Source organism: Lactuca saligna, chromosome 4, assembly GCF_052625555.1.
Source record: "Lactuca saligna cultivar CGN05327 chromosome 4, ASM5262555v1, whole genome shotgun sequence".
NCBI lineage: Eukaryota > Viridiplantae > Streptophyta > Magnoliopsida > Asterales > Asteraceae > Lactuca > Lactuca saligna.
Genome location: NC_136420.1, coordinates 289,225,245 through 289,297,333, shown reverse-complemented (window position 1 = coordinate 289,297,333; position 72,089 = coordinate 289,225,245). Strand labels below are relative to the sequence as shown.

The 72,089-nt window shown below is 33.9% G+C and overlaps 4 protein-coding genes and 2 long non-coding RNA genes across 8 annotated transcripts in view; 4 read left to right on the top strand and 2 right to left on the bottom strand.

Annotated features, from left to right (window-relative positions):
- Window positions 1–1,332, top strand: part of LOC145043772 (eukaryotic translation initiation factor 5-like) — a 2,938-nt gene extending 1,606 nt beyond the window's left edge. Inside the window, exon 2 of the mRNA XM_078992521.1 lies at window positions 1–1,332. This exon is cut by the window's left edge and continues 465 nt beyond it. Within this exon, the coding sequence (XP_078848647.1) occupies window positions 1–1,136 (1,136 nt within the window). The 3' untranslated portion in view covers window positions 1,137–1,332.
- Window positions 1,333–13,323: 11,991 nt separating this feature from the next.
- LOC145039193 (uncharacterized) lies at window positions 13,324–14,093 on the top strand. Its single transcript, XR_013679777.1, has 2 exons — window positions 13,324–13,514; window positions 13,625–14,093. It is a non-coding gene; the product is annotated as an uncharacterized LOC145039193 (long non-coding RNA).
- An 11,282-nt stretch (window positions 14,094–25,375) lies between these two features.
- On the top strand, window positions 25,376–27,214 carry LOC145043771 (cytochrome P450 81Q32-like). The gene is made up of 2 exons (XM_078992520.1): window positions 25,376–26,305; window positions 26,429–27,214. The coding sequence occupies exons 1-2, from the start codon at window positions 25,421–25,423 to the stop codon at window positions 27,044–27,046; spliced, it is 1,503 nt and encodes a 500-aa protein (XP_078848646.1). The 5' UTR covers window positions 25,376–25,420; the 3' UTR covers window positions 27,047–27,214.
- Window positions 27,215–27,616: 402 nt separating this feature from the next.
- LOC145039192 (uncharacterized) lies at window positions 27,617–30,515 on the top strand. Of its 3 annotated transcripts, XR_013679776.1 has the most exons (5): window positions 27,617–27,788; window positions 28,217–28,274; window positions 28,891–29,183; window positions 29,269–29,401; window positions 29,580–30,515. It is a non-coding gene; the product is annotated as an uncharacterized LOC145039192 (long non-coding RNA). The 3 variants fall into 3 exon arrangements; XR_013679775.1 differs by having other exon boundaries at window positions 27,617–28,274; window positions 29,338–29,401; window positions 29,580–30,514; XR_013679774.1 differs by having other exon boundaries at window positions 27,617–28,274; window positions 29,580–30,514.
- Window positions 30,516–32,384: 1,869 nt separating this feature from the next.
- On the bottom strand, window positions 32,385–34,800 carry AR401 (S-adenosyl-L-methionine-dependent methyltransferases superfamily protein). The gene is made up of 7 exons (XM_078992519.1): window positions 34,457–34,800; window positions 33,852–33,977; window positions 33,551–33,751; window positions 33,365–33,461; window positions 33,200–33,303; window positions 33,072–33,123; window positions 32,385–32,812 (listed from the first exon to the last, which is right to left on the bottom strand). Exons 1-7 carry the CDS (start codon window positions 34,669–34,671, stop codon window positions 32,609–32,611), a joined length of 999 nt encoding a protein of 332 aa, XP_078848645.1. The 5' UTR covers window positions 34,672–34,800; the 3' UTR covers window positions 32,385–32,608.
- A 33,670-nt stretch (window positions 34,801–68,470) lies between these two features.
- LOC145040760 (serine/threonine-protein kinase 12-like) overlaps window positions 68,471–72,089 on the bottom strand; it is a 3,837-nt gene continuing 218 nt past the window's right edge. Inside the window, exons 2-12 of the mRNA XM_078988660.1 lie at window positions 71,916–72,089; window positions 71,709–71,801; window positions 71,501–71,584; window positions 71,323–71,414; window positions 71,101–71,221; window positions 70,095–70,174; window positions 69,771–69,833; window positions 69,448–69,533; window positions 69,280–69,347; window positions 68,689–68,783; window positions 68,471–68,582 (exon numbers count right to left, since the gene is read on the bottom strand). The exon at window positions 71,916–72,089 is cut by the window's right edge and continues 86 nt beyond it. Coding sequence (XP_078844786.1) covers window positions 68,471–68,582; window positions 68,689–68,783; window positions 69,280–69,347; window positions 69,448–69,533; window positions 69,771–69,833; window positions 70,095–70,174; window positions 71,101–71,221; window positions 71,323–71,414; window positions 71,501–71,584; window positions 71,709–71,801; window positions 71,916–72,089 — 1,068 coding nt within the window. The remainder of the gene's footprint in view (window positions 68,583–68,688; window positions 68,784–69,279; window positions 69,348–69,447; window positions 69,534–69,770; window positions 69,834–70,094; window positions 70,175–71,100; window positions 71,222–71,322; window positions 71,415–71,500; window positions 71,585–71,708; window positions 71,802–71,915) is intronic.

Sequence of the window (72,089 nt, the reverse complement as noted above, 5' to 3'; positions counted from 1 at the left end):
TGGTTGATGTGGCAAAAGCTTTGGCTCGTCCACCTTCTTATACCACTAAATATTTCGGGTGTGAACTCGGTGCACAATCAAAATTCGATGAAAAGACGGGTGTGTCCCTGGTGAACGGGGCCCACGACACTTCAAAACTCGCGGGTCTTCTCGAAAATTTCATAAAAAAATACGTTCAGTGTTACGGATGCGGGAATCCCGAAACTGAAATCTTGATTACAAAAACTCAAATGGTGCAGTTGAAATGTGCTGCTTGTGGGTTTGTGTCTGATGTGGACATGAGGGATAAGCTGACGTCATTTATTTTGAAAAATCCACCAGAAGTGAAAAAGGGTGGGAAAGATAAGAAGGCCATGAGAAGGGCAGAAAAGGAAAGATTAAAAGAAGGTGAAGCTGCTGATAAAGTACAAAAGAAGTTGACTAAAGATGTTAAGAAGAAAGATGTGAAGCCGACAAAAAAGAAAGGAAATGCATCTGACGAGGATCATGTCTCGCCAACTGTCAGCCAGGCTGGCGACAAAGATGATTCGGAAGATGACGGGGACGTCCAATGGCAGACCGACACGTCAGCGGAGGCCGCCAGACAACGGATTCAAGAACAGCTCAGTTCTGTTACCGCTGACATGGTGATGTTAGCAACCGAGGAGCCGAAAAAAGTCAAAGCGGTCAATGGGAATGGGAATGGGAATAATAAGAAGCTTGCTGACGTGGCGAAGGAGAATATTAAAAAGGGTGTTTCACCGAAGGAGTTGATGGGGATTCTGTCGGGGTCGAAACAAGAGAATGCGAGTGCTATTTATGAAGCGGTGGTTGATGGTGTGGAAAAAGGGTTTGCAAAACATGTGTTGAAAAAGAAGAGTTATTTGGCGGCTGTGGTTGGTGAAGGGGCGGAATCGCAGATTCTGGTGTTGAGGGCGATCGAGGAGTTTTGTCGGAATGGGAATGGGAATGCGGTTAAGGAGGTTCCGCTTGTGTTGAAGGCGTTGTATGATGTTGATATTTTGGAAGAGGAGTATGTGGTGAAGTGGTATGAGGAGGGGTTGAGTGGCGGGAATAAGGAGTCGTTGATTTGGAAGAATGTGAAGCCGTTTGTGGAGTGGCTTCAGAGTGCGGAATCGGAATCGGAAGAAGAATAGAATTGGAAATGGAATTGGAGTTGGAGTTGGAGTTGGAGTTTCCAGGTTGTTGTTCTTTGCTTTATCTATCTTTTGGTTTGATAAGTATTTGTTCCGTTCTGTTGTGTGACTTGAAATAAATCGTGTGTGTTTGTTATTTGTGTGTGTTTGTTTGTGGATTTTAAGGATATAATCAATGCTTATGAAATATTATTTACTTGGCTTTTGAGATAAATTTCTGTTTAGTTTGAATTCGTTGATATTATGTGAGTCGAGACTTATTCAACTATTTCTAGATTAACGAAGTTCGACTTCTGCGTCTTTGATGTTAACTTCAAATCTTTTTTGCAACCTCATTTTTTTTAGAATGTATTCAAGGTTTGAGTAAATTACACGGATGGTCCCTGTGGATAGAGGTTACTTGCACATTTGGTCCTTTAAAAGATTTCTTAAACTTGGATCGCCCTGATCCTTAAATTCTAGGGCTTAAATTTGTTACCTATCTAGTCCTTTAAAATTTATTTTGTTATGTATTTGGTATTTTGTTATATATTTGGTCTCTACTGATTATAAAAGGATAGTTTTATTTTAATTAATTTTATTTTAGATTGTTTAGTAAGAAAAATATATTTAATAAAAAACCCATGTGGGTCCCACCCACCCAATTATTTGACACTTTTTACTGATTGTTATAAAACGGCTGGTTGCCCTCAACGTCTTCAACGCCTACCTCCTTTGACCTCTTCAATATTGATTACTCAATCTCTATAGTTGAGTTTCATCTCTTTCCTTCCCCTCCACCACCTACCCACTTCATGATTGATGGAACCTATTACCTATCCCACCCCAAAATTACTCTTTTGTGCCCTAACTATCACACTTTTGTGCCCTATCGCTACAAGACTGTGAATCGTATGATACCACCAAACTGATCACCGACTGTCTCTTGCACCCATCGTCTCCATTGTCTTTGATTTTTACATTTATTCCCAAATATAATCAATACTCCAAACCGTTGTTGGTCTCCATCATCAGTTTGCTCAAGTGATGGGTCTATTGTAGGTTCTAGTTAAAATTCTTTTGAGTGTGCAGGTTCTGAAACCCATCATTTCCACTATCTCTAGTTCTGATGTCCATATTCTTAGATCCTTTCAGGTTTTATAGGTCCGAGTTGAAATCCTTTCGGTTGTTGCATGTTCTGGTAATTCTTCAACATATATACAATCATTTTGTTGAATTGAAGAACCCTATCATCGACCTCTAGACCACTTTCTCTACTCCGCTTATTTGGATTTGATTTTAGTAAGTTTGTTTCGAGTTTGGTTTTGATTTCATTTGGTAATGTGACTTCATATGAACACCTGTGATATAAATAAACTGAGTGGGCCAGGTTGAAAAACCTGGTGAGTACATAGGGTTTTCAACCCACAATAATATAATTATCATGTTTAATCTTCAAACAATTAATCAACCCAATTACCCATCTCTATTAGCTTCATTACTCTTAAGGATCTACCCTAAGAATCATCTATTTCTCGTTCATTTATTCCTAAGTCTGCTTAGTCGCCAGGGTTTATACAACAGATACTAAGTCCGCATAGTCGCCAGTGTTTAGGTACTAAGTCTGCATAGTCACCAGCGTTTAGGCATCAAGTCTGCATGATCGCTAAGGTTTAGGCACTAAGTCTGCATAGTCGCCAAGGTTTAGAGTACACCGAGTGAACACATCGTTCATAACACCTACAGGTTGCGAGCCTGCTAGTGTTCCACTAGACTGTCTAGAATAGTCTGTGGTTGTCATCCATACTCTGCTAGATGACGTGTCCATCATTTGGGTAAAAGGATTCTCTCATCGTTCACCTCCCACCCTTATCTCATGGTCTATATCACCTCTCATCTCATCATCCGACTCATATTTCATACACCCATGTTTTACCCAACATATTTTGTAGATATAAAATACATATACAGTTTAATTCATTTGAAGCATGTATAAAATCGTTCATCCAGCATAGACAACAACTATTCAGATAATATACACACATAGCATGTAATTTATATAAAATACTTCGTATCTATGTGTAAGATGAAAGTAACTATGCACTCACCTGATAAGGTGGTGACTCGGTACTCGGACAACACTTCGTTTACTTTCAACAACTCCTTTGACAGAACCTAGTATCATTACCACTAGAGTTTAGTCTAATATTCGTCGAGACTAATTAATAGTCTAATTATTATTACTATTATATAAACGTTAAACAATACTCTTCACCTACTATGTACAGACAGGGTCAGGCATGGAACACCAGAGGGCAGGATCATTTTGGCATACAACACTTCTGAATCCAGCAACCCAAGCGGCCCTCCAAACCAGATTCCCCGTACCGTGAGTGGTTTAAAAGACATTATAACGACACGTATATAACTCATAATAATAGTCCAAATACTTATTATAAGGTCTTAATAACATTACTATATTTAAATAAAATCTATATTAAATATAGATTAGGCGTAGCTCACTTACAACAGATTTTTATTAAAAACCGGGCTTCGTTGGAGCAGCGTTTCCGAGCCGAAAGTTTTTCTTCTCGGAGCCGTCGGGCGCTCTGGGGCTTCCTTCTCGTGTTAGGGAGGTTCCCTAGACTTGGGGGGGGGGGGGGGGGGGGGCTTAGAGAGAGAGAAAGAGAGGGTGAAAGGTGTGAGAAATATGAAGGATTCACCCTTTATTTATAGGGGTTTTATCATAGAGTAATCTCTAAGTTTTGTCCGTATCTTCCGCGTATGAGCTCCGTTTTCTACGTTCTTTATATCCACACTTTGGTATTTACAAGTACTACAACTTTCAATTAAACCGCGTCGGCTAATTCTCATTGTAGCTCAGATTTATAAAACTATATCGAATTCGTCGTGCTTAAAGAGTAGAGACTAAGTTTCGTCCATATCTTTCTCATATGATCTCTATTCTCGACGTTATATATATCCACGCATTGGTATTTACGAGTATTACAACTTTCATTTAGACCTTGTCGGCCAATTTTTATTCTATCTCAGATTTACAAATCTGCATCGAATTCGCCGCGCTTGAAGAGTAGAGACTAAGCTTCGTCCATATCTTTCGCATACGAGCTCCTTTTTCGACTGTCTTTTTATAGTTTAAATCCTATTAATGATATCTTCATTTCTCGTTTAGATTATTTAGGCTAAAAATCGACCGATCTAAAATTTGAATTTCCAGGCTGTTTACTGTTATGCTAAATCTTAGAAAAATCATAACTTCCTCATACGAAGTCAGATTTGGACGTTCTTTCTATGCACACTCCCGATTTAACATATACTACGACTTTCATTTAGATCGCTAAGGATAGAAAGTATTTTATCGTAAATTCACTTTTCATGATTCCTGGTGTCGTGCCGATTTTGCTGTAAAACTTCGACGGGTCATAACTTCTTCGTTATAACTCGGATTTCGGCATTCTTTATTTGTACGGAACCCTTGTGACATATAATATAAATTGGTTAAGATTATTTATTCTAAATAATCTTCTATTAAAAAGTCACTTTTGATGCTTATTGTCTCTAAATTGACTAGCCCGAATCTGCGGGCGTTACACCAACTACTTCTCAAAGATAGACCTACGATCGGGGTACCATCAATTACGAGTCTGGGAGGGTGATGTTCCTAAGACAACATTTCGGACTCGATATGGTCACTTCGAGTTTGTAGTGATGCCTTTTGGTCTAACTAACACACCCGCCATATTCATGGACTTAATGAATCGGGAGTGCTGTCCTTTCCTAGACAAATTCATGATAGTGTTCATAGATGATACACTCGTCTAGTCACGAAGTGTGGAAGAACATAGCCAACATTTGAGACAAGTGCTAGGAACATTAAGGACGGATAAACTATACGTGAAATTCTCAAAGTGAGAATTTTGGATTAGGAATGTAACTTTCCTTGGTTACATGGTTAGCGAAGAAGGCATACATGTGAACCCTTCCAAAATAAAAACAGTCGAGAATTGGTCAGCACCGAGAACGCCCACAGAAATCCATTAATTCTTGGGCCTTGTTGGCTACTATCACAAATTTATCCTAAACTTCTCCATAATTGCTAAACCGCTTACCACCCTAACTCAGAAGGGTGTGACTTTTAGTTGGGGAGAAGAACAAGACACTGCGTTCTAGATATTGAAACAGGCCCTGTGCACCGCACCAATCTTGTCCCTTCCAGAGGGGACATGGGATTTCGTTGTATACTGCGATGCGTCCAGTCAGGGGCTAGGTTGTGTGCTTATGCAGCGAGGAAAAGTTATCGCTTATGCCTCAAGACAACTTAAGGCACCCGTAATCAACTACAAAACTCACAATATGGAGTTGGGAGCAGTGGTCTTCGCACTAAAAATACGGAGACATTACCTCTATGGTACCAAGTGCACCATCTTCACCGACCACAGAAGCCTTCAACACATCTTTGATCAGAAGGAACTTAACATGAGACAACGACGATGATTAGAGCTACTCAATGATTACAAATGAGAAATTTGCTATCATCCTGTTAAAGCCAATGTAGTAGCTGATGCCCTTAGTCGAAAGGAGTACTCAGGTCGTAGGGTGAATGCACTAACCATGACAATCCATTCCCATCTGTCCACGCAAATCAAAGAGGCTCAGCTAGAAGCCTTAAAACCAGAAAAGGTGGCAGATGAAGCCTTATGGGGAATGGAGAAGAACTTTGAAATCAAGGGTGATGGGGTTCGTTATTTCATGGACCAAATCTGGACCCCAAAGTTCGGAGGTTATAGGGAGGTTGTCATGAATGAAGCCCACAAAACTTGATACTCCATCCACCCAGGTTCAGATAAGATGTATTTGGATCTCAAGAAACTCTATTGGTGACCAAACATGAAAGTTGAAATTGCTACCTACGTGGGAAAGTTCCTAACTTGCGCCAAAGTGAAGGTAGAATATCAAAAACCCTCAGGTTTACTTCAACAATCGAAAATACCTGAGTGGAAGTGGGAACGAATTATGATGGACTTCATCACCGAATTGTCCAAGATCCCGAGTGGTCATGACACTATTTAGGTAATTGTTGACATACTGACCAAGTCCGCTCACTTCCTGCCAATCAAAGAAACAGACAAAATGGAGAAGCTGACGAGAAAATACATCCAAGAGATAGTACGATTTCAAGGTGTGCCCATATCTATTATCTCGGATAGAGATAGTAGATTCATCTTATGATTTTGGCAGTTACTTCAGAAGGCTCTTGGAACTAAGATGGACATGAGCACAACTTACGATCCACAAACCGATAGGAAAAGTGAGAGAACCATTCAAACACTACAAGACATGTGGAGGGCATGTGTCATCAACTTTGGCAAGTCATTGGATACCCATTTTCCACTTGTCGAGTTCTCATATAACAACAACTATCACACTAGCATCAAGGCTGCTACATTCGAAGCCCTCTACGGCCGTAAGTGCAGATCTCCTCTGTGTTGGGTTGAGGTGGGTGACATGCATCTGGCTAAGGGATGAGTCCACGATAGCAATCAAACTGGCCAAGAGATCATTTGAGAAACCACAAAAAAGATCGTACGAATTCGAGAACGGCTAAAAGCCTTGAGAGATAGATAAAAGAGCTACGAAGACAAGAGAGGAAAACCCTTGGAATTTTGGGTGCGTGACCGCGTTCTATTAAAGGTCTCACCCTGGAAGGGCATGATACGCATCAGAAAGCGTGGGAAGCTAAATCCAAGATACATTGGGCCATTCGAGATCCTCGCTAGGATCGACCCCATAGCTTACCAACTCAGTCTACCTCAAGAGCTTAGCAACATACATTCCATCTTCCACGTGTAAAATCTTAAGAAGTGTCTATCTGACGAAACTCTTGTGATTCCACTCGATGAAATCAAGATAAACGAGAGTCTTAACTTCGTGGAAGAACCAATAGAAATCATGGATATGGAAATCAAATGAACAAAACAAAGTCACATACCGATAGTGAAGGTTCGTTGAAATGCCAAGCGGGGACCTGAATTCACTTGGGAGCGAGAAGATCAGATACAACAGAAGTATCCGCATTTTTTTCCTAGTCCATGATTGTACTCTATAGAAAGAATTTCGGGACAAAATTCTCTCTAACGGTGGGATAATGTGACAACTCGAGATTTTTCAAGTAAATGAAAGTCAACCTTCTTAAATAAAATTTCGAATGTTATTTATTTCGTTAAGTTCGTGAGAATTAGGAAATAATTTAAATTATATAAATAAAGTTTATATAAGTTTTCGAAACCAAAAGCACTCGAAAAACTTAGATTTTCCCCTTGATTAAGCGAAAATTCGTTGCTGCCAACTGTTTTCGGCCGAAAACCTTCAGACCGAGAACAGATTTCGGCCGAGAACTACTTTCCGGCCGAAAACCCAACCGATATAAAGGTTTTTCCTCGAAAACTTGGTCATTTCTCACTTATTTCACCCAAAAACAATCATTTTGCTCCCAAGGATCATCCTAGAACATTCATATCTTCAAGTGGAAACCTTCAAATCTTCATATTTTCACCAAGAACACCAAGAACACCCTTTATATCTTCAAGTGACCGAAAACAGCCCAGAACTGAAAGCCTGTGTTCGGCCGAAAACCACTTCCGACCGAAAATTCATCAGGACCGAGAACCTAATTCTCGGTTGAGCTTTGATCGAAAATCCTCCCATTTCCTTCAAACAATTTTCGGTAATCACTCTCAACACAAAAACAAGTGTTTTCCAACACTTTAATTAATGGTTTCGCTAATTCAAATACAATTATGTGTTTAACTATTATTAGGATACCATTAATTCCGCGCACGTCAACTCGAGGGTCATCTTTCCAGTCTCGTTGTCCAGCACGTACACATAAACAACCTTGAGTTCATACCCCTACATTTTCACTATTTTAATGTTTTCAGGGGGAATACAAGTAAAAAACAAGGATTTTTGTGTTCTTATACAAACGATTTCAAACAAATTAAAAACTTTTGCAATTGATTCAAACCGAGAAATCATTACATTTTATAAAAATATTCAGATATTATTATGCCTTTTGTAACATGCTGAGCATAAGGGTAGTTTTCAACGTACAACCATAATTGCAAAGTTTTCAGTACAATACATAACATACAATCAAACTATAGTCGATATAGTTTGGGAATATTACACTACTTTCACAGAATTCAATACACGAAATGAGAATATACATACAAACTATAATATGTATAGTTTGGGATACAATACGTTGTTTTACTATTTCAAGAACATTATACAGAAACGAACACATATGAGCTATGGTAGATATAGTTTATGGTATACAATACTATTTTCTGAATATAAGAGTACCATACTAAATAATTATTTAAGTATAATTATTTTACACTACAAGGTTATACATACAGTTTCAAGTACAAGAGAACACTACAACACTACACGTAAACTAGTTAATACAGGGTTGTGAGGCACTACTTTAATTGTATCCACCAGGGTAAAAAACTAAGTCCTATACAGTATAACCAGAGTCTCCTGGAGGGAGAGCGTGAGATTTGTGTATAGATCTATACGGGACTGACAATCCCACACCTGAACTTTTAGCTACAGTTAGGCCGACAGGCCTGGGGTGACAAATGTCATACCATTCCGACGCATGAAGAACGTCGTAGAGGTCACTAGGTCACATCAAGCATGATTATGCCAAACTCACAACAATATAAACTAACAAATTATTTACAGGATTTCAATTCTTCAAATAGTTTTATTTTAATTAATAGAACTACTATACACTACAACGGGAGGATTCCAGGGAATACAAACACATGGTTTTATTTTAAGTAATAAAACTACTATACATTACTGATGGTATCTGGGGTTTTTTATACAGAACAATACTACACATTATTGGTGGTATCCAAGGTTTTCATACAAAGGTATTCATACAAAATCACACTATACAATACAACTGGTGGTAACCAGGCATATATACTAATACTGTCACACCCCAAAACCAAGAACGGTGAAAACGTTCTGGGGTGGAGGACGTCATGTACAATATCACAACAATGAAAAGTAGTAAATAAACAACAACATCATCCATTGCATAATAGTATAATTTCATACAAGTGTGTTCTTTCATAGCAGTAAGACACCAAAAATGAATAATCAAAATAAAAGACGAGTCTTGAAGATACTCCGTCTTCTCAAAACCTGGTCATCGGTACTTGTCTACTGGTGACCTGAGAATACAAGTTATTTTGAAAGCGTAGATCAGAATTTAAACTGGTGAGTTCATAAGTATTTAGTGTCAATGTTTGTATAAGTTTGATGAAAATGTTTGTAATTGATCAATGTAAATGTTTGTATATGTTTGAAAACTCCTAGAAAATCCTATATTTTCTAATAGTATAAAAAGTAGTCTTCTACCAAGACTTGACTGTTTCATGTGTTTGTTTCTCTGAAAAAGTGAATGCTTTTCCCAAATATGACTATCATTACCAAAATATAGTTTTTATATTACCCTTTATGTGAGAAGATCACAATTTGAATATAATGGGAAAATGTATGTGTACTAAAGTATTATTTGTATTAACTACAGAAGTAATAACTACCTTAAAACCAATGGTTTAATTAAGGCAAAATGTGATAAGATTGTTACCATACTAAACTGACTATAACACGACGATAAAAGACGTCGGAAGAAATGAAATTTGGCACCCGTAGACTTGCAAATCCCACTGTAGCGAACAACAAAGGTGTAGGATAGTTAATCCAGTATAAATCTATATGAAAACTCATACTCTCCCTCCAAGAGATTCTGGTTACAAAACGTGACATAACGAAATGGTCGACGTGTCATGAAGTAGAATCTCACATTATGTTATCTTTGAATCTTGTTATAGTAATAGTATTCTATGTATAGTATTCTCTGTATAGTATCATTTATATAGTATTCTATGTTATAGTATTCTCTGTCTAGTATTCTCTGTTATAGTATTCTCTGTTATAGTATTTGTATATGATAGTATTCTCCTAAACTATACCTATTATAGTTTACTAGTAATTTCTGTAGTTTGAAGGAATGAAGGTATACCTTTGCTACCCAAAGGTACTTAACTGACTGATAATACTTTTGTATCTACATATGTATACATAATATATATCTAATATTTAGACGACCTTTGGACAAATAACCGATACCCTAAGTCCACATCCAAATAAGGAAAAGGAAATAAAGCGACTTAGCAGTCCTAAGTCCTTTAAACACTATATGTATAACTATACATATATAGACATGCTTTTGACAACATATATAAGTTTAAAAGAGGTTTTGTAATACATTTTAAAGAGTTTAACAATAAATATTAATGACTTAATGTCAGTTTATAAAACAATTTAAAAGCAGTTTGATTGATAAAACAGTTTTAAAGTATAAGAATTATTTGTTTGAAGCACAGTTTGAAGTATATGAAATCCTTTGTTTGAAACATAGTTATAAATCACATGTGATCGATTATATAACTAACATGTTTTTTACTTGTATTCCCCCATTAAAGCATTTAAAATCATTTAAAAGATAAGTTAAGGGGTATGAACTCACCTGACAGTGAATGATGTGAATGAAAGGTCGGTATAGGATGCTAAGTGTCAAGTGAAGACTTGAGCACACACGGATCCTATTTAGCATATAACGACACATATATGCATCTAATTAGTGTTTATAACATCTAATCATGAACTGAAACAACCTTAGGGACTAGCAAACACTTGTTTTGATGTGTTAAACCACACAGGGTTGCATATAAATGGTTGTAGGGCCTCACATTGGAGTTTATGGCCCATGGTAATTACCACATGAGTTTACGGCCCATGGGTTTATGGCCCAATGTGTTTACGGACATAAAATCATGGTAATTTGTACCATTTGTGTGTTAAGGCTTTATAAGTCACTAGGGAGTGTTCTAGATGCAAGTTCAAGCCTTAGGAAGGCATGATGGCACATATGCACCACCATTTAGGGTTTACTGCCAAAGGAGATTGCCTTGGCCGTAAACACCTCATGTTCTTGAGTTTGTTGAAGTTTTCAAGGTGTTTAACAAGTGATTCAAGTATAGAACAAGCTAAGGGTAGTGTACTTACGTATTAGAAGCTTGTAAGGGTGTTTAAGGTCCAAAAACACTAGTGTATGTTCTTGGTGTTCTTGGTGAAATAAAGAACACTTGAAGATATATCAAAATGGAGTGATTTCATGGATGAAATCAACGATCCTTACTAGATAAGGTGATATAAAAACAAATCAAAGGAAAGAATTCTTACATTTTTGGAAGATCAAGATGAAGAACTTGATGATACTTGAGAAAGAATGGAAGTTCTTTGGCTTGAAAATGGAAGCAATGAAGAAAATGATGTAAACTCATGTATTTAACATGAGTTCACGGCAAAACTCATGAGTCTAAGGCCCAAACATGAACGTTTGGCCGTAAACTCCATTTAATGGGTTTGAAGTTTGATTAAGGTACAATGGTCTCAAGCAGATACTTCCTAACACCCGTTTCTTGAATATACTAGGCTTAGAAGACTCAAACAGACTCTAAACAATGCTAAAATTTAGCAGAAATAAGTCTGAATGTGATTGCACTGGACAACTGTACAAGATAGAAAATTCAGGTGGTCACAAATACTTTCATATACCACTACAGAATACAGTAACGAACGTACATTTTGGTCTTAAGGTTTAAGACTACTTTAGACTACTCTTGAGAAACATACAAACATTTTCACGGATTCAAAGAAAAGATTTTATCACAAATACATTCTTATGAACTCACCAACTTAAATTTTGATACACTTTCAAAACCATTTGTATTCTCAGGGAACCGGTAGACAGGTACACCTGCAGGTTTTGAGAAGATGGAGCTTTTAGAGTCGCGTCTTTTATACTTTTGTTACACATTTTGATGTCATACAAATTATGTATCGAACATATGTAAATACCTTATTTATTCAATGTAATGGTTATGTTTACTTTGAATACTATGATGTAATTGTTGTGATACTGTACATGATGTTCTCCGCTCCCGAATGTTTCCGCCGTCTTGGTTTGGGGGTGTGACAGTAAAGTTATTGTTTTTGCTAAAATTCCTGTAGTTAAGTTTCACTTACTATGTTTCAAGTGTAACTTATATTTGTATTCATAATCGTTATTATTAATCTATAAATAAGATTTATCAGTGATTCTAAGTCATAATACTGATTGATCTACTTATAAGAATGATATCTAAGCTACATTTAGTGAGGTATTTAAAGTGGGATTTCCAAACAGTATACTCTGTATACCAAACACCTATCTCTGATATGATCTTACCTGATTATGTTGTGTCAATGATATTTACGGAATGCTATGAAACAATTTCTAGTTTTCTTGTGACACTAGAATATTAAAGTTTTTTTTCATATAATAATGTTATGAAATGAAACCCCCAAAAGACCGGACCGAAAAATATAAACCAAAATCGAAACCATTTTACAGTTAAATATTCTTTTGTGGTCTAGCGACTGCAAAAGACCATTTCGAGATAGGACAGTCTTGATCAAGACAGGTTCACCCAAGACCGAAAAATGATCTGACCCTTAGGACTGGTTTGAGACCGATTTTATTCACCTACGTCAGGAGAGTATTGGCTTCGAGTATAATTTTAATTAATAATGGCACTGACATACCAGTTATGAGTCTACTATATGGAATTATGTTATGAGTCTACTAAACGGAATTATGTTATTTCGATCAAGATTAACATGTCATCTGAATTCCATTGTATAACTTCACATGAACATAAGAAAAGAATTTTATTATAAATGTAATAAAACGTTATAATTCTCATACAACAACCTTTCAAATTCTTTTCATAATTTCCAAATGACCGAACGAATAATTTTATTGATGTAATCGAGTAAGGACAGCTAAAACCATACGAAAACGGCATTCTAAACTGACAGCATTCTCACATATTTCATGACGGCGTACCTCGTCTGGCCCGAATACGAAATCGGCTTACATTGACTCGTCTTTTGTCCCACCCAAACCTTCTTAATGAATTAAATATTGATACACCATTTTCACAACTATATATAATTAATATATATACACGCTCGATATTATTTGAAAACAGCTATATATCAAGAAACACGGGACATAGCTATCGTTCAAAAGCTCCACAAAAACATACACCAAAACACAGCAAAACCGAAAAAAACAAGACCCAAATATGTCTACAATGATACCTTCTTTCACGTGTGTCACAGTTCTAAAGAAGCACAAATCGTGTTCACAGTTAGAGATTAGAGCTCAAAGTTTGAGGGACGAAGGTAAAAACGAGTAATTATTATGGTTTAATGACATTCTTGTGGTATGCATTGTTGTACAAGCATGTGATATGATTTCGTGTTAGTTTGTTGACTTTGTTTTGATGTAACAGGGAGATCGAGTAATCTTGTTGATTCGAATATGAAGATTCTGAAGGATAGAATTGAAGCTATGAGAATGAAAGAGAGATTGGAAATGAACTGTAGACCAAATGGATGGGATTACACCTCAAGTTACATACGTAAACCTAAAAAGCAACAAGAATATTTGCAAACAGTAGCTCTAATTTGTGGCACAACCAGCTTGCCTGTTCTTATTGGCACTGGTCTTCTTTGCATTTTTTCTGTCATTGCTCGTGTTAACCTATGAGAAACCGGAAACGATGACCAAACGACACTAGTTCAAGAAAAGGAAGAAACCAAAACAGAATCACGAGCTTCTATCTTTTGCGAAGATGAGATGATTTAGGTGAATTAAATTGATATTTTATTGTTTTCAAAATGGATTATGGTAAGAAATCAATTCTTTAATTATGTACAATTCTATTTTTTTTTTATCAAAAAGAGACTTGTTATATACTAGTTTAATCTATCGTATATTTGACTGGGTTTTGGGTGATTATATTTTAATATTTAGTGGAAATTGTTTGTTATGATATTTTTAAGATAATGGTCTTCATCTTGCCGTTCAAAAAAAGTGGTCTTTCAGAATATTTTAAACGGTCGTGTCTCCCAAGGGGACTAGGAAATTCATATTTTTTTTGTAATTTAGTAAAGATTATCTGTTGATTTGGAATATAATTAAGATGATTCATTTCTTAAGTATAAGTCAATACGCGTGTTTAGTTTTGAGGGAATAATATCAGAAGTTTCATCGAACTATATGATATTACGTTATTAACATTATAAATACAAATTTTGGGTTAAAATTACACAAATATAAAAACTAACCATAATAATTTTAGTAATTACAAGTTTGATATTTAAATACCAAATAAATGGGCTAGTAATAAACAGAAAATTGCATTTTTAAAAACACAATATTAGGTTTTTTTTCTTAGGTAATTGCTAACATAATTTTATATTTATGATCACAAAGCATAAAAGTCTTTATATTTTGGTTTTATTACAAAAAAATCACTCCTATTTTTTTCAAATTTAATCATTAAAACCGGTTAATACTTGAAAAATAACTCTTATATCCGGTTAATTACCGGTTTTAAGAGTTAAATTGCAAAAAAAAAAAAAAAATTGATGATTTTTTCGTTAAAATGTTAAAGTTTAATGATTTTTTTAAATTTTTTATTTTTTATATACACTAAGTTTATTTGAAGAAAACTTATATTTATTTATTAAAAAACTCAAAATAAAGATATTTTTTTTTATTAAAAATTACTACGATGATAATTTATATATCATTTTTGGAATTTTTTATGATTTTCTTTAATAAATACCATTTCTACAATCATAAATATATCATCTATATCCTATATAACTTAAAAGAATTTTGTTGATTTATCATAAGAAATGCATTCTTAGGTCAAATGCTAGTTCATTATTGAATTTTTAAGTATTAGATGTAAAAAGTTTACAATAAAAATACAATATACCGAAAAGCTTTTCACAATCGAATGACATTTCAGACAACAAAGGCTTTTAATCCTAAATAGAGTTCCATTATACATACTATGTAGCCTAGACACACACTCTTTACGACGAATCAACAAAAGTTATAATATTAATTATATTTAACATGTGTTTTATAACTATTATATCTCTTGTATTAATATAACAATTACAATAGTTATAAAAACACATGCTAAATACAATTAATAGAACTTCTATGGATTTATCATAAGGAGTGCTTTTCAATGCCACATATATCATGAAGATATTGCCACATATATCATGAATCACAAAAATTCCCAAAAATGATATATAAATTATCATTATAGTGTCTTCAATAAAATAAAATAGAGTTTTTTTTTTTTTTTTTTTTTTTTTTTTGAAATGGATGTAGACAATATCTTTATTTTATACTTTTAATAAATAAATATAAATTTTCTTCAAATAAATTTAGTATATGTAAAAAAGAAAATCTCCAGAAAAATACTTAACCTTTAATATTATTAACGAAAACGTTAATTTTTATTTTTATTTTATTTTACTTTTTGCAAATTAACCTTTAAAATCGGCATTACCCGGGTACATGTGTTGTTTTGTAAGTGTTTGTCGGTTTCAATGGTTAAATTGCAAATTAATAATAATAATAATAATAATAATAATAATAATAATAATAACCAGAGTTGACATTTTTATCAATAGAGCCAAAATATAGAAACTTTTATGTATTTTTCCCTTTCTAAAATCTAAACTCTAAACTTTTTAAGTTTTTATATAAAATCTCTATTTTATATTTATTCATTTTATTTAAAAAAAAAGCTATGAGTTTTAAAATCATATTTTCAAGAAACTCATTTTTATGATTTTACGTGAAATTTGTTATAAAACATATCAACCATAAACAATTTATATCATGCACAAATAGCAACATAAAACCATATGAATATGCAATTTCCTATGTAATGTTATTTGAGCACACAATAACATCCAAAATTACCAACCAAAGATTTTGTAAACAAAATGTCACAAAAAAGTGTAGCACCCTCCAAATAGCTTCAAATGCATCATCTTGAAAAATCTACATTCTTATTTTTAGAGCTCCATTCTTGAGTTGTTGGTCTTGTTATATTTATAAAATTTAAATAAAAAATAACTAGACTATTCTAGAAATTTTACAAATAAAAACTCACTACAAATCTCAAAAATAAATATTTCATTTTACGTAAATTTATTACAACTATTCATAAGAATGGAAAGAAACACAAAACCACCAAAAGGTCTAGTTCATGGCATAATCATAATCACAACATGTAAACAAGTTCATTTAAGCAAAGTATTACTAACATGCATGAATATACATGGAATTAATATTTCTAGCAAGTTGCATGTAATTAAAAATTGTCTAACAATTTAAATACTTCTAAGTTTTGTAAAGGAGGATATGATACCACTGAAGAGGTCTTATATATTTCATCTTACGTATATTTATTACAACTATATTTAATAATGGAAAAAACGCAAATGTAATATCCTAAAATTTAAGATAAGGCTCTTAAATTAATTAAGTAATTAAATAAATGATGATTTACATAATTAAGTCATTAAAATGATAATTATATCATTAGTTGATGTAAACCTTAGAAAGTTAAAATTTGAAATGTTAACATTTCAGAGTTAAGGGATCAAAAGTGCAAATTTGGGAAAGTATGTTTGACCAAGGGTTGACTAAACTAATAGAAGTGACTACAAAAGTTATGTAATGGAGGATAGGGACTTAGTATGTCTATTCTCAAAGAAAAGTCACATATATTAGAAGAATGGATCATTTTTGACAAAAATGTGAAATTAGAGGGACTAAATGTGAAAAAGAGGGAAATAGGATGAGCACTCTCCTCACTTTTCTTCCAGATACGTATACAGTATTCTAGAGAGCTTCTAATGGTGATTCTTCTTCTCCCTTCCGTCTAGGGTGTGATTCAAGTGGTGAATAAAGCAACCAAGCAAAAAAGAGAAGGATTCAAGGCTTGCAAGGTAAAAATCTCCTCCCCATTTAGCTTAAATTTCGAATTGATGAAGGGCATGAAGCCCAATGTTGAATTTGATTGGGTTTAATGGTTAGGTTTTGGTTTTCTAACCTCCCTTGAGATTTTTTTGATGATCCCAATCTCAATCCAATCATCCCATTGATGGATTTGAGGATTTGGGTGAAAACCTTCATGAACCCTAGAAATTCAAATTGGGGATTTCATGTTTATATGTAAGATTGGAATGGATTCAATGACCTAGATGATGTTTGATGGCAATGACTCCAATTAGAATGACTAAACACATCTATAACGGGAGAATGTTGCATAAACATGGGTTTTAGATGGTTATGTGAGAAAGTTTGATAAAACATTGAAATTATTGGAATGCGAGAATTTGATGAGTATATGATACTCATAATCATGAGTTGATACTAACAATATGATTTGAATGCAAGAACATGAAGGATTGAGTGACCTATAGTTAAATTTATGGAATAATTGGCCATAACGACATTTTGGGAAATCTATTGATAATTACATAATGAATCTCATATAAGAAGTGGGTGATATTCATGAACATGAATTGATACTCAAGAGATGATATTGAAACATATACGTGGAGGAATGTTAGCAAAGATCCATCTCTAGTGATTGTTATGACCCAAGGGCAATTTTGGAACATAGAATGGAATTGAGGATTCCATAGTTGGATTGGGAATTTTCAATGAGATTAATGGGGGGGGGGGATTTATGTGCTTGAAAACATTTATTTGCCTATTCAATAACTTTGGAACAAGCCTTGTGAGCTTTGGAATGTTTAAGTGAAAAATGGACTAGTTTACCCTTCTTTTAAACACTTGAGGATCAACATGATTTTAAGGTTTCAATGAACACTTAATGGATTAAGTGGAGTGTTTTAAGATGATAAAACACCTCCTAAATATGTGTGAGAACCTATACAAATGGTACAAAGTGATTTGGAAAGGGTCTTCAAGAACTATGCAAAGTAGAGTGTTATTTTTAGAAAAATTGAGTTTTATGTGTGTGCAGACATGAAAACATGGCCCGTATAAATGCATGATTTAATTTACACGGCACGTGTAAGTCCATGTTAGAGGTTTTCTTGTCTTATTCATAACTTTTGCATACGAACTCAGATTTACACACGGTTTTCGCCTTAGAAGAGCATCAGCTAACATATGTGTGATTGAGGTGAGTACGTGTTGCCATTTTCCCACTTTAGGGTACATGGAAAAATGATTTTTGATAATGAAACACTAATTTTTTATATATGAAATGTTTTGAAATGAAAATGTCAAATGTTTTTGGAAATGATATTTGGAAAGAATGCCTTGAAGGAAAGGATGTTTTGAAAGAAAATAATGTTTTGGAAGATCGAATGTTTTGAAAATGTGTTTGAAATGTTTTGAAATATAGATACTTTACTTTTGAAATGAATTTTTGATACTAGTGTATGAAATGTGTAAAGTATGGAAAGTAATAAAAAAAAAATTGAAGTAATGAAAAGAAGTGGAATGTAATGAAAAGAAACAGGAAGTAATGAAACGAAATAGGAAGTAATGAAAAGACTTGGAAATAAATGAAATGAATATTTTTCTCAAGCCATGATGTCCCCGTAATTGGATATAGAGGAATCTAGCGGGTGGTGCATCCCCTTCGCGAGATACATGTCTTAATGGAAATGATACCTTGGTGGATTGATTTGTTCTTTCCACCTTGGTATAGACTTGGGCATATTGCTAGGCCCTAACTATAAAAATGATGACAACAGTTTAACACCAGAATTAGCCCTTAAATAATTTGGAATGGAATGTGAAAAGAAATGTCTTAAATTACATTATGGCTAATGAAATGTTTCGATATATAATGGAATGAGGAAACATATATTTTGAAATGAAATGATATGTATGATATGTATGAAAAGAGTATTCTTGAAAATGATTGAAAAGATATGTTTTGTAAAAATGAAATGTTTTGATTAAAATGTGATAAATGTTTTGGGTTACAAACCCATGTAGCTCACGAGACATTATTGTCTTACCTATCTCTTTTTAATGTCATGTATCTCAGGTTACCTTTAAAGAGAGAGGATGATAGATGGAAGTTAGAAGTCAAGTTATAGAGAATGGAGTGGAACTTGATAAGTTCCTTATTATTTTGTATTGATGTAATTCTTATTTGCTTACTATGGATTTATTGATGCTTAATGGTAACACACAATGCTTTAATTTATAAAGGTTTTTGTGGGACCGGTTTTTGTTAAATGTGGGTTAATACCCGAATGTTTTTAAAACCATAGCATGAAAAAGTTTTAAATTTTTGGGAAGTTACAACAAAACCACCACAAGTCTAGTCCATGGCATACTCATAATCACAACATGTAAACAAATTCATTTAAGCAAATTATTACTAACATGCATGGATATACATGGAAGTAATATTTCTAGCAAGTTGCATGTAATTAAAAATTGTCTAACAATTTAAATACTTCAAAGTTTTGTAAAGGAGGATCTAATGTCACTGAAGGGGTCTTATAGCATGTTAAGAGTATAAAATATGTTAACAGAAGCTTCATGCAAAACAAAACATTTTTATAGTAAAACCCAACAAGGATCACTTTACAAAAACAAAACATATTTAATAACATTAAACTCTTGCATGAGTGAGAAGTAGCAACAAAGACTTAATTTTTATGACACATGATGCTAAAAAACAACATAAAATGAAAAACTTGATCTCTGGAGTAGCTTTTACTTACAAGAACCAAAACCATGAGACCAAAAGCTTGGAAATCAAGGATCTAACTTAGATCGAAACATCGAACCATAAAGGTGAGAGCTTTATATTTCCAGAAGCTTGCAAAGGTGATGAAAGTTCTGGATCTACAAGCTCCAAACCCACCAAACCTCAATGATGAACTTCTCCTCCTTTTACAAGGAACCAAAAACACTATAAAGGTCCAAAAAAAAATCTTTTAGGAATTAGGGCTTCGAAATGGCCGTTTGGGGTGAGTGGAGGCTGGTTATGAAGAGACCTTAATGGAATTAAGGTGTTTAAATAGGGGATCAACCCTAAAATTTTGGGTTTTGTGTTATCTTGAGTACGCCTTGCATACACACCACGTATGCCTACACTAGATAACTACAGTAATGATGCGAATTTCATATAAGGGATACCCTAGGCTAGCAGGCATCATGTATCAGGCAATCCTACCATGCAATTCCTGAAGATACCTAGCCTAGTACTAGCATGTTGTTCTATCATATCGATTAAATTTATGGTATTTTGGGGTCTACTTACTGGCTTCGGCTGATCGTACACCCTACATCATCCTTTACTTATTTTGAAAACCATTCTGAAAATCTTTTCTTGATTTGAGACTGGATTCACACGAATTTTTCTCCAATTCACTCAAACCAAGGCTCTGATACCAACTTGTAACATCCAAAATTTCAAACCAATTTAAACTTTTTAAAACATGTCAAGTTCATCAAAACATTACAACTTTGTTTTCAAAATATTGATTATCAGATTTTTTTTTCCCAGAAACATAAACACAATAGGAGGATATGTACGATCACGCCTTGGACTTGCCTCGATCCCCTGATGTACCTGAAACAATAAACTGAAACTGTAAGCCCGGAAGCTTAGTGAGTTACCCCCAAAATACCGATACACATACAGTCCACATAGCAATATCAACATTAACATATCATATCAATCAAAACAGAACAACATGCACTGGGTCCACAGCTTTATAAGTTGGACTACCCCCTGGGCCCTCAGTACAAATCTGGAATGCCTACCGGGCCCTCAGCTCGCATCTGGAATGCCATCGAGCCCTCGGTACGAGTCTGGAATGCCTACCGGGCCCTCAACTCGTATCTTGAATGCTCCCGAGTCCTCAGTATGAGTCTGGAGTGCCTACCGGGCCCTCGGCTCATATCTGGAATACTCTAGGGTTTGTTGGCTACCGCACAGAGCAGTACAACCTCAACTCATCCCACATAACATGTCGACATGTAATAGATAAATACACATACTGGAAATCACACAATATCACAGGTAGTCCTACAGACCTACCAAACTAGCATATCAACTGGCATACATCACTAGCATGCAATAATAACTCATGATGAACATCTAACACTGTTAGGATAATACATCCAATGGGTCGGCCTTGGTGCCTTAGACCCCTTAGTATAGTGAGGATAACTCATCTCGTAGATGTCAGGTCGGTAAATAAATCATAGCTCTCCAATCACTCGTCAAAGACTCCACCACCTATTACCACATTACGAACATGCTCATAAGTCTTCATCCTCACAGAGTACTTCATAACCCAACTAGCTAACCTTGGTCAAAGTCAAAGTCCTTAGTCAAGGTCAACAGTCCATGTTGACCTTAACTCATCGAGTACCCTCGGCTACTCGCCGATTTCCTTGAAATCCTTACCCACTCGTTGAGCCACCGGGGTGACTCGTCAAGCTCCCACGATTCTCGATTGAGACCCTATGGCCACCCGTCGAGTTTCCTTCTAGCAACACGTCGATACACATACATTCCTAACTTGGGGAAAAATCATCCGACTCGCCGATTTGTTCATGCAACTCGTTGGGTCTATGGCAAACTTCATCGGACTCACCGGGTTATTCATCCAACTCGTCGAGCCCATGGCTATCTTCATCTGACTCGCCGAGTCTCCCTTGCGACTCACTGAGTTCCTTCATTCCTTAAGCCATACAGACTCATTTTAAGCCATGCAAAGGTTCCAAATTATAGATCCAAGCTCCCAGGGCATGCCACGTGCATGCATGGCTAAAAAGGTTCTTAATGCCAAAACTAAGCTCTTAATGGGTTTCATGCACAAGGGGGCCTCATTCACGACCAAGACAGGAACTTTATGACTCTAGAACTCGAGAAAGGTCCAGATCTGAAGTTACAACTTCAGATCTAGCTCATGTCTTGCAATATCACCTTACTCAAACCATAAAACCCTAGATTTCCACCATATGAGATCTAGAATGGAAAAGAGATAAAGATGTCGACTTGATACCTTCGATGGGTGCTAACTGAGGCAGATTTCGGATTTCCCACTCCTTCCTTGCTCCTATCCCCTTGTTCTCCAAGTTCTTCCTTCTACAAGCCCTCCTTCCAAGCTTACAAAGCACAAGAAAGACACAATACAAGGTTAGAGTTTTCTATGAACTCTTACTGACTGTAAGGAGGCCAAATGAGACTTATGCCTCCTTAAATAGAGGGCAGAACCCAGGACTTAGGGTTTATTCTGCGAGCTTCTACTCGTCAAGTCCCTTTATGGACTCGGCGAGTAGGTCACTAAATATGTAATCCCACATCGCTGCCACTCGACGAGTAGTGCACCCTTAACTCGTAGAGTAGGACATAAACCAAAGAGACTCTTACTTAAATCCATACCTGAGAATCGGGGAGTTACAATAACAAATATATAATATCGTTTAAAGTACAATGTTATAAGAAAAAATATAATTGAAAAATTAAGACGTTAAATTTATTAAGTTATAATTACTCAAAATAGAAAAATAAAAACAAAAATAAGTTGGAATTAAAAATCAAAATATGGAAAAAAAAATTGATATAAATAACAAATTTATAATATCGTTGAAATTATAATGTCATAATAAAAAATAAAAATCAAAATTAATACGCTAAAGTACAATGATATAATAAATAAGTAAGTTAATTTTTAGTTTAAATCTCTTCTTTTTAAATCATCAAAAGCCTAAAAATATCCGCCCGAAATTGATTTAGAAATTTAATTTTGGATTGTCCCCGTTTTGGGATTGCTTTTTGAATATCTTACCTCATTTAGGATGTAAATGTGTATTACGTGATTGATTGTTAAATTGTTAAAGACTTAAATGATTTGGTGCTCTGACAGTTTGATAGTTTGTTGAATTTTGAATGATTTAATGTGTTTGTGACTTAATTATATGATGTTGATGTGAATGTTTTTCTTCAAAACTCGGTATTTGTGACAGCCATTAGAGACATTATTCGCGCGTTTAAAAACCAAGTCAACAACGATGGGGAGGACGATGGAGAAGACGAAGACACATAGTATTTCTTGTTTTATGATATGGAGGATGTTATTTTGGATTTTTTAGATAGTTTATGGATGATATATTAGATGTTTGTTTGAGATTTATTAGATATTTTATGGAATATAGTATGTTTGGTTGTTTTTATATAATGTGGTATGTATTTTTTATCATAACTGCATTTTATAATATATATATATATATATATATATATATATATATATATATATATATATATATATATATATATATATTATATATAGTCAAGATCAAATAAGAAGAAAATTTTAGGTAGGAAGGTAAGAAGTTTTTATTCTACATATTTTTTTTGCGAACAAACAAAATGAATCATTAGATGATTCATTTGTAAGATGATTCACAAGAAAAAATTCTCAAAAAAACATCTTGATAATTCATTTATATAATGATTTTGTTGTTATTCACTAAAATTATCATAAAAGTGAATTTTTTCTTAATTTACTTAAAAATGAATCATAAAGATGTTTTTTTTGGGAATTTTTTGTTGTGAATCATCTTATAAATTTATCATCTAGTGATTCATTTTTTTATTCGTCAAAAAAATATGTAGAAAAAAAAAACTTCTTACCTTCCTACCAAAAAAAAATTCTTACCAGATCTATATATATATATATATATATATATATATATATATATATATATATATATATATATATATATATATATATATATATTACAAAAAATATGTTTTTTTTATAAAAATAATAATAATAATAATAAAAACATTAGCAGCGATGCTAGTTACATAAACATTAATAATAAGGTTCCTCTCCTCATATTCCCCTTCCCCATTTCAACCTCTCTTGGTTGACTCCCATTATCGTTGAATGAACCTTTTTTTCCAAGTTGTTAAAAGTGAAGATGAAACTATTTCTTCTAAACCATCTTCAATTTACTTTTATTTTTTCTTTAAAAATAAAATAAAAAAATAATATAAATAGTGTTTCATCTATGATCCTACTTATTTTTTATCTCATTTTTACCTTTAAAAAATATATTCCTAATAAATTTCATTATTCCAATTTACATAGATTGTCAAACACACTTTTCTACGAATTTAGTTTTAACAAATATATAATCTATATTTTTTTATTAAATTAATATAAAATATACAAAAGATTATATTTATAATAAACTTATAAATAAATATTATACATGCATTTATAGAAAATATTACACATACACACTTTTAAATAAATATTATACATACATTTATATAAATATTAGACATACACACTTTTAATTATAAGTTTTTGTAAAATACATTATCGTTTTTTAAATTTCAATATGTATTTAAATTTTTATATCAATTTGATGAATAAAAGACAAACTTTATATTTATAATTAATTAATATAATTTAATATATAACAAAATATTATAAATATTAAATATTATATTTAAATTATAATTAGTAGGCAAAAATGAACTAGAAATGTATAAATATATAAATAAAGAGACTAAAACCGATAACGTAAAGTTCATTCCAATTTTGGAAGAAATAAATAATATAACACCATATTTAGTGTAATACTATTCATATCCCCTAAAGTGAATGAATAAACGAGGAAGAGTTTGAGAAAAATGTAAGAAAAAATAGGAAAAAAAATAAAAAATAAGAATGAGTTGCTTTTGTATTACTTTAAAAAACAACGTTTTTGTCCCATTTGTTACAACGAGCCACTACTTTAAAGACAACGTTTTTGTCCCATTTGTTACAAAGGATAGCCACTGAAAAATTAAACTTATCAAAAATTGAACTTATATATTTGATGTCAACAAAAAAGTTTGTAAATAAAACTTGTCATTCAAGCGTTTTTGTCCTATTTGTTACCAAGGATACCCACAAAAAAATTAAAAGATTCGTTTAGATATTTTATTACTTACAAAACTTATAATAAACCTCAAAATTTTCTTTTTCAAACAGTAGATGAATGAATACAATTACAGTTTTTTATATAAATGTGGATCTCAAAACAATGATTGGGTAGTATAAAATTATATGTCATAATGAACTAATCAACTTGTAATAAAATATAGAATATACATAAAAATCGCTATTATCTCATTTACATTCTGATCCCTATAACAAAAAGAACTCATTCCTCGATTTCAACGATCATGGAATATCTCTTCATTACCATCCTGTTACTTCTCGCTTCATTTCTGTTCGCCTCTCACTTCCGCCGGAAATTCTCCAACCTTCCGCCAACTCTCTTTCCAACCCTCCCTCTGATCGGCCACCTCCACCTTTTGAAGAAACCTCTCTACAGGACCTTCGCCGCAATCTCCGCTAAACATGGGCCCATCCTCCTTCTCCGCTTTGGATTCCGCCGGGTCCTGGTTGTCTCCTCCCGTTCAGCCTCCGAAGAATGTTTCACAAAGAACGACATCATCTTCGCCAACCGCCCTCGTCTCCTTGCCGGAAAGATTCTTGGCTCCAACTACACCAGCATCGGCTGGTCATCTTACGGCGACCACTGGCGCAACCTTCGCCGGATCTCCACCATCGAGATCTTCTCCTCACACCGCCTAAACGACCTCCGTGACATACGCGCCGACGAAGGAAGACTCATGATTCGTAGGTTGATGTCCGAATGTTCTTCACCTGTGAACTTTAAGTCAGTATTCCACGAGATGAAGCTTAACCTGATGATGAGGATGATATCCGGGAAGAGGTATTTCGGCGGATCCGGTGAACTGGAGGAGGAAGGGAAACAGTTCCAGGAGATGGTTAAGGAGACGGCTATGGTGGCGGATACTTCAAATTTAGGGGATCATTTACCCATCATGAGATGGTTCGGAATGAAAGGGTTGGAAAAGAAGATGATTAAGTTGCAGAAAAAGAGGGACGCATTCTTTCAAGAGTTGATCGAACAACAGCGGAAACTGGAAGGGATTGAACTCGAAAACAAGAAGAACAACACAATGATTGAAGTTCTATTACAGCTACAAAAAACTGATCCGGAGTACTACACTGATGAAATTATTACAAGCTTTTGCCTGGTATATATATATATTAATTAACATCGAATTAATCCTTACATGAAAAAGATTAACATGAAGCTATCAATATTATACATTTTGCAAAATCATTTACAATTTACATTAAATTTTCTTGATGATCAGAACCTGCTAACCGCTGGAACTGATACTTCTGCCTCGACTTCGGAATGGGCTCTTTCACTTTTGCTCAACCATCCACATGTTATAAAGAAGGCACAGAAGGAAATCGACAATCACGTTGGGAAGAATCGTCTTGTTAACGAATCAGACATGAGTAGCTTACCTTATATTCGTTGTATTGTGAACGAGACTTTGCGAATGTATCCAACAGTCCCACTCCTAGTACCTCACGAATCATCGGAAGATTGTGTGGTCGGAGGTTTTCACATCCCACGTGGGACCATGTTACTTATCAACCAATGGGCAATACATCGTGATCCTGACCTCTGGAGTGACCCTGAAAGGTTTCAACCGGAAAGGTTCGAAAGTGTAGAGAGCACAAAAGATGGGTTTAGGTTCATGCCATTTGGGTCTGGAAGGAGAAGTTGTCCTGGGGAAGGTTTGGCTATGCGTATGGTTTGCTTGACGATGGGTTTGCTTATGCAGTGCTTTGACTGGGAAAGGATAGGGGAAGAGATGGTTGATATGAAAGAAGGTCTTGGTCTCACCATGCCTAAGGCTCAAGCTTTGGTTGCTAAGTGTAGACCACGTCCGATGATCCACGATTTAATATCTGATTAGGTTCTTCTCTTCGGGAAATACCTTTAATTACATGCATGTAAAACTAGAAAACAGGTTTCGCTAGACACGTGTAAGATAAATAGCATTAATTAAAGTATCTCTTGTAATGCAAAGAAATGTAATGAATTTAAAATAGAATTTGATCGCTACATTGCATTATTGCTTTCATGGATGGATAATATAACATGCGAGCCATCTAATTAGTCCATGTCGCGAGACCCTTCTCTGGTTTCCTGAAAGATTCTCCAAATGCAAATATATATATATATATATATATATATATATATATATATATATATATATATATATATATATATATATATATATATATATATATATATATATATATATATATAAAAGAGAGATAGAAAGTTAGGTTCATGTATAAATTCTAATTATTATGTGAATGTAAGGCTAATTCTAGACTAATCATTTGATAAAGGTAATTTGATAATTTTATTAATTTTCATTAAGTATTACCTAATATTAATTTCCTAGAATTATGTTTACTTATTATTGCCTATAATTACGGTCTCTTGGACTATATGCCAGCCAAACCCTTCCATCACTAATAACCATACCACCATCATAGAGCAAACGAGAAGGAAAACGAAATGATCAACATCTCACCATCCCTGCCGTCTTCTTCTTTGTCCGTCTACGGAAACCTACAGACAAGGTCGTCATCATCTTGGTCGTAACCATCATCATCTTCATCGATTATAATCACCACATCTTTGTCGTAAGCATCATCATTTTCATCTGTAATAACCCTTACTTCTCCTTCAATGATCAAGCACGACACTGGATCACACATAAAAAGGGATACGACTGATTTCAAAATTTTGAATTTTTTTATATGCAGCCTTACTAGATATTTTTTTTTGTTGCTTAGGTTTCATTCTTGCCCTAGTTTTCAAGAAACAGTTATTAATTTTGCAATTTTTTCACTCGTTTCGTTTCTCATAAGAATTATAAAGTTGATTTTATTATCTTTTTTTTCTTCAACATTCTTTATTAATTAATGTTACTGCTTCCAACTTAGAATCATTTCTTGGGCCACTCGTTTGAAAATGATCATTAGAGATTATCCTTTCAAAGCTTCTTTTTATATGAAAACAATATTTATGTTTTTGAAATCGCTCACCCTCCTCACATCGCCATCATTAGAATCGGTCAGAAGTGTTCATCGCCTCCTACATCACCCCTCTTATTGTCTCTATTACAGGTAAGATTGTTTTGGTTAGAATTCCGATTTCTAGTTCTTGAATGAATTATTTACCTAATTTGTATGCGCTTTTTGTTATTGTTAATTTGATCAGTTAAGAAGAGCGGCATTAGTGTACTAGTGTTCAAGTCTTTGCTATTGTTAATTTGTATGAGTATTGTATTCCAAGTGTTTGCTATTATTAATCTGTATGACTTTTGTATGCCTAAGTTGCAAATTTTTTTTTTTTTTTTGTTATTGATTAGTAATAGGATTATGCTAATTTGAGTGATATGGCCATTGGTTTCTTTTTTCAACTAGAGTTTTTATTACTTAGATTGATTGTTAGTTCCCATGAGTACACACATTATGAGATAGAATATTCTAAATGCGAGAAATAACAAGTACTTTCACTAATGTTTTATTAGACTGTTACACCTTCCAACTATTCTACTTCCTTTTTATTCTTATTACAATATTATACTTTGATTTATGAGATGCACTTTGGTTCGTAGAATTAGTTTAAGTTTAATTTTGGCATCTTATGAAATCTTAGTTTAATCTTTTCTAAATAGTTTTACTTTAGTAAAATACCAGATTTTATTAAACCTTACAATGTTGGTTTCTTATATAACAGAAGAGGAAAAGAAATCTACTTGAAACGATGGTAGCTAAGAAAGGTGTAAAAGCATCAAAATATGATTTGACACATATCCCCGTACAAGCCATTCTTCTAGTTGACTGCTTCACCATAAAGTTTGAACCTGCAATTTTCCTTGTTCTTGAATTGGAGGGAAGGATATGAAAACTGCCAATTTTACTATTTTGCTATATTAAAATGTGTGATAATTGTTCGTGATGTAGGTTGAACTTTATATAGACTTCTTAATCTCTCTTGGTAGTTCCTAGTCCAGCATCGACTTCTTTGAGGTACATAAAGCCATTATCCCTTAAATCAAAATCTTCTCATTTCGTTTTTCGATTAAAACACTGTTAATTACGTTTTTTTATTTAGTCATTGAGGTTTAGTTTTCCTTTCATATGTGGCTATTATTTTACATCAACAACAAACAATGATGAAAAGAAAAAGAACATAACAAGAACATAAGCATGAAGGTGGGCATAATCAAGGCTTGATTTCAGGAAAGGTATTTTTTTAGATTACATGTTAAAATTCATATCATTTTTTTATTATTTATGAAAGTTGCACAAACCACACACCATGATTTTTTTTTTCCTGGTAAAAGTAGAGAAGTTATTTGTCACTTTTTTTCATGTATGAATTTGGCACCAACCATTCTTTACGAATTTGTGAAATCATATCAGGAAACAACATTTCATAGTTCAATACATATCGATTGAAGGCAAACGGGCAATAAGCTGCGCCGCTAGCCCTTTCTGGATAGCAAAACCAATTCTTTTGAAAACAGATTTGTGGATCTAGGAGATATGACATTAGAATGCATGAGCCTTTAGACTCTATTGAGGAGCTCCACTACCTCTGGTGCAAGAAAACCAAATGTATCGAATGCAAAATGGGCAAACACATGTTGATTTGCTATACATGCATTCTCGTGTTTTACCACTTTGCACACAGCGGCTTTCAATGCGGCATACCCAGCTGTCAAACCCCCGCTCCCCAAACCAACGAGAGGAGAGACCTCAGTAAGATCCACGCACGCATGCTTCCCTCCTATCCATCCAAAGACCAAAATGTCAGCCGGTCTAAGTGTGGACCTTCCATCTTGCGAGTCCGTCAAAAAGTTCACTGGCGTTTCTTTCTTCACAGAAATACTAGCACGCCGAAAAGCATCAAAGAGAACATTCTGAACCACATCATGTCTATACTTGAAACCAGGGAGCTCTCTATAATGAACCGCGTGTTCCCCAAAGGTATCCAAACATGCCTTGCGACAAACTGGACATATCTCGTCAATTGGAAATATGGTAATCATGAGGCGATAACGAATGATAGTTCGGTACTCCACAGGAGACATATGTTGGCCAAGACAATCAATAGGGATAGTTAGCAGAAAATCCTAAGCATGAGGCGCCTGGAGACACTCAAAGACTACTTTCTATCTAACAATCATGTCAAAGTCGACTTCCATATCTTGGACGATTTTGCTAAAAATGGCACACGCCAAAGCTTTTTGGGATTTGGGGGGGGGGGGGTATCCTTTTTACGAATTATGATATGAGAATAAAGAATTTATTTTTATTTTAGAAATTTACAGTTCAAGCTACACATTCTTATAGAATTGTGCATGTTCATTATTTTCGTGTAGTTGAACTGAATTTGTATATAATTCCATTCTACAATAATTCATTCACTTTACTTAAATTATATTTGTATTCTCATAGAATATGGAAACTCAATGTAGTGTGTGTTCATCTGGTTTTGTCAAAGAACCAATATTGTATTGAAAAGTTTGTGTTTTTTAGTTGTCGTTTTTTAGCAAAACATTCTCAGAGAATATTAGATGTTATGTTATTTAATTTTAGTAATGTGACTTTAATATATATTGCAGTGTATTATTTAATTCAAGAGAGAAGAAAGTCATATTTCAAGATAGTTGTATGAACCATTTCATGGGAAACATGGATGTAGGTATTGTTGGTTGTTTGAAGATGATAAGATGTGATGAAAACCAATGATTAGTGGAGTAGAATGTAGGGTTTTTGTAATTCAGTTTGTTTTTTTGGCAATTAGATTCTTATGGAATGTATATATTAAAAGTTTTTTTTAATCCTCAATAATACTTTATATTATATTATATAAAAAAGGTAGTATATATTACAAACATATTCTTAAAGAATGTTGTATCAAAGGGTGTTTATATTGTTTAAAATTTTGTATACATTATTATGTGATACATTTTTCTTCGATAATGATATGGTATTGTTTAATATATACACGTATATTCTTTAAGAATATTTTACTTTTGGTGCAAATTTTTATTATTGAGAATAAATGTAGTAATATTATTTAATAACGTTTAGTTTTAAAAAAAATCTCTAAAATGATCTCGTATTTTTTAAGAATGAACTCATATTCTTCATCTCTATTTATTAGAAGAATTCTTCAATTCTTCAGTATAATTCGTAGAATTCTTCAGTATAATTTGTACATTACAATTTCTTACATATCCTGAAAGTCAGAGTTGATTTTGATATCTGAATATTGTTTTTAAATTAAGATAAATGTATTCTCCTTAATTCTTTCACTTCTTTATTGAGAATTAACAAAATGTCAATTATGTCCTTATAATTACTATTTCTAATTTCCTTTTATTAAAAGGAAATGTTTGTATGTGTTGTGTTTCATTGTAACTACTACCATCCAATCTTAGCTATATAGAAATCTAATCTCATGGTTTAAAATTTGTCATACACTCACAAAATATATATCATTCATATTTAATTCTAACCATATATATTGAGAGAATAATTGTACGAAAAATAAGATGGTATTTAGTAGTATTTATATAGTAAATATTTTTTAAAAAATTAGAAAACTGGCCATTGAACTACAAAGAAATTTGATTGGTGGTTGCATCTCGTCGATGGCACCACAAATCAACACAACCACACCACAATACAAACAAGCAAGATGGTGTAAACGACTATGGTTCATTGACACATAGACCACAACCCTCTTCGTTAAAAGTATACCAGCTGGTCTTAGTGGTTCTCAATTGAAAGGCTTGAAAGTTAATTAAATCAGTTGGCTTAAAAACTCAACTCTTCCTTTGACTTCTTCCTTTATAATGTTCTTTCCAGCATCTTGATTAAAAAATTGTAAAGTTGCTTTAAAATCCTGTTAGTTTTTAATTTAATTCTATACCATTCTAGAGAATAATAATAATAATAATCTAACCTACCTTGTGACGTACAAATTAATAATTTTGTATAAGAAATCCACATTAGAGTCACATATGATATGCAGATATATATAATTCCTTTTACTAGACATTACACATTTAGATCTCAAGTGAGTATATGAAGCCAAATATATATATCAAAGGTTGTTCATAAAACAATAAAACAAACTGAATATGTCATAAATCAAAATAACATGGAAACAACAAGATATTTTAGCTATCAAATAAGTAAAACGAAATGATACAATTTAGTGAAACAAGGGCAATTACGTAAAGTTAACCGAAAGTTAATAAGGATACAAAATTCAAAACACCTAGCATCCAAATGCTCAGGGTTTTTTTTTTCAGTTTTGGAAAAGTGGTTTTGACATAACTACCCCTAACAGAAAGTATAGTTTTTAAAAAAGTTTCATCTTCAGTCAAGTCAACACACACACAAGGGACACCACACAAAACACACACACAACTAACTTAGCTACGAAGAAATGCTACAGTAGCAACACGGGACCCAACAGATCCTCCAAACATAAATGTTGGATAGGACCGAATATGATCCAAGTAGGAAAATACAGGGGGGTTTCTGGAAATATCTGATTCTTCAGGGGCTTTTCTTTGATTAAAGTTTTCAACTTCTTGCACCAATTCATCTCTTGTGTGGTTGCATGAAGTGATAACCTAAACCAGATTTTTTCATAAAATTAATATCAACATAACTTAATCTGGACAGATATATAAAGATGCTGGCTTTTTACCATATTACCCTTCATCACTAATGAGACAACAAAATTTTCCAAGTCTTTTAATTTTTTTCGATTTCGCAAAAGTTTTTCAAATAAATAGTCATTTGACATTCGGCATTAGATGCCACAAGGGTAAAATGGTCATTTACTCATAATCAGATTTCAGACACAGTCTTTGTTAATATAATACTTACAAGTAAGCCACCAGGAGCTACAAGTCTTGATATGGACTCCCAATACATAATCCTGTAATAAATTAAAAAAACAAATTAATTTCTGAAAAAGCAGATTGACTTTTGAAGGGCAAAAAAGTCAAACTTGCCTTTTTATAGGACCATCAGGATGCAATCCAATTGCATCCAAAGTCCCTTTGTCTGTAACCAAACGAAACTTTTTATCCAACTTTGTTTCAAGAATATCATCCACCTGACAACCAATTTTTTTCAATAATAATAATAAAAATAATAATAATAAATTTGAAAGTTACCAAGAGTTTGATAGTAGCAAATCCATCACGATCTGCAAGGCTTTGAGCAAGGTCAATGGCTCCTTCACTATAGTCAGTTCCAGTTAGATCAGAGAACCTAAATTCATTAACATCAAGAATTAGGGTTTATAAGAACAAGAATTATATTGTATAGTGTATACACAAGGTCAAATATATATAATATACCCTTGTTTAGCAAGTTCTTGAAGAAGCAATCCATTGCCAGTTCCAACATCAAGAACACTCCAATCTGCTAAATCTCTCTTGCCTTGTTTATCAAGGTCAGAATTGTCATTTTCATGGTGGTTTTGAAGTTCTTTTTGAGAAAGGTCAACACATAGGCCTTTTGTCCAGGAAGCAACTACTTCCATGACATCAGCACCAAACCTAAAAAAACATTAAGAGTTTATGTAAGTCAAGAAAGTGAACAGGTTTTTAAATCTAATAAAACTATAAATAGGATCAACACAAGTTGATAACAACTTACCAAACTTCACCAGTATGTCCATGTTCACGGAAATTTGTCAATTCATCTGCATATGCTGAATCCCAGTAACTTTGGAACCCCAACATTGATGTAATTGTTTCAGCATCAGGTTCTTCTTTGTCAGAACTATGCATAAACAAAAAAAATGCAAATTCAGAATTCAGAAATGGTTCCAGTTGTTTCAAGCATTAATATCAAATCAAGTTTTCTAACTGGCACAAGAGGTTATATGTGTTCAACATTCATGGATGTAAATGTAATGAATAGTTGAAAATTTGAATGTCTATTTGTGAATCGAAGTTAACAATACATAACAAAGCAAACAAATTGACACATTTGGATACTGAAACACACTTGAACTTCAACAAAATAAGCAAAATGGCACCCAAACATGTACTCGAACTGACCAATTTCTTTATCGCAGTTAAATTGAAGTTCACATAAATTATACGTAGCACGAATTCCCCAAATTTTAACTAGTCAAGTAATATGCCTAACTAAAACAGAAAGATCTGACAATTTTATTTCCATTGTTGAATCCCTTACAACAATCGACAAACAGCGTGTTAGCAGAAATGAGTATCATCAGCTGACAGTAATCTAACCTGTAATCAGAGGCGGTACGATACGGTGCGGCTGCGAGAGCTTCTGATGCGTCAGCGTGACGCTGATCTTCGTCAAGAGTACTTCCGTAGTCACTTTTGATGGACCAAGAGTCAGCAGCAACAGAGCGGTCATCATCGGAGATCAGATCGGCGGTTACTGGCACTCGTACCTGTGAGATATCGTTGTCTTCCGGTGGCAAGCGAGTTCCGGCCATGGTTGAAAGATGATGGTGTGGGAGACAAATTTTGAAGTCGTGGAGAGAGAAAGAAACCCTAGAGAGAGAAAAAAAGAAAGAGATTTGCAGATGGAGACGGAGATCAGCTGACAAAGAGACGACGGGCGAATCGAATATAGGAGGAAACGATTTCTTTCTCCACGTCGGATAAATTACCTTTAAACCCCCTTTATTTTAGTGAAATTACGGTAATACATTCTTACTTTGGTAAAGGTACAATAATAACTTCTAAATTTGGTACAAATTACATATGATTTTGGGACAACATAGTAGCAGCAATCATTGAACTTTGAATCTGTTCTTGTGTGGTGATGAGAATAGAGATATTCTAGTTGATTTAATTTAATTCTTGTTGTCAGTTTTGTACTTCAATTCTTCATTTTACATGAAGTTGAAAGTTGAGTAAATTACAAGCATCATCAATCGCCTAGATGGCAAAATGCACGTTCAGTCTTTATTTTTAAAAATTAACTCGGATCATCCATTAAAACGTAGAAAATTACACGTTTAGTCTCTAACAGTATAAAATGACTATACTGCTCTTTTCAATTTTTTTTTTTATTTTTTTTAATGTTTTTATAGTTTTAATTATTAAAAAACATTTTAATTTAGTTTGTTTATTTATTATTAATTATTCTTTTAGAAAACATACACATTCTCTCCTACCACATTAAAATACTCTCACCCATCTTTCTCTCTTCTCTCCATTATAAACATCGGTCACCACCTCTCCACTGGCCACAACCTCTCCATCGGAAAACACTATCAAATGCCGCAAACTCCACTTCCCTCCAGCGGCTACCACAAGAAGCTATCGTCTCTCTCTCTCTCTCTCTCTATCTATCTATCTATCTATCTATCTATCTATCTATCTATCTATCTATCTATCTCTCTCTCTCTCTCACACACACACACACACACAGACGACCAACATAATCACTGCATCTGTTAAAAGCCTAATCTCCGACAACCAACATCGTCATCCGATTTGTTAACATCTTCGTCGGAGATTTAGAACACCAAAAAGCAAAACCTGTATTTTGTCCCTCTATTTACCTGATTTTTGTGACCCTCTTCACCATATCTATACAACTACTACCTCAGATCTAAGGTTTCGACGGATGAAGAACAAATGTGTTGTCTTCAACAAGTAAAGAAGAGATTTGTTGGGTTCAATGGCTCTACGGTCTTAAACGAAGTTATGGTCTTCAAGTGGTGATGATGGCGCTAAGGTTTCAATTGAAGATCAGGGGGGGTCAAAGGAAGAGAAACTGACGGGGGTGATGCTATTTCGGATGTGCTCCATATCTCCGATGGAGGTGGTACTTATATTTAGTATTTACAGGTATTTTCTTTCAAACCTACATAAGATTTATCTGCATCTTATTGCTTCAGAATTTGTAAGGATTGGAGCTTTCTTGAAGTATCTCAAGCTTTTAGTATTAAGAAAAAGAGTTACATCATGTCCTTTTCTTATTGAGGATACCCTATTTATCCTTCCCTCATTTGTTATGGCTGCAAAGAGCAACCATCAATGCAGTAAGTCTTGTTTTCATCTACTGAGTCACAATCCTATAAAACCTCGAATGGCCTAATGTTGATCTTGAAGACATGATGGTTTTATGGATACGGCTCAGTTAACTCGTTAGTTACAAAGATTGATATTCACTTATTCTCTTGCTCCTGATGAACATGAACCTTGGAAAGCATCTGAAACGCTTCAATGATAAATAGTCTCATCACTCTTGATTCGTAATGGAATGAGTCTTTATCACCTTTTTGAAGAAAAAAAGTTGCATATACTTTTTTGTTTAAACTATTTTCTTGTTTGACTAGCTTTTTGTTTGTATTCTTATTTTGTTTATTCTTTTGTAGCATTTTCTAAAGGGATCTGACGGTGGCAATTCTAAGCTTAGTATGCAACTTTTAACACATCATCGTCCCTAGAAGCATGTTGTTGTATGTGATAAAATCTCTCTAAGTTTCTCATCATCGAGATCATCTGCTAAGAACATTGAGTCACCCTCTCACGCTAATTGTTTAGCATTATCTAAACTCTCAAAGTTAGATAGCCTGGTCCAAATGAAAAATATTGATAAAAAGTCTAGGGTGCTTATTTTTAAGTTAATCATTTTTACCTGACCCTGTCCCTAGAAGCATGCTTTCCGTATGCATCAAGTCACATGTTTTGCTAAAACATTGAGCATAACCTAATGGCTTACCCTAATTGCATAGCCATCAGCGTAAGAGATACTTGGCTGGTCCTTAAATGACAAAGGTTTGTTCATGTCCTTGACCTCCTAGTTTGAGATATGACATGGTACCATTATAAATTAACGGTGAATCTTTGATTCTAGATTACAACTTACTATATGATACGAAAGTTTAAACCACTTCTTGTTGATGAGTCAAACTGTTAATGATTCACGCTGATTTCACCTCAGCATGACTAAAACAATCCATTCTCTCCTTTATCTTCTTAATGGAACTTGATGATTCACTGTGTAAAACCACACACTGATAAAAGTTCAAAAATCTTTGCCGATGGTTAGTCTATGTACCGTAGGCTATCACACGCACCTATCCACTCTTGTCCTTTTTCTTATAATAAAATAGATTTATGATTCAACATATGAAAACTCATGCTGATGAGATCTCGCAATACTATGTCAGTTAATGGTAGCTTAAGCCCATCCTATCAGAAGACATCACAATCTAACTAGACTACAAGTTGAAAATATATTATACTCAACGTTAGCTGTTGATGTCAAAAAAGGGGAGAAAGTAAAGCTAAAACATTATAACATAGAATTCAGAAAAGCTCATTCTAAGGGGGAGTCGAGTCAAGTTGATGCCAACGTTCTCAGATCAGCTCAGGCTTATTATCGGTTCATCTGTCGTCTGCTGCAATCCATGAGTCATTCATCATTTCAGGGGGAGCATTCGATCAAACTGCAAAAGTCAAAATTTCATTCTAACTCTCAGGGGGAGCACGAGACAAAATCATTACGCTTATATACAATGGCTCCTCCGATGACTCTGAAGAAGAAGATTAGTTTTGACATCATCAAATAGGGTAGATTGTAAGGTCACACCTTATGATTTGATGAGTCAAACAAACGACGCTATGATAGGTCAGCGTCAGTGTTTACTACATCTACAGCGCCAACGTATTAAGTTTATCGGTGTCCACTTACATTTTAGTTTTATGATTCTAATTAGTTGTATATTAGGTCATGATATAGATAAGTATATAATAGATAACACATCTATTATCTTTGTGATAAGATCGGTTCTTAATATAGTTTAGACGAAATCCCTTGAATCAATGGATATACATCCACAGATTAGTGTGTGTGTGTGTGTATATATATATATATATACACACACACACACACTAAGTTACTGCCCGTGGAAACCATGGGTAAAAATTTTATTAAACTAATAACACATAAGTTTTGTTTAGACTTTTATATTGATTATTTAAAATTAATATATATTTTTATTTGAATATCCGATATATAGGTGATGTGGCATGATTTTATGGTGGACTGATGTAGATGGTATAATGTAGCCTGATTTTATAGAAACAAAAAAAAATCAAATTAATGAAATCAAAAAGTAAAATAGCATTGTTCTTTGAAAGTACATTGTTATTTATGACCATATAAAAAAACCTTTATGCACATATCTATTACCCCTGTTTTACTAAAAGTACTAACAAATAAGTTTAACTATAAAGAGTTGTTTTTTAATAGAAAGGACAAAGAATCTCCTAAAAACACATGTGAGACAAAAATTCAAAAAAAAATTGGTTATTGTAAATAAGCCATAAAGTAAACTGTCAAAGGAATTGTAATATGAAGGAAACGAATTGTTAGTACTTTTGACCTCCCGAATCTAGACACGATGTTCCCAAGCCCCTAAAAAGCATGCTACTAGGGTGAGTTTTCGACTCCATTTTTATGTTTTCAAAAGTATTCCGGGGGGAGGGGAATACATGCTAGTAAATAAATTATTGATATCTAAAATTATCATTAGATATTATATAATAATTTGTCATGCATCATTGATATACTCGAATTATTAGGATAATATTATGCCTGGTAGCCACTCTGCCCAAATATCATGGATAATATTATGCCTAGTTATTATACTTCACAAATATTTAGGATAATACTATACCTGAAATTTACTTTGTCCTAATATTTAAGATAATATTATGCCTAGCCGTTACTATGTCCAAATTTCTCAGATTGCATTGTATATAGGCATTACTCTGCCCGAATACCCATTCTTTCAACTGAATGGATATAATTATATAGTTAAATGTAATTATGTGATCAAAGTAATAAAAGAAAAAGTATTATATAAGGCTAATCAAAACAAATGTTAGTGAGACAACTATTCATCAACTAGCTAATTAAACTTTATCTAATCCTCGACCTATAATCGTTAAATCTTAAGTGAGCGAGAAATGTATGTTAGATCTGTATAAGGTTGATAGCCCTACATACAGATGCTAGCTACAACCTTGGCGGTCACGTCATACCACGAATAACTTTCTACTCTACTATGAAATCCGATGAAGCATTGTGCGGAGCCAATATCAAGTCAAAAGATTGATTATGGGAACAAATTGTAACATTGTTCCACCAACCTTAATTAATTAAACTACCTAGAGGGGAACGCCTTGAAGTCGTAATAGCATATATATATATATATATATATATATATATATATATATATATATATATATATATATATATATATAAACAATTTGTAAGAGAAATACGTTTCATAAAAGTAAAAAAAAATAAACTATAAATGTGAACTCACTAACATTATGTTGACATTTTAACTCACATGTATTATCAGGGAAATGAGAGTCGGAAGTGGCAATGTCATTGAAGATTCACATAAGGGATTGATTTGCAATGTTATTTGTAGTTTATATTTGCTATGCTCGTACTACAATAAGACAATGTAATATATTATACTATTAATAAAAGAAATGTTTGTGTTATATGTTTTGTACTGTTCAATGTATCCAATATGTGTGATCCCTTTAAAACGTTGCACAGCCCGACGATTCTGCTGCCCACTGGTGGTATAACACTCCCCTCCACTCCAATAACACTGTCTCTCTCTGTAACGACCCAAAATACGACCCAAAAATGCTTTGTTTAAATAATACTAAAGTTATCAACAATTTATAATATATCATACAATCGTACGTCATAAATCCCAAAAAGTTATAATAGATGTGTCATAACAAAAGAACTGTAACAACATAACATAGTATCTGAAATAAATTCCCAGGACAAAAGCTGAAGCTGTGGTGTGTGTAATGCCATTATCCCGAGCTCTTCCCTTTGATTGCGGAAGTACCTGAAACCAAACCTAAAATTGTAAGCACAAAGCTTAGTGAGCTCCCCTAGACTACCACATACCATACAATAACATGTAAACACATATTGGGCCTTGCCCAGTGCATCGGACCGAAGTCCGGAAACTGCATCGGACCGAAGTCTGGAACTAACCAGGGACTTGCCCTCTACATCGGACAGAAGTATCGAAACTGCATCTGACCGAAGTCCGGAACTGAACGGGACCTTGTCCCCTGCATCGGACCGAAGTCCAGAATCAACTACATCGGATCGATATCCAGAACTGACTAGGACCTTGTCCCCTGCATCGAACCAAAGTCCGGAAACTATCTGAGCATAACATAGCATAGCATAAACATATCAACTAACGTAAACACATATTCTGCATACTGCATCGGACCGAAGTCCGGAATACATAACACAAAGACATGCTTGAATCACAAAGACATCAAGCACACTGAACCACTACATCAGACCAAAGTTCTGAACTACTGCTAACTAGGCGGTCCGGCATTGTGGCCATAGACCCGTTCCTACTAGAAGGAAAACTCACGTCGTAGTGCTAGTTGCTGAGATGCTAACTCTAAAAGTGGCTGACTGCTGCTCCGGAACTGACCGGCTACAAATCCCAAAAACACTAGATCAGTTACTTGCAAATGCCCTCAGGGTAAAATGACTATTTTACCCCTGGTCAAAGTCAACTTCCAGTTGACCGGACTCGACGAGTCAGGGCACAGACTCGCCGAGTCCCTCCTTTACTAACTCTGACTTTAACTCACCGAGCCCCTTTCCCACTCACTGATTCACTCTGAACTCACAACTCAAAGGAAAATGGGGACTCGCTACTCGACTCGCCGAGTCCGAAGAACAACTCGTCGAGTCCTATCGCAGATTCCATACAATCGAAATCTAATCCATTCCAGGGCCTCTAACTCGTAGATTTGAGCCCTTGGGACAATCTGAACACGTAAAGTTGCTGACTTTATGTCTAACTACGAAGGAATGAAGCCATTTCACTCAAACACTACTTTTTCTCGGGAAAAACTTATCCGACTCGTCGAGTCTAATACAATCTTCATCGGACTCGCCGAGTTGCTCATCCAACTCGTCGAGTCCACGACTATCTTCATATGACTCGTCGAGTCCATTCAGTCCCTTTTTTCATACAGACCCGATTTGAGCCATGCAGTGGCTCCAAATCATAGATCCAAGCTTCTAAGGCATGCTTATCACGTAAAGTTGTAAAGTTTACGTGCATGCATGGCTTTAAAGGCTTCAAATGTCAAAACTAAGCTCTTAATGGGGTTCTAAGGTCAAGAGGGATCTCAATCACGACCATAGCTGAAACTTTACACTACTAGAATGCAATGAGGGTCCATATCTGAAGTATGACCCAAACATAAGGCTTAAACATAAAGGATTTGTGGTTTTTGGGGTTTAAAGGCAACAATTTGGGGACAAACAAGATCTACTAGATCAATATACAAGATGGAGGCTTTATTACCAGAAAAGATGACCACAACTGAGTGTGTTATGGATCTACTTCCTCTTCCTTGAACTCTTCAATCTTCTCCTTCTTCTACTTGCTCCAAAAGTTCCTTCACAAAGCAACAACCACTCACACACTCAAAAAGGGGGCTAGGGTTCGGTAAGAGATGCTCTGAGAGTGATGGAGGTGAGGTTGGGGTGTATAAGTGTGTTTAAATAGGGTGCAAACCCTTAAATTAGGGTTTCATCCAGACAGACGGACTCGCCGAGTTGCCAGCTTAACTCGCGTGATCAACCCGTCTTCTACTCGAGGAGTCGGGCTACAGACTCATCGAGTACCCCTCAAGAAATGAAAAACTTTAATTAAATTACATATCAGAAACGGAGCGTTACACTCTCCCCTAAATTCGACCCTAATTACATAAACTAAAATATTTGTGATTGAGGTGTGATTTCATGGATTTGTGGTCATAAAGCCTTTTTCATTCAAAGTGTTAGTAGAAATCGGACCCCAAGTTGTCTTGTATCTACCGACTCTGTGAATGCAGACGTTTAAAGCCATTTTCTCCGTGAAGATTTTATTCTGCTCATGTCTGATCTCCATACTTGGTTAAAAAACACACCGACATTGCACCAACTAAACGTTGTTGCCTCAAAGCCATGGTCCTTGACGAGAGAAGGTGTGCTACATATTGTTTCTCTTCGCGAATCCGTCAAGTTGAACCTATTTCGCTGATTGATGGAAACTAGTGGCTTCTTGATTTGGTTAGATTTGGGAACAAGAAGAAACCAACATTTGAGGAACGGAGAAAAGGAAGATGATAAAATGTTGTTTACATAACATGTGTGGGAAACGCCCAACTCTATTGAGTGTACGAAGAATGCAAGAGCGGAATTTTTTCGGACTTATTTTCAATTTTTTTACAAAAATGGTTTGAGTATTATGTAAAAGATGATTATGTCATCGCATGTTTGCATATGACACACTTAACGGACCAAAAGTAACGGCATTAGCCATAAAAGTAAATTAGTTTTTTCGTTTCAAAAATAAATTCTATCATTAAAATTTCTCCCCCATTTAAATAAAACATGATTTCAGAGTTTTAATACAAAAGATCTTCGATTTCCTTCGGTTACTATTCACATTCGTTGTGTCTTTACTCTCTTTGGCGTGTGTGTTAAGAAATCAAAACTTCACGTATATTTTTGTCTCAAATGGCCACATTTTTTCAATTAAGTTGATTAAATCATAATTAGAAAGGTTTAAAACCAATTGATGATCCTAATTAATTTAATTATTGCATAACTCCATATTGACTTATCTTCCTCAAACGGAAACGTATATGTATAACATGTGCCGTTAGGTATTTCATTTAAATGCATATTAAATAAGGTAATTTATGTTAATAACATCCTTTTCTTTTCTTCTCTAATAATATTTAAATTTATTTATTTACAAATCTATAAATAGCCTACATAAAATCTCAAGAACTCATATACAGATTAGTCTATTTTCAATAATCATGAAGTCTTTTGGTCTTTTAATTATTGTCATGATCATGTTTACCTTACTAGCGGGCGAAGTATATTCACAATCCAGAAAGTGTGAAATTCTTGACATTGAAGATTGCTTTTCAGCAATAGAACAAAATATACCACCAACTCAAAAATGTTGTGATGAATTCAAACAACATATAGATTGTATTTGTTTCTACAAACAATTCTACTACAAAGTAGGTGATACTGTTCATGCTTGTCATATCGATTGGAATGGTATTTGTCCCTTATCTTGAGAAAAAAATAACTTATTGTTTGTATGGAAATTATATATAAATTAGTTTTATGTTCATAAGACAATAGTCATCCAGTGCAACTTTTTTAAAAGTTTCTTATCTATAATAATATTGTTCGTTTTAGGCTATACTTTCATTTTTGTCCTTTGTCATACTCGTTAGTGGATATTTGATGATTTGATCCTATGCCTACTCGAAACACAAACATTGTTTTCGGTTTTCATGGAAACCAACAATTAAATTATTAGAAAAACAACCATCATATTTCCCAATTATATTTAAAGTTTATTTTTTGAGGAATTTCATGTGAGTAATCAACAATAACGATATGTAATTCGGACAAAGTGACTTGGTCACATAACGATATTTACAACTCTACATCTAGGTATATTTTGTTATTTTGTTTGTGATTGAATGTTGTAACCATTTTTGAATATATTTTTATAAAAGAAATATTAAGGTTTGTTTAAATATACTGAAATTCTTATATTGCAAGTTTGTTGTGTGATGTTTTCAAAACCAAGTTCGTTGAGGGTCTTCAACAAAAGGGAAAAAAGATATATAATTAGGGATAATGAAAGCATTATAGTTTTTCAAAAGTTTGGTTTAACCACTACTTTTTAATAAGTTCCGAAAAACCACAAATTTCTAGTGATATGTTTCAATGCCGCCACTGCTACCTATTAGAACCGTTTTTTATTACAAAAAAGGTAGTATATTTTTCTAAAATTTCGGTTCAACTACCAATTTATTGGTGGTGTTTTTAGCAAAAAAAAAAGAAAGTTGGTTGTTGTTTTAGTACAGATACAGTTAGTTCATAGTGTCGTAATAGAACTTTTATCCAAAAAAAATTTTAATGGTTTTTACCGTAAAATAAAATTTTGATGGGTTTTTTATAGCACAAATGCAGTTCATACCAGTCACAATAGAACTTTTATCCAAAAATAAGTGGTATGCACAGATGAAAATTAGATGGTTATATCAAAAAAATAACAAAATATAGTGGGTTTTTCGTTATTATCCTTATATATATAATTAATATGAAAAAATGAGAATCACTTGAAGTGAAAAAAGAAATATTAGTGATGTCAACAATAAAAACAAAGAAAACTCCTTCTAAAGGGGAAGTAATTCCATGTGGACACCCTAATTAATTTTTAAAATATTTTTATTGGTTTAAGTTACATTGTTTTCCGAAAAAGTTGATTATAAGTAGTTGATTATAAGTTGTATTTTTATAAAAGTGATAATAGAGTGTCTAAGGGGTGTTTTATTAGCAACACCCAAAATAAATACAATAAAAATTGTAATGGTAGTAGGGGTGCTTCTAAACGAGGAGTAATTCTACGTTATATATCGGTATTAACACTAATGTTGCAGGAAATTTGCACACCATAACTAACAATTTTGCAGAAAATTATTCGGGGTCTCAAACGCAATTTGATTGAATTTTAGAGACAATTCCAACTACTTTTAATAACTATGGAGTTATTTCATGTTTTCCTATGTTATTGGTCAAAAGAATGTATCTACTCAATAGGGGAATCTTCTAAATGCTCATGCCTACCAAACCTATGGACCGATACCGCACCACATGGCATAGGACATGTCGGATCATCCATTTTACAATTTTTGCACTCTTGTAACTTCATTTCTAGAACTTCGAATAACCTTCCTCTTTGCCATGCATGTCAACTTGGAAAGCATTCTCGTCTTCCTTTTTCATTGTCTACAAAAAAAAACTACAAGATTGTATGTGTGTTATTGTGTGTATGTTTAAAAAAAATGCTAAAATGGTCCCTATTATAAAAATGGGAATAATTTATGAAAACGGTGAATGTTCACTTCAGATATTATATTTTGAAAACTTGCTAAAAAATTTCCAAGTACGGCTTGTACATTCGATTCATGAGATCCAAAAAACAGTTTAGGCATTGGTTAATCTGAAGGGCATGACCAAAAACTCATAATAGTCGTATCACGTTCTGAAAGCAGTCTTTGGAATGTCCTTTTCCATTACATGGAATTGATGATATCCAGTTCTTAGATCGATTTTAGAGAAATAATTGGATCCTTCCGGTTGATCCAAGAGATCCTTTATTCAGGGAAGTGGAAATATATTCTTAACAGTCAACTTATTTAGCTCTATATAGTCGATGCACATCCGGAAAGATCCGTTCTTCTTCTTGACAAATAGAATGGGTGTTCCCTAAGACGAGAAGTTTGGTCTGATAAAACTATAACAGGCCGAAAATCCTTCCGTAAACAGTGTTAGTTTCCTTTATTTGATTTATTATTATCTACTGAAAATAAATTAAATAAAAATGGTGCCAATTAATATGTAAAAGAATTAATAAATAATTAGGAGGAATTAAATTAAATTAAATTAATTTGGTGGTATTTAGGGTAATCGTTGGTCATTGAAAGGTTTATATGGGATTATTAGGGTAAAAAAATAATTCGAGTAATTGGTAAATATGAAATATGAATTAAGGGGCCAAAGTGCCATAAAAAGAAACTTAATTTGTAAATTCATTAGGGTTAGGAGTGTTTGGGGTTTGCTATGACACTTGAAGGGCTTAATTGAAAAAAAAAAAAAAAAACCCTCCAAGAATTAACGATGGGTTTAATGTGTAATAATAGGCATCCTACGTTTTTTTGTTTTAGTTGTGTGTGCATTTTTTGACCAAGTACCGATCGATCGTGCCTTCTTCTCTTGTTGTAGTGCATCGATCGAAAGAAGAAGAAAAAAAAGAAGAAATCGATCAACCCTTGATCGCCAATTGTTGGGAGAAAAAAAACGACTACAAAGGGTATTGTGCAAGCAAGAACGAACCAGAGGGTGAAGAGGATAGGGGGATGCATTTTTTTTACTTATTTGGGGTTAGGAATTGATTTTAGTATGCCTTTGGTTCCCTTCTTTTGAAATTCATTCACCAATTGAGGAGAATTGGTTGATAGTATTGTCAATTTCTTACTTTTTGGTGTTATTGATCTTATCTTCTTCATCCTTACGATATTGGAGTGTTCATATGGTTAAATTCGAGTTTATTGGGAACAATTGGATGTTTTGTAGTTCTTAATTTCAAGTATGAAATCTTCTAAGTATGATATGCTTCATGTTATTGAAATACTCCAAGTTTTTTAGAACATTGTATTCCTTGGTGATTGATTAAACTCATGTTATTACTACCTTGATTTAAGAGGATAGTTTTCTATAAAAATATTATGTTTTGAGTCATCTAAAAGGTCTTCAAAACAGTCCCTAAAGGTTTTAATATGAGGCTTAATGGTGGAGAAAACTAAAGCCCTAGTTGTGTTTCCTCTTTTAGCAATTAGCATTGTCTTCCCTATAAAAGCAATATATTTTGAGTTGAGGTTGAAATTGTTATTTTAAATTCTTGACATGTTGCTACTGTTAAGAACTCAATTTCCATATTTATAGTTGGTTTTGTTGTGGCTTAATGGTTTAAGTTGTCAATTAACCCTTAAAATGAAATGCTGGAAAATTCTGAAAAATTACAAATCTCTACCTGTTTTGAAAAAATATATATATATATAGAAAAATCATCAGGAGTTGGATTGGGGATCTATCAACTCTACAAGTTTTCATTTTAAGCACAGTTTGTCCAAGATTTTTCTCAAGACCTTATATTGTCCCTAATCAAAGTGAAAATTGTCTATCTCACATACAACCTATTGATTAAAAAAAGGAAAATTTTAAGAAAACTAAAAGAAAATAAATGTGGAAGACATTGGGTGACGTATCTACTTTTGGAAAAACCATAAAAATTCCACAAAAATATACAAAAAATTTACAATAATTGTCAATAGTCACTTTAAACAAATTCTAAGTTTAGGCTCTAATTATATATATATATATATATATATATATATATATATATATATATATATATATATATATATATAATTGGTGTGAAGCCGCACAAAGGGCGGCACCAATTAGAAAACCAACATATACCCACTGATTGTTGCTTACATTGAACTAAATGAAATCAAATAAATATTGGCATGTTGATATAATCACGTAAGAAAGATAAAGAAAATTGGGTTGAGAAAATGGTGATGGTTCTAGAGTTTGTGTGTGTGTGTATGTGAACGTATGTGAATTAGAGCCTTAGAGGCTAAGGAGGCGAATGCAATCAGTGGATGGTTACAAACCCTAAAGCCTTATATCATTCAAAACATTCAGTTTCTACCAAAAATAGGATAGGGTCCGAGATACCAGGCCGAGATTGAGGGGGAATAAGAAGGAAACATATTGACTGATTAAATAGTACCCGAGATTAAGGGGAGATAAAGAAGGAAACAAGTTGATTAATTAAATAGTACCATTTAAAAATATATATTAGCTTGTTGTACCTAATGTATTGAAATTTGTACCTCTTAACTTTCAAGAAACATCTATTATGCTTTATATAATAGTAACATAGTTTATACCTAAGAAGGAACCATGAGAACCTGAAACGAACCAAGTTATATTTGGAATTACAGTAATAACGAAAAGTAATTTTTCTTATTAATAAAAATAGATAAACCGAAATAAGTTTCATGGCACACATATTCTTGATATTGAGCAACCTTAAAAAAGTCCTTCAAAAAAAATACTTAAATGTAACAACCAATAATAATTATATTTTATGAATAAAAAGAGATCCTTATGCTTGAGAAGCTTGAACCTAACTACCCATTAAAAAGTTGGATGAATGAACGACACTTAATAGATCTACAATAATACTTTGAAGAAGATAATAGATCATATCCATTGTTTAATACTGGTGCAGTTTATTAAAAATCCACTTCAAGTTTTCTATAAAATTCATGCAAGAGAATAGACTATGCCCACCATATACATATTTAATGTATACACAAATATATAGAAATTCAAGAATACTAATGCACAATTTTTCATGTTAAAACCTTCAAATATACATAGATATAAGGAAAATCATGAATAAAAAGAATGCTTAGTCATGACAGAAACAATTAATAGAAAATCAATGATATAGAGACCCACCATTATGTGATAATCCGACCTCTAAAACTAAAAACATCATTCAAAATCGACAAGAAATTCTTCCTATGAAGTTTCGATTTGAAAGATGAATAAAGAAAGAAAAATAAACTAAAAGATTAAAATCGAAACTGAAATATGTTAAAAGAACGTGAAATCATGAAGTGTAGTGAATCAAGCGACAAGAATTTTAACGATATAATATCTCAGCTTTATTACTTTTCAGTCCACTTCTACAATTTTGATGGTTGACTTTTTCATATAATTTTATATTCATGTTAAAAAGAAACAAAATTTAATTGATGTTTTCCTCCTTAAATAATTTTGTTGATTATTCTTTACCATAATTATTTTTGTTCATAAAAAAATGAATGATTTGTGCATAACAAATTTGTACATTAAGTTATCAAACATGCTCCTCTTAAATTTCAAAAAAAAAAGTTCGATATGCTTTATTATATAGTTAAGATTTGTGCATAACAAATTTATACATTAAGTTATCAAACATGTACCTCTTATATTTCAATAAAAGTTCAATATGCTTTATAATATAGTTAAGATTTGTGCATAACAAATTTGTATATTAAGTTATCAAACATTTACCTCTTAAATTTCAAGAAAAATTCAATATGCTTTATAGCATATATATATATATATATATATATATATATATATATATATATATATATATATATATATATATATATATATATATATATGACATCTCAATTTCACGACCAGAAAAAACGGATTTGTTTATGCTTTGTTTTTAAAATCAGAGAAATTTTTTAAAGAAAATAGTTACGAAATTTGTTCCCAAAACAAAATATGATAAGAATTTATCAAAGCATTTCTTTAAAGAAATGTATTTTTATTATAGGGAAAACTACAATAAAGTCCCTACATATTGGCCTCATAATCGATTTAGTCCCTATATATTTTTTTTATCCAATTAAGTCCCAAATACCGGTAATCATATTCAATTTAATCCTTTGACCCGGTCAACAGGTCATCCAACTTTCAAAAATTACATTTTTGGCCCAGATTTCAAAATTTATTACAAATTTGATCAAAAATTTACACTTTTGGCCCGGATTTTAATTTTTTTTTACAAATTTGGTCCAAACTTTACCTTTTTTGCCCAAATTTTAGAATCTTATTATGAATTCATCCTAATTTTAGTTTTTTTGCAACTTTTTTTTTTCAAAAAATTGTTTCTAATATGTTTTTTCTTTATAAAATCATATTTATACCAAAAAAATGTATTTTCACATTAAAATCTTATATTTTCTATATAAAACTTTTTTTAAAAAGTTTTTTGTATATGAAATATCTAGTTATAAAAATATGTATTTATTTAGTATATAAATATATATAAATTTGTTTTTATAAAAAAATGTATACACACCTATCACCTTTATATATATATATATATATATATATATATATATATATATATATATATGCACACAAATAGGTGTGTATCTATATTTTTTTTATAAAATCGTGTTTGTTTATATTTTTTTTTATAAAAACGTGTTTGAATAATTTTTTATATAATACGTGTTCGTATACATTTTATAAAAACGTGTTTATATAAGTTTTTATATAATACGTGTTTGTATATATTTTATAAAATCGTGTTTGTATACATTTTATAAAATGTATACAACACGTATTATATAAAAAAAAATATTCAAACATGTTTTTATAAAAAAAAATATAAACAAAAGCGATTTTATAAAAAAAAAAATAGATAAAATAGGTGTTTGTATACATTTTTTTTCATAAAAACGGATTTCTATATATTTATATACTTAATAAATACTTATTTTTATAACTAAATATTTCATATACAAAAAACTTTTTGAAGAAAGTTTTTTTATAACTAAATATTTCATATACAAACACGATTTAATAAAAAAAATATAGATACACACCTATTTGTGTGCATATATATATATATATATATATATATATATATATATATATATATATATATATATAAAGGTGATAGGTGTGTATACATTTTTTTATAAAAACAAATTTATATATATTTATATAATAAATAAATACATATTTTTATAACTAGATATTTCATATACAAAAAACTTTTTAAAAAAAGTTTTAGATAGAAAATATAAGATTTTTATGTGAAAATACATTTTTTTTGGTATAAATATGATTTTATAAAGAAAAAACATATTAGAAACAATTTTTTGAAAAAAAAAGTTGCAAAAAAACTAAAATTAGGATGAATTCATAATAAAATTCTAAAATTTGGGCAAAAAAGGTAAAGTTTGGACCAAATTTGTAAAAAAAAATTAAAATCCGGGCCAAAAGTGTAAATTTTGGATCAAATTTGTAATAAATTTTGAAATCTGGGCCAAAAATATAATTTTTGAAAGTTGGATGACCTGTTGACCGGGTCAAAGGATTAAATTGAATACGATTACCGGTATTTGGGACTTAATTGAATAAAAAAAATATATAGGGACTAAATCGATTATGAGGCCAATATGTAGGGACTCCCTTTATTATACAACAAAATCTTGGGATGTCATGTTCAATACAGACCAAAAACATAAGCAGAACAAAATAGACCTTATAACAGTTATTCATAACTAGTGGCCTATAATCCAAAATCTTTCGTTATGTCAGCCAACTTGTGCTCTCGTGCCATAACCTGTAATACAAAGAAAACTGAGAGGGTTGGGCTTGGGAGCCTGGTAAGCATATAGAGTTTTCAACCCACAATAATATAATTATTATATTCACTTATCAAACAATCAATCCAATTACCTACCCCCATTATCTTCCTTTATTTCTTAAAGATTTATCCTAAGAACCGATTACCCTTCTCCCATTCATTCCTAAGGATTGCCCTTAAGGAATTGGCACAAAATCTAGTGCTGCCAAGGTTCTTAGATTACCTCTGGTGAACACGTAGTTCACAATAATTAATGAACACCTAGTTCAAGAACACCTAATGAACACTTAGTTCCAAAATTACCCAGTGAACACCTAGTTCACAACCACTTAATGAACACTTAGTTCAAATATCCCTGATGAACACTAAGTTCAAATATCTAATGAACACTTAGTTCGAATATCCCTGGTGAACCCAATCCCCTAAGGAACACAGAGTACGAAAGCTCTTAGTTCAGACAATGTGATAATAAAGTATATCTCGATCCTGCAAAACCACTAATATTATAAGCACATGTAAATCATATTTCTAAAACAATATATCCCATCCCGTCGATCCCCACATATTGACCCTATACAATGATCTTACGAGATCTAGCCTAAGGAATCGATAATGAACCACAAAATATGACAACTGTCAAATTCTGGTCAATTCAAAGTCAAATAAAGTCAACAAGTCAAATCGGTCACCTCAATTAACCATTGTATACTAGGGTTTACATTATCTAATTACTAAACAACTCGCTATTTTTATGAGAAAACATCAATTGGGCCCCATAAAGGTGGTGTCTCCAAATCTTGAGGGTGAACACCACTGCTCCCAACTCCAAATCATGCGTCAGATAGTTAGCCTCGTGAGACTTCAACTGTCTAGAGGCGTAAGTTATCACATGCCCCTGTTGCATCAACACTGCTCCCATGCCTGTGATCGAGGCATCACAGTATACTACAAAATCATCCACTCCCTCTGGCAGGGTAAGAATTAGTGCCTCGCACAATCGCTGTCGAAGGGTCTCAAACGCCGCCTGCTGCTCAGGCCCCCAACGAATCACCCCCGACTTCTTGGTCAGTCGGTGAGTGGTACTACTATCTTGGAGAAATCGTGAATGAATCTCCTATAGTACCCTGCCAAACCTAGGAAGCTTCGAATCTATGATGGAGACCTCGGGAATTCCCACTGCATCACAGCCTCAATCTTGATCGGATCCACTAGAATACCGTTTTGGTTGACGAGGTGACCAAGGAACTGCACCTCGTGCAACCAGAACTCGCACTTGAAGAACTTTGCGAAAAGTCTCTCCCTTCTCAGCGTCTCCAACACTTCTCTCAAGTGTTCCTCGTGTTGCTCCTATGTCTTGGAGTAAACCAAGATGTCATCAATGAATACTATCACACATCGATCCAGCATTGGCCTGCATACGTGGTTCATGAGGTCCATGAACGTGGCTGGGGTGTTGGTGAGCCCAAATGGCATCACCACAAACTCATAATGACCATAGCGGGTCCTAAAAGTTGTCTTCTGCACATCCTCCTCCCTAACCCGCATCTGATGTTACCCGGAGCGTAGATGAATCTTGGAAAACCAAGATGCTCCCTGAAGTTGATCGAACAAGTCATATATCCTCGGGAGTGGGTAACAGTTCTTCACCGTTACCTTGTTGAATTCCCGGTAATCTATGCACATACGGTGCGACCCATCCTTCTTCTTCACAAACAGGATCGGGGCTCCCCATGGTGAACTACTCGGTCTGATGAAACCCTTGTATAATAGCTCTTATAGCTGTGTAGACAACTCCTGCATCTCTGGAGGATCCAACTGATACGGTGCCTTGGCTATCGGAGCCGCACCAGGAACTAGGTCAATCCTGAACTCAACCTGTCTCTCCGGAGGTATCCCAGGCAGATCCTCTGGGAATACGTCTGGGTAGTCTCACACTACTGGTACATCGTCAACTATCGCCTTGCCCTTCTCACGCGCATCCAAGATGTATGCGATGAACCCTGTGCAACCCTGCTGGAAGTAGCGCCTTGCTCTTGCTGCTGAACAAAGAATCGGTCCGCGTTGTGGCCTCTCGCCCTGAATCACTAACTCTCCCCTACTGGGAGTGTGAACCTTCACTAGCTGCAACTCGCAATCAATCACCGCCCCATTGGGGCTCAGCCAATCCATGCCTACTATGACCTTGTTCCCTCTCAAAGGAATAGGGATCAGGTCTACTAAAAATTGCTCATCGAATAATTGCAGCGAGCATGCCTTATGCACTCTCGCGACCCTGACGGTCCTATCATCAGCTATCTCCACCTCGAGTGGACAATCCAGCTCCCCTGGAGCTCTGCTAAATCTCTTGCTAAGCGCAAGAGAGACAAACGATCGGGTAGCCCCCGAATCAAATAACATTGTAGCTGAAATGTCGTTCACTACGAACGACCCTATACGCAAACATATATCATTAGAAACAATCAATAATAAATGCAGAGAAAAAGGAAAATACATACCTGACACCACAACTGGAGTCGCTCATGCCTCCTCTGCTATCATCTGAAAAGCTCTACTCTTCACCACTGGCGCCTCGGCCCGGCCCTGACGACCGTCTATAATCCTCAATGTAGCAGGGGCAGGTGCCGACACCTTCCCTGCTGAAGCTAAGCTCGGGCACTGGGACTTTTTATGTCCCCTCTGATTGCAATGGAAGCAAATCAGATCTGATGCTATGGTGGCGGTGGTAGAAGTTGTATAATCTCTGCTCATATGCCCAGTCCGACCGCACTTGTAGCAGCCGGAACTCCCTGCCTTGCACGCCCCGTCGTGTAATCTCCCACATTTGCCACACCGACTGTGGATCTGCTGACCCCTGGACCTATGATCTGAAACCTTGGGCTTCTTGCCCGAACTCCCTGTACACGAAGCCGCCTCCGACTTCCCCTTCTTCTCCATCTCAAGATCAATGTCTCTCTCTCTCTCTCTTTCTCTCTCTCTCTCTCTCTCTCTCCCTCGCAATCATATCATCCAACGTCTTGCAGCTGGATCGGTTCACAAACTGGCGGATATCACTCCGCAACATCTCATGATAACGGGTCTTCTTCATTTCCTCATCAGCTGTGTACTGAGGAACAAGAAGGGCCCTTTCCCTGAACTTGGCGGTAATCTCCGCCACTGTCTCTGTGGTCTGCATAAGATCCTGGAACTCTCTGGCTAACTATTGTACCTCAATAACCAGTGCAAACTAGGCTCCAAACCTGGTAGTAAAATCAGCCCATGTCATGGTATCAAGTGTTGCGTCATCCCCGATGACATGCCCAACTTCTTCCCACCAATCACGTGCCCTGTCCTTCAAATGGCAGGACGCTAGTCTGACCTTGTCCCCCTTGGGACATCTGCTCGTGCGGAATGCGTTGGGAACATCTACCAACCACCTGGTACTCGCTATGGGGTCCCACGCCCCATGATAGTCTGGAGCTCCACAAGCCTAGAACTCTCTGAAGGTGAGCGTGCGCGACCCCATCATGGCCACCATCTCAGCACGGAACGTGCTAAACTTCTCATCCATCAACTCCAAGATACCCTCCTTGATCGAACCAAATATCACCGGAGTCTGCTCAAGTATGATGTGGGTAACCTCTGAAGTGAAAAACTCCCTAGTCTACTCATCCAACTGCTCAGCCCCCGAGCCTGATCCTGATCCCTCCCCAGCACCTGAACTGCCGCCTGCCGGTCTAGGGCGTAAAACCACCATTCTGAAAACACATTACGATAAACATCAGAAACTCGAGGGATCATTACTACTATAGGTTTTTCGGTCTCATCTCAGCCTTCCTTGATTCAAGTATGGATCCCCTTCTTCCAGTAGTATGGGCCCCTACTACCTTCCACATCTATTTGTACCTTCCTCAAGAACTGCCTCGACTCCACCAAGCCATTGCTACTGCTACTGATCTCTGCTACTCTCATCCTAGGCTCGCCCTAGGGAAATCTTTGACTCAACCAAAAACCAGTCCTCAGCTGCTGAAGGCCTCCTTGTAATGCCAATTAGTCATCACCTGAATACCATCACATGGGACGAGGCTCAGATAATCCTTCGAGTAAAAGACTCATTCCTACAACGGTTTGACTCAAACAAGAGCTGCGTAGTACGGCCAAATCCAACAATCTAAGATTATTCAACCCTGATCACATGTGGTGTGACGTATTCACCTAATGGCTAACTCCCATCACTTGGAGTCCCACAAAGCACGAAGAAAGAGGATTCGGAGACAAGAACTAATCAAGCAACTCTATTCTCGTAACAAGAAACTGTACTAGCATACAATGCTAAGCTCACAATATCAAGCATAACCTAATCAGGCTATCCTACTGCTGTCTACTCAATACTAGCATGCAATTCTCATAAGGCTGAAACACATATAGCAGACACATAAGGCATCTCCTTAGATCCTTAGTCCAATTCTAGCATGTTGTTCTATCGTAACTGAAACAGATAATCATAATGTAAGCTTGTATGGGTAATCTGAGAGTACTTACTTGAGCTCGGCTGATCGCATGCACCACACCTTTTTCTCGTTTTCAAAATTCTTTTCTTTTTAAGTCTCTTTTTTTTTTCAAAAATTCTTTTGAAAACATTTCTCTTTCAAAAATCTTTTACTATTTCCTTAGTTTGAGTTCAATCATACCCATAAGTGTGTCTGAATCCCTCAAACCAAGGCTTTGATACCAACTTGTAACGACCCAAAATACGACCCAACATTTTTTTGTTTAAATAATACTAAGGTTATCAACGATTTATAATTATCATACAATCGTACGTCATAAATCCCAAAAAGTTATAATAGATGTGTCATAACAAAAGAACTGTAACAACATAACATAGTATCTGAAATGAACTCCCAGGACAAAAGTTGAAGTTGTGGTGTGCAATGCCATCATCCCGAGCTCTTCCCTTTGCTTGAGGAAGTACTTGAAACCAAAACTGAAACTATAAGCACAAAGCTTAGTGAGCTCCCCCAGACTACCACATACCATACAATAACATATAAACACATATTAGGCCTAGCCCATTGCATCGGACCGAAGTCCGAAACTAACCAGGGCCTTGCCCTCTGCATCGGACGGAAGTCCGGAAACTGCATCGGACCGAAGTCCAGAACTGAACGGGACCTTGTCCCCCGCATCGGACCGAAGTCCGGAACTAACTGCATCGGATCGAAATCCAGAACTGGCTGGGACCTTGTCCCCTGCATCGGACCGAAGTCCGGAAACTGTCTGAGCATAACATAGCATAGCATAAACATATCAACTAGCGTAAACACATATACTGCATACTGCATCGGAACGAAGTCCGGAACACATAACACAAAGACATGCTTGAATCACAAAGACATCAAGCACACTGAACCACTGCATCGGACCAAAGTTCGAAACTACTGCTAACAAGGCGGGCCGGCATTGTGGCCATAGACCCGTTCTTACTGGAAGGAAAATTCACCTCATAGTGTTGGCTGCTGAGATGCTAACTCTAAAAGTGGCTGACTACTGCTCCGGAACTGACCGATTACAAATCCCAAAAACACTAGATCAGTTACTTGCAAATGCCCTCAGGGTAAAATGACTATTTTACCCGTGGTCAAAGTCAACTTCCAGTTGATCAGACTCGTCGAGTCAGGGCACAGACTCGTCGAGTCCCTCCTTTACTAACTCTGACTTTAACTTACCGAGCCCCTTTGCCACTCACTGATTCACCCTGAACTCGCAACTCGAAGGAAAACGGGGACTCGCGACTCGACTCGTCGAGTCCGAAGAACAACTCGTCGAGTCCTATCGCAGATTCCATACAATCGAAATCTAATCCATTCCAGGGCCTCTAACTCGTAGATTTGAGCTCTTGGGACAATCTGAACACGTAAAGTTGCTGACTTTACGTCTAACTACGAAGGAATGAAGCCATTTCACTCAAACAATACTTTTCTCGCGAAAAACTTATCCGACTCGCCGAGTTGTAGAACAACTCGTCGAGTCTAAGGCAATCTTCATCGGACTCGCTGAGTTGCTCATCCAACTCGTTGAGTCCATGACTATCCTCATATGACTCGCCGAGTCAAGCTTGCGACTCGCCGAGTCCATTCAGTCCCTTTTTCCATACAAACCCGATTTGAGCCATGCAGCGGCTCCAAATCACAGATCCAAGCTTCTAGGGCATGCTTATCACGTAAAGTTGCAAACTTTACGTGCATGCATGGCTTTAAAGGCTTCAAATGTCAAAACTAAGCTCTTAATGGGTTCTAAGCTCAAGAGGAACCTCAATCACGACCATAGTTGAAACTTTACACTAATAGAATGCAATGAGGGTCCATATCTGAAGTATGACCCAAACATAAGGCTTAAACATAAAGGATTTAGGGTTTTTGGGGTTTAAAGGCAACAATTTGGGGACAAACAAGGTCTACTAGATCAATAAACAAGATGGAGGCTTTATTACCAGAAAAGATGACCACAACTAAGTGTGTTCTGGATCTACTTCCTCTTCCTTGAACTCTTCAATCTTCTCCTTCTTCTTCTTGCTCCAAAAGTTCCTTCACAAAGCAACAATCACTCACACACTCAAAAAGGGGGCTAGGGTTCGGTAAGAGATGCTCTGAGAGTGATGGAGGCGAGGTTGGGGTGTATAAGTGTGTTTAAATAGGGTGCAAACCCTTAAATTAGGGCTTCATCCAGATAGGCGGAGTCGCCGAGTCCAGCGTATGGACTCGCCGAGTTGTCAGCTTAACTCGCGTGATCAACCCGTCTTCTACTCGACGAGTCGGGCTACAGACTCATCGAGTACCCCTTAAGAAATGAAAAACTTTAATTAAATTACATACCAGAAACGGAGCGTTACACTCTCCCCTAAATTCGATCCTAATTACATAAACTAAAATATTTGTGATTGAGGTGTGATTTCATGGATTTGTGGTCATAAAGCCTTTTTCATTCAAAGTGTTAATAGAAATCGGACCCCAAGTTGTGTTGTATCTACCGACTCTATGAATGCAGATGTTTAAAGCCATTTTCTCCGTGAAGATTTTATTCTGCTCATGTCTGATCTCCATACTTGGTTAAAAAACACACCGACATTGCACCAACTAAACGTTGTTGCCTCAAAGCCATGGTCCTTGACGAGAGAAGGTGTGCTACATATTGTTTCTCTTCGCGAATCCGTCAAGTTGAACCTATTTCGCTGATTGATGGAAACTAGTGGCTTCTTGATTTGGTTAGATTTGGGAACAAGAAGAAACCAACATTTGAGGAACGGAGAAAAGGAAGATGATAAAATGTTGTTTACATAACATGTGTGGGAAACGCCCAACTCTATTGAGTGTACGAAGAATGCAAGAGCGGAATTTTTTCGGACTTATTTTCAATTTTTTTACAAAAATGGTTTGAGTATTATGTAAAAGATGATTATGTCATCGCATGTTTGCATATGACACACTTAACGGACCAAAAGTAACGGCATTAGCCATAAAAATAAATTAGTTTTTTCGTTTCAAAAATAAATTCTATCATTAAAATTTCTCCCCCATTTAAATAAAACATGATTTCAGAGTTTTAATACAAAAGATCTTCGATTTCCTTCGGTTACTATTCACATTCGTTGTGTCTTTACTCTCTTTGGCGTGCGTGTTAAGAAATCAAAACTTCACGTATATTTTTGTCTCAAATGGCCACATTTTTTCAATTAAGTTGATTAAATCATAATTAGAAAGGTTTAAAACCAATTGATGATCCTAATTAATTTAATTATTGCATAACTCCATATTGACTTATCTTCCTCAAACGGAAACGTATATGTATAACATGTGCCGTTAGGTATTTCATTTAAATGCATATTAAATAAGGTAATTTATGTTAATAACATCCTTTTCTTTTCTTCTCTAATAATATTTAAATTTATTTATTTACAAATCTATAAATAGCCTACATAAAATCTCAAGAACTCATATACAGATTAATCTATTTTCAGTAATCATGAAGTCTTTTAGTCTTTTAATTATTATCATGATCATGTTTACCTTACTAGCAGGCGAAGTATATTCACAATCCAAAAAGTGTGAAATTCTTGACATTGAAGATTGCTTTTCAGCAATAGAACAAAATATACCACCAACTCAAAAATGTTGTGATGAATTCAAACAACATATAGATTGTATTTGTTTCTACAAACAATTCTACTACAGAATAGGTGATACTATTCATGCTTGTCATATCGATTGGAATGGTATTTGTCCCTTATCATCTAAATAGTGTATAGGTTGAGCAAAAAATAACTTATTGTTTGTATGGAAATTATATATAAATTAGTTTTATGTTCATAAGACAATATGCAACTTTTTTAAAAGTTTCTTATCTATAATAATATTGTTCGTTTTAGGCTATACTTTCATTTTTGTCCTTTGTCAGACTCGTTAGTGGATATTTGATAGATTTGATCCATGTGCACAAGTCTATGCCTACTCGAAACACATAAAGATTGTTTCGGTTTTCATGCAAATCAACAATTAAATTATTAGAAAAACAACCATCATATTTCCCAATTATATTTAAAGTTTATTTTTTGTGGAATTTCAAGTGAGTAATCAACAATAACCAGTTATTGTATAGAGTCCAATTATAATCGAGTACGTGGTGGAGTAATTCGGACAAAATGACTTGGTCACATAACGATATTTACAACTCTACATCTAGGTATATTTTAGAGTAAATTACACGAATGGTCCCTATGGTTTAGGGTAATTTGCACGTTTGGTCCCTAATTTATTTTTTTAACTCGGAAAGTTCCTACTGTTTGTTTTTGTTACGCGTTTGGTCCCTTTCTTACCTAAAAAGACTATTTTGCCCTTGATTTTCTAATTTCTTTAAATAAACACACCCCCAACCTCACCCCCTCATCTTACCTTACCTACCTTATCATTTTTTTTCTATTTAAATAATCATCGTTTTAGGTAAGATAGGGATCAAACACGTAACAAAAACAAATTGTAGGGACCAAGTGTGTAACAAAAACAAACAGTAGGGACCTTCCGAGTTAAAAAAATAAATTAGGGACCAGACGTGCAAATTACCCAAAACCATAGGGACCATTCGTGTAATTTACTCTATATTTTGTTATTTTGTTTGTGATTGAATGTTGTAACCATTTTTGAATATATTTTTATAAAAGAAATATTAAGGTTTGTTTAAATATACTGAAATTCTTATATTGCAAGTTTGTTGTGGGATGTTTTCAAAAACCAAGTTCGTTGACGGTCTTCAACAAAAGGGAAAAAAGATATATAATTAGGGATAATGAAAGCATTATAGTTTTTCAAAAGTTTGGTTTAACCACTACTTTTTAATAAGTTCCGAAAAACCACAAATTTCTGGTGATATGTTTCAATGCCGCCACTGCTACCTATTAGAACCGTTTTTTATTACAAAAAAGTAGTATATTTTTCTAAAATTTTGGTTCAACTACCAATTTATTGGTGGTTTTTTTAGCAAAAAAAAGAAAATTGGTTGTTGTTTTAGTACAGATACAATTAGTTCATAGCGGTCATAAAACTTTTATCCAAAAAAAAAATTAATGATTTTTACCATAAAATGAAATTTTGATGGGTTTTTTTAGCACAAATGCAGTTCATACCAGTCACAATAGAATTTTTATCCAAAAATAAGTGGTATGCACAGATGAAAATTAGATGGTTATATTAGAAAAAATGACAAAATATAGTGGGTTTTTCGTCATTATCCTTATATATATAATTAATATGAAAAAATGAGAATCACTTAAGGTGAAAAAAGAAATATTAGCGATGTCAACAATAAAAACAAAGAAAACTCCTTCTAAAGGGGAAGTAATTCCATGTCGACAAATCCCGGTAAATGAAAAAATAAATACAATAAAAATTGTAATAGTAGTAGGGGTGCTTCTAAATGAGGAGTAATTCTACGTTATATATCGGTATTAACACTAATGTTGCAGGAAATTTGCACACCATAACTAACAATTTTGCAGAAAATTATTCGGGGTCTCAAACGCAATTTGATTGAATTTTAGAGACAATTCCAACTACTTTTAATAGCTATGGAGTTATTTCATGTTTTCCTATGTTATTGGTCAAGAGAATGTATCTACTCAATAGGGGAATCTTCTAAATGCTCCTGCCTACCAAACCTATGGACCGATACCGCACCACATGGCATAGGACATGTCGGATCATCCATTTTACAATTTTTGCACTCTTGTAACTTCATTTCTAGAACTTCGAATAACCTTCCTCTTTGCCATGCATGTCAACTTGGAAAGCATTCTCGTCTTCCTTTTTCATTGTCTACAAAAAAAACTACAAGATTGTATGTGTGTTATTGTGTGTATGTTTAAAAAAAATGCTAAAATGGTCCCTATTATAAAAATGGGAATAATTTATGAAAACGGTGAATGTTCACTTCAGACATTATATTTTGAAAACTTGCTAAAAATTTTCCAAGTACGGCTTGTACATTCGATTCGTGAGATCCAAAAAACAGTTTAGGCATTGGTTAATCTGAAGAGCATGACCAAAAACTCATAATAATCGTATCACGTTCTGAGCAGTCTTTGGAATGTCCTCCTCCATTACTTGGAATTGATGATATCCAGTTCTTAGGTCGATTTTAGAGAAATAATTGGATCCTTCCGGTTGATCCAAGAGATCCTTTATTCAGGGAAGTGGATATATATTCTTAACGGTCAACTTATTTAGCTCTATATAGAATAGAATGGGTGTTCCTTAAGACTAGAAGTTTGGTCTGATAAAACTGTAACAAGTCGAAAATCATTCCGTAAACGGCGTTAGTTTCCTTTATTTGATTTATTATTATCTACTGAAAATAAATTAAATAAAAATGGTGCCAATTAATATGTAAAAGAATTAATAAATAATTAGGAGGAATTTAATTAAATTAAATTAATTTGGTGGTATTTAGGGTAATCGTTGGTCATTGAAAGGTTTATATGGGATTATTTGGGTAAAAAATAATTCGTTTAATTGGTAAATATGAATTGAGGGGCCAAAGTGCCATAAAAAGAAACTTAATTTGTAAATTCATTAGGGTTAGGAGTGTTTGGGGTTTGCCTATGACACTTGAAGGGCTTAATTGGTAAAAAAAAAAAAAAAAAAAAAAAAAAAAAAAAAAAAAAACTCCAAGAATTAACGCATGGGGTTAATGTGTAATAATAGGCATCCTACGTTTTTTTTTGTTTTAGTTGTGTGTGTGCATTTTTTTGGACCAAGTACCTATCGATCGTGCCTTCTTCTCTTGCTGTAATGCATCGATCAAAAGAAGAAGAAAAAAAGAAGAAATCAATCAACTCTTGATCGTCAACTGTTGGGAGAAAAAAAACGACTACAAAGGGTATTGTGCAAGCAAGAACGAACCAGAGGGTGAAGAGGATAGGGGGATGCATTTTTTTTACTCAGTTGGGGTTAGGAATTGATTTTAGTATGTCTTTGGTTCCCTTCTTTTGAAATTCATTCACCAATTGAGGATAATTGGTTGATAGTATTGTCAATTTCTTACTTTTGTGTGTTATTGATCTTATCTTCTTCCTCCTTACGATATTGGATTGTTCATATGGTTAAATTTGAGTTTTATTGGGAACAATTTGATGTTTTGTAGTTCTTAATTTCAAGTATGAAATCTTCTAAGAATGATATGCTTCATGTTCTTGAAATACTCTAAGTTTTTTAGAACATTGTATTCCTTGGTGATTGATTAAACTCATGTTATTACTACCTTGATTTAAGAAGATAATTTTCTATAAAAATATTATGTTTTGAGCCATCTAAAAGGTCTTCAAAACAGTCCCTAAAGGTTTTAATGTGAGGCTTAATGGTGGAGAAAACTAAAGCCCTAGTGGTGTTTCCTCTTTTAGCAATTAGCATTGTCTTCCCCATAAAAGCAATATATTTTGAGTTGAGGTTGAAATTCTTATTTTAAATTCTTGACATGTTGCTACTATTAAGAACTCAATTTCCATATTTATAGTTGGTTTTGTTGTGGCTTAATGGTTTAAGTTGTCAATTAACCCTTAAAATGAAATGCTGGAAAATTCTGAAAAATTACAAATCTCTACCTGTTTTGAAAAAAAATAGTCCCTAACCAAAGTTTTCATTTTAAGTACAGTTTGTCCAAGATTTTTATCAAGACCTTATATTGTCCCTAACCAAAGTGAAAATTGTCTATCTCACATACAACCTATTGATTAAAAAAATAGGAAAATTTTAAGAAAACTAAAAGAAAATAAATGTGGAAGACATTGGGGTGACGTATCTACTTTTGGAAAAACCATAAAAATTCCACAAAAATATACAAAGAAATGTATAATAACTGTCAAGAGTCACTTTCCACAAATTCTAAGTTTAGGCTCTAATTCTCTCTCTCTCTCTCTCTCTCTATATATATATATATATATATATATATATATATATATATATATATATATATATATATATATATATATATATATATATACACACTTGGTGTGAACCCTAACTTAAAATGTCTTGTGGTTCTTTCTTTTACAAACAAAGGTTCGTGGTGAAACTTATTCCATTCCCCTCATTTGATGTCTTTATTGATCCTTGTTTGCTGCCAGGGAATTTCCGAAGCAGCTTCGTCAGTTTGTGGTTCATATCGATTCCTTAGGCTAGATCTCGTAAGATCATTGTATAGGGTCAGTATGTGGGGATCGACGGGATGTGATGTATTGTTTTAGAAATATGATTTATATGTGCTTATAAAATTAGTGGTTTTGCAGGATCGAGATACACTTTATTATCACATTGTTTGAACTAAGAGCTTTCGTACTCTGTGTTCATTAGGTGATTGGGTTCACCAGGGATATTCAAACTAAGTGTTCATTAGATATTTGAACTTAGTGTTCATCAGGGATATTTGAACTAAGTGTTCATTAAGTGTTTGTGAACTAGGTGTTCACTGGGTAATATTGGAACTAAGTGTTCATTAGGTGTTCTTGAACTAGGTGTTCATTAATTATTGTGAACTGCGTGTTCACCAGAGGTAATCTTAGAACCTTGGCAGCACTAGACTTTGTGCCAGTTCCTTAGGGCAATCCTTAGGAATGAATGGGAGAAGGGTAATCGGTTCTTAGGATAAATCTTTAAGAAATAAAGGAAGATAATGGGGATGGATAATTGGATTGATTGTTTGATAAGTGAATATAATAATTATATTATTTTGGGTTGAAAACCCTATATGCTCACCAGGCTCCCAAGCCCGACCTTCTCAGTTTTATTTGTATTACAGGTTATGGCACGAGAGCATAAGTTGGTTGACATAACGAGAGATTTTGGATTATAGGCCACTAATTATGAATAACTGTTTTAAGGTCTATTTTGTTCTGTTTATGCTTTTGGTTTGTATTGAATATGATATCCCTAGATTTTGTTATATAATGAAAATACATTTTTTTAAAGAAATGCTTTGATAAATTCTTATCATATTTTATTTTGGGAACAAATTCCGCAACTGTTTTCTTTAAAAGATTTCTCTGATTTTAGAAATAAAGCATAAACAAATCGGACTTTTCTGACCGTGAAATTGGGGATGTCACAATATATAAGCTTGATCTTTAGGTTTTGAGGAACGCGTGAGTCATCATGATATTTACGGAAATTTAGTGGATGTTTTTTACATATTTTATTGATTTTTTCGGATTTTTTTCTTTAAAATGAGCGAATGGACCTTACATTCAGAATTTTTGGAGAGTCTCTTACCCCTAAAGAATGATGTGGTTTTCCCGTTGTACCCCTTGTCCATCACTTAACATCTTCCAGCTACTTGTATATGGCGTTTGAGAGTCGTTCATAGCCTTGCCTCTGCTTCTATATACCATTTGCATACATGTATTCCGCTACCCTTTTATTCTTCTAGCTTACCAATACACACCATTTCTACTAACCATAGCTTCTTTTCAAACCAATAATTTTAAGGTTTTTTTCTCCTTTTCAAGCCAATACTAATATATACTTATATAAACATATAAGGAATAAAAATATATACATGTGGAAGAGGAATCATTATCCAACGCAAGCTTACAAAGTCAAGCCATGCCAATGAAAGCAAAGCCTCGTCAGTGTCATGCAGAGCAAAGCTCAGACTATATCATGCAAAGAAAAGCTTTGCATGTGGCATGCAAAGAAAAGCTTTGCATGTGGCATGCAAAGCAAATACGCATCTATATGATGTAAAGCAAAGGTCATACAAAGCAAAGCAAGGCAAAAATTTCTTGCATTGTATAGTTGGGCATGGAGATGTCATGTAACATGGGTCCATCTAAGCCATGTAAAATGGGTTCGTCTCATCGAAAATTCGTCTGGGCCATGTAACCTCGGGCTGTATCTGCCATGTAACTGCACTACAAGAAAAATGTGATTTTCCTAGGGAATGATTTCGTTGCGTAAAGCTGAAATTCTGTTGCAAAAGATGAATAGCGTCAGAATTTTCGACGACCGATTTCCATCCCAAAAAACCTCGTAGTGAGGGTTTGCTAGGGAAACAATCATTCCGTCGCAAATGTAACAACATAATGAAATCCATTGTAGATGGTATTCCATCGTGTATTCCGTAGTAGGATTCCATCACAAATGGTAGTGAATCCCTAGCAAATTTCGTGGTGGTGAATCCATAGTAAATTTTATGGTGGTGGTTCCCTAGCAAATTCTGTGGTGATGAATCCCTAGCAAATTTCGTGGTGGTGAATCCCTAGAAAATTTTGTGGTGGTGATTTTCTAGGAAATTTCATGGTGATGAATCCCAAGAAAATTCAGTGATGGTGAATCCCTAGCAAATTCCGTGGTGGTGAATCTCTAGTAAATTTTGTGGTGGTCATTCCCATGCAAATTCCATGGTGATGAATCCATAGTAAATTCTATGGTAGTGAAGCTGTAGCAAATTCTGTGGTGATGAATCCTTAGCAAATTCTATGGTGGTGATTTTCTAGGAAATTTTGTGGTGATGAATCATTAGCAAATTATGTGGTGGTGAATCCCTAGCAAATTCCATGGTGGTGAATCTCTAACAAATTTCGTGGTGGTGAATCCCTAGCAACTTCTGTGGTGATGACTCCCTAGAAAATTTTGTGGTCATGAATCCCTAGCAATTTTCGTGGTATATATTCTATAACAGATTTCGCGAAGGTTGATAAACTATTGGTGGAGTTGAAAGACTTAGTTTCGACATCAGGGTATTCTTCATCATCTCTACTTACTCTAGACTTTTTGAATCAAAAGTTTTGTTTATTGGAGTCCAACATTCAAAAGGAATTGGCCCAACTCGCAAAATTTGTCAATTATATGTCAATGGATGCCCTACCTATTTGCACAGGGGTGCAAGGGGGAAAAGGTATTGGTGTTGGCATTGGGGGAAGTTCGAAATTTGGTACAGGAGGTAGTGGTTCTAGTAAAACTGATAATTACGCGAAAGTAGTTAGAAAGATTTTGACTACTCAAATTCCAACTTCGTTACTAAAAACATCCATGATAACAACATCAACATCAACAACAAAACCCATAACAAGGGCATTGTGATTGGATCTGTTGGTGGAGGTTCAAGTTCATCTTCGAAACCTCATCCACCAAAAACATCTTAAGCTGATAAAAACAAGGGAAAATGCATAAGCATTAAGCTTACAAAGGAAGAGAAGAAAGCTGCAATTGAAGCAAAGATTGAGAAACAAAGACAAATTCAGAGCATTCTTCGTCAAAGAGCAAATGATCCTCTTGGTATGGAAAAAGGAGATCCTACAAAACATTACTGCTACGAGTATATCGAAGCAACAGTTGTGACTGAAGAAATGCATGATTTTGAGAAAATACCAAAAAAGAGTTTTGCCACTGAGAACACTGATTTTAATCAATAGGATTTTCCGATCAATAAGATGATGTTCTTATCTTCCCAATATCAAATTGCTGAGAAGTTTGATAAAGAAGAATTTAAAAGAATGAAATTTCGATTTTATGTTGTGTTGGGAAAGAAAGAAGAAGAGATATGGTCTTTGGTCAAAATTGTTCGAATTCTCAATATCTCCAAGGATGTGTTATTTGAAAGAGTATTGCAGAATTATCGGTTTCATGTTGTTAGAGCAAATAATGTGGCATTCGATTTTTCAGTTGCGAACTTTCCCTTGATGAACCTTCATGACTTGATATGTGTTGCTAGAATCTTGAAGGGTACTAATTTTTCGATGTTTCAGCTAACAAACAAAGAAGATTTTATGATTGGATTTGTGCACATCAAGTTATTCATAGATAACTACTATGAAAACCTGGCATTGACTAATGTTCAGTTAGCTTTAGCAATTGGGAAGGAAATTACAGTACCTCAATCTTTGTTAAAGAGCAAAGCAGACTTAAAGCCTTTTGTTGATGGTGAAATTTGCTTGAAGCCTTTGGGAATAGTTTTTGTTGGGAAGAACAAGAAAGGAAACAACACGAAGTTCTTGTTCCAAGCATGTGATGTAGAAATATATACAACTGCTCATTATACGAATTTAATTGTGCGTATGAATAGTTGTAAGAAGAATAATGAAGGTAACAAGGCTGAGATCAAGAAGATTACGAACTGGTATTCTGAGATTAGAAGAGTGATTCATCAAGCAGAACAGATGCTATTGACTTAGATTTGACATTTCTCACAAAGGGGGAGAATGTTGGGGTCAAATGTTTTTGTGAGATGTCGAATATGTTTAGATCTTTCAGAGTGTCGAAAGTCTGTTTGTAAAGTTTATTATAAGGGCATTTATGTTTCGAAATTGTAATGTCGAAGTCGCTTATATATTTTGTTTGCTTTCTTTATCCCTATAAATATGGGATGAATACATGTCTTAGAGGTTAAGAATTTTTACACACTCATTGTACTCAATAACCTCTTGTATTCTCTGAAAGCATTATATTGAGCCAACCAGATTATATTTAGATTCGATGTTATAAATCTTTTCTAAACTCTCATTTCATATTCAAACTTGATTCAATCTACACTACACGTTTTAAAGATTTTATTCAAACTTGATTCTAAACTCACCAGATGTCATTGTTCAAGATAGTATTCATATAGTGTTTGTTTATAACACTCGGTAAATGAAGGTAATATTAATGAAATATTTTACAGATTAAAAAAAGCTTCTAGAACGTCCGAACAAGTATTTGTAATTTGTAAACTAGCTTTTGTAAAATTTCAATATGTAAAAGTTCAAATTTCTTTTAAAATTTATATAAACAATGCACTCTTTGTAGTAATCTATAATTAACTTCAATTCTTATTTTAACAACATTTCAAAAACTTTTCATTATGCTCACCATATACAAGAAGGCTTTCCTAAAGTCAAATAAACTTCTTCTAGCGTGTCGATGATATAACTAAACCCCGGGCGACAACGTACATTACTTGTACATTGTTTTATCAGCCTACATATAAAAAAATCTTATGTTATATACTTATTTTCATATTTCATGACACATTTTATTTGTTGAAAATGAAAATTAAAAAAGATATGAAAATATCATGACTCACTGTTGAATTCTTGCAGGACATTTAGCATTGAATGTCATTTGGAAATCAAGAGATTTGAGATGTATCATGTCGGGTATGTACTTTGCTTCAACCATCTGTAGTAAAAATATTAATGGTGATTGTAGCAATATAAATTATTTATTTGTACTATTTGAGAATTGAAATTTTGATTTATTTATATAGGTTAATGTTAAATGAATAACAAACTATTTGTTTATTTTACAAAACAACATTGTCCTACAAACAATACCATAAATGGATCATAAATTATTTTTAGTTCACAAAATATTGTACTTTGTAAAGAAAAATTACATAAAAGTCATTATATTTTGTCAATGAAAACAACCAAAGTTTGCCCATTATTTTTATGTCAACCACTTTGACTTGTTATATATAGCATGTTAAAATAGTAAACCACAAAAGTAGTTAAAATATAGTGGTTTTTATGTATTTTTCATTTTTGTAACCACAAAAATTTCAATTGTTAACCTATAGTATTTCTTTAAAAGAATGGTATTTTTATTTTGTAAAAAAACAAATATTTTGTTACTTATTTACGATGTTATTCATATTTATATTGAATAAAGTTACCTGATAGAATATGAGTCCAAATGACTGGATGTCTCTTCCTTTATTAATTAGTTGTTTGTTGATTGTTCCCGAGTTTTGAGCTAAAAATACAAAATAATTTATTGGACATAACAACATGATATAATAATCTTATAATAATTATTAAAAAAAAAAAAGTGTGAAATATACTTTCTTGATTTGGATGTAGCTCATACAACATTTGTACCCAATATTCACCAATCTTTAAATGGCCACCTTCATCTTGTAATAAGTTTCTGAACAAATACAAAACTGCAACTTTAAATTTTTCAAAATCGTTATGCATTAATATGATTGAGTGGTTTTTAAATATTACAATGTCTTAATAAAAAAATAATTGAAAGTACATGAAAATAGAATATTATAATACGCAAATAAATTGAAGTGTATTGCTATTAATTTACAATATGTTTTTTACTGATGAACTAAAACATTTATATAAATCCACATATTGAATCTAGACATAAGCTTACTTAGGATCGAGATGATTGTGAATAATAGGGCAAGGCTTGTGATGATGAAGATAATTCATCCCCCTGTCAAATATTTTATAATATTTTTCTTATTAATAATTTAAATTTAAAATTGAAACAAACGGATAGCATATGAACTAGAAAGTGAGAATAGAAAGTTTTATGGGAAATTACGATCATACACCAAAAGTTCAAAACAAGTTCCATTTTATTAATTGAAAATTTATTATTTATTTCAAAAAACAAGTTCTATCCTTCTTAAAATATTTGTAAGAAATAGTTTTACTAAATTTATATATTGTAGACGATAAAGAAAAACAATACCTAGCAATATCAAGTGCAAAACGCAAAGCAAGGTGTAGATCAAGTCCAATCTTTTTTTTCAAAATATCATCTAAGCTTCCCTAAAAATAAGATAAGACCATTAGATAAATTATTGGCTTTTACGAGTTAAATCATATCCACCAACATCCATTTCTACAAAACATTTATTCTTTCGCTATGCTGTCTTATCCAACATACTCACTAAATAGCTGATGTAAAAACCCAACAACCAATAGGAGAGGGATCCATATTGGAATAAAAATTCCATATTAGGGTTTACATAATTAAATATTGTCAAAGATTTGAAAAAGAGAAAATTACAAATATAACTTAATCCCTTAATTATTTTGTGGGAAAAAGTATAAAAAAAAAAAAAAATAGTCATTAAAATCGTAGATTGACTTAGTGCATGTGCAATTTTACTTGTCCATTTGTGATTTTGTGATTTCCCCTTTTTTATGGGTATAAAATTGTAATTTTTTTTTCTTTCATTTTTCAAACTTTTTGTTGGAGAATTTTCTCTCTAGAGACAATATAGACTAATTTATTTTATTAGAAAGGTTTGAAATAAATTTTCTAAAAACTTAACAACAAAATGATAACTTTTTGCAAAACTTTATATATAATAAGGTTCTATTAATATCTTAGTTAAAAATAATAAAAAAAAAAACGCAAAATCACAGGTGGGATGAGAGGAAATCGCAGATGAACTTAGTTCATCTGCGATTTTAGTCAAAGATGGAGGTATTTATGCGGAAAAAATAAAAATAAAAAAACTAAAAAAAAACATCTGCGAACGTCCAGTTCGCTAAAGCACGTGCTTTAACGATTTGTACGTTTGCATATGGCTTAAAAATCGCAGATGAGTTTAATCCATCTGTGATTTTGGTGACTAAAAATGTAATTTCGGTTACTTTGGCTATTTTCCACAAACTACTTAACATATTTGGCTAAATTTGTAATTTTCTCTTTGAAAAAGGAAATGAAAATAAAAATGTGTGCTTACTCTTGACAAATATTCTGTTATTAATATCATTTTTCCATCATGCTTAATAGAACCAAGAAACTGCAAAATGTTTGGATGACGAAGTTCCCTTAATCGTGTATTATCATTAGCAGACAAAACCCTAAATAAAGTTTAAAGAAACATGTTAATAGTTTTGTTAACCATCTTAAAATACTTAATTAAAATTACGAAATAAAAAATAAAAATAAAAATAAAGCCAACATTTTGACTGGAAAATCTATTTGTCTTTTGATTTTTGTTTTGACAACCCACGTTCCCCTCCACTTCACCTTTTTAGATTTACCAAATACACCCTGATCATCACAAACAGTTCAATATGAATTAATGGTGTATCGATTTTGATTAACATGTAAAAACAATCAAATGTTCATGCTTAAACCTGTTCGATATCTTCTGAATTCTCGGAGTTTATCTCAGATATTTCGATGTTCACTTCTTTTGCATCTTCTTCATAACGAACTGTCTGAAACATATCGATTGAATGAATACAGATTGATAATTTAGCATAATTTTGAGAATCGTTGGCATAATTGGGAAAAATAGCAGCATCAAATTACATAGAAAAGGATTAAGAAGTACGAAAATACCATTGGGCTGTTCATTATAGAGTCCTTTCCTCCATTGACCTCGAGAATCCTGCAAATATCTCGATGTCCATATAATCTCGCATCTGTCAAAGGCTAGAATTCAACGAGAAAAAGGATTGAATTACATTAATTGTTGTTAAATCTAATCATCAAATCGACAATCATTTCGAAACCCTAGGAAATTAACAACGAAAACCTAATTCTTACAGTTCTGTGCCATCTATCATCGAGATTAACATCGGCCTTGTAGTGTAGAAGAAGCTCTACAATCGAAGCATGACCTTCACTGGCAGCAAGATGAAGAGCAGTTCTGTTATCATAATCCTGCACATTAGGAGAAATGCCCTCTCTCAACATCATATTAAGCCCAACCCTATCACC

Excerpts from the sequence above, each read along its gene's own strand:
- LOC145043771 (XM_078992520.1), top strand. The coding sequence starts at position 25,421 with ATGGAATATCTCTTCATTACCATCCTGTTACTTCTCGCTTCATTTCTG. Across the intron at positions 26,306-26,428 it reads TTATTACAAGCTTTTGCCTG|AACCTGCTAACCGCTGGAAC; the intron begins GTATATATATAT and ends CTTGATGATCAG.
- AR401 (XM_078992519.1), bottom strand. The coding sequence starts at position 34,671 with ATGGCCGGAACTCGCTTGCCACCGGAAGACAACGATATCTCACAGGTA. Across the intron at positions 33,752-33,851 it reads GGACATACTGGTGAAGTTTG|GTTTGGTGCTGATGTCATGG; the intron begins GTAAGTTGTTAT and ends ATGTTTTTTTAG. Across the intron at positions 32,813-33,071 it reads TAGCTCCTGGTGGCTTACTT|GTTATCACTTCATGCAACCA; the intron begins GTAAGTATTATA and ends AATCTGGTTTAG.